Genomic DNA, 58700 nt, shown 5'->3' on the forward strand with positions numbered 1-58700 from the left:
ATGATGCCAGGCATATGCAACCAACAGTCAATTTCTCTTGTCATATATCACTAACCAAAAGCTCTAAGAAACGATGAAAACGGTCCCATTTGGCATGCATCTATTTTCTCAAAAGGAAACAAAGCAAATATAAAATCTGAGATAAATTCATAGCTAAGAACACTGTCATTTTTATTCCAGTTTCTGTAATTGAAATTGCTGGACTTCAGAGCAACTTTTCCTTGTTAAATAGACTGAGTGAGGTGGGAATCAATATGTATTTAATGAATATCTAGAGACAGTGCTGAGGCAGGAAAAAAACCATAGTTTAGAATATTAATTTCTATTTATTTATTTGTTTATTAAAGATTTTATTCATTTATTTGAGAGAGAGAGAGAATGAGAGAGAGAGCATGAGAAGGGGAAGGGTCAGGAGGAGAAGCAGACTCCCTGCCAAGCAGGGAGCCTGATGTGGGGCTGGATCCCAGGCAATCGCTTAACCAATTGAGCCATCCAGGCTGCCCTAGAATATTAATTTCTTATTCAGCTGCAGATTTTGAGCCATTTCCTGAAAAACTGCTTCTGTCTTTATCATACTGGGCCATTTGAAGAAAGAAAAAAAAACCCCAACTTGAAAACCTTCAAATTTCCTGCTCGCGGTTGAGACATCGGGTTGTTCCCTCACTGACATGTGTCTCTTCACACTTCTATAATTTTACTCTCTCAACTGAATGCGAATGATATTAGATGGAGATAATGGACAATGTTATTTATTCTACGTTTCCGTTGTCTACTGAACCTCAAACCCAGAATGACTGCAGACCACAGCAAAAAGGTGAGTTAATCAAGTTAGTGTGCAAAACAATGCACAGTGCCCATAGACTAAGGGATGAATGGAAGGTAGAATAAGTTTGGAGTAGAGGATGCAGAAAAATGGATGGTAATTTGAAGGAATACATCTGGTTCAGTTTGAAGTCCAGACTGGGGGTGTGAAAATCTGGTATACAGTCATGGATCTGCTCTTAGTTCTTAGGTAAAGTCTTTTCTAACTGTTCACTTCTAAGGTCTCATCTATGAAACCCAAGCTAAGGCTGTTTAAATTCTAAGTATCTCTGTTTTTCTGATTTTGAAATCGGGAGAAAGACACCAGTAACTTTGCTAATGGATAATAGTAAGAGTTTGTCAGAAAAGAAACTGATTCACGTTCTCTAGGTTCCCCTCCCACAGTACTGTACGAGAGTGTGACGGGAGTAGGAAGAAGGCATTAAGAATATTACAAATAAGTATTCCCAGTGACTCTTTGGGGGTTTGAGGATGAAAAAGATATTTTTACATGGAGCCCTGAAAAAACGCTTTCTGGGATAGACACATTATAGTATAAGAGCCAAAATTAATATTTGTTTTTTTATCTTAGGCAATACACTCCCATAAAGTATGTTCTTTAGGGAGACTTCGTCAGCTTTCTCTCTTCTGCTACATAAACTTATTATTATAATTTTTAGTGTTGTTCTTTGAAAGCAATACTATAATTTGCTACATCATTCTAGTACACTTGGACATTTATTTATTTCCATTACTCTAATTTATATGGCATTGGATATTTTCATTTATATGTAGATTTCTTTTGGTTTAAATCTGTACCAATTTCTAAGGAATAGGAACGTTAAGTTAAAGGAATCGACATTCTAAAGTTTAAGAGCAAGGTCACACAGGTGGTGGTAAGTTGGAACTTGAATATGATTATTTTGATTTCTAGGCAAGTAGTTTTTTATTTATATACAGTCCACATTGCCCATTCTTGTTTGCTGCCAGTATGCTCATTTCCACCCCAGCTTTCCAGGGTACTATATTTGGGAAGAGGAAAATAGACTAGGAGCTTTAAAATTACATTAAAAATCTCTTTACACGGGACGCCTGGGTGGCTCAGTTGGTTGAGGGGCTGCCTTCGGCTCAGGTCATGATCCCAGTGTCCTGGGATTGAGTCCCATATCAGCCTCCTTGCTCCGCAGGGAGCCTGCTTCTCCCTCTGCCACTCTGTCTGCCTGTGCGCGCTCTCTCTCTCTCTCTGACAAATAAATAAATAAAATCTTTAAAAAAAAAATAAAAATAAAAATCTCTTTACAGGGGCGCCTGGGTGGCTCAGTGGGTTAAGGCCTCTGCCTTCGGCTCGGGTCATGGTCCCGGGGTCCTGGGATCGAGCCCCATGTGGGGCTCTCCGCTCGGCGGGGAGCCTGCTTCCCTTCCTCTCTCTCTGCCTGCCTCTCTCCTTACTTGTGGTCTCTATCTGTCAAAAAAAAAAAAAAAAATCTTTTAATTAAAAAAAAAATCTCTTTACAAAATTATTACATGTTTTTAATGGAAAATAGGGAACATATGAAAGCAGATAAAAGAAAATAAAAATCACTAATAATTTTACAACAACGTGGTGATTATTACTGTTACTATTTTGATCTATTTTTGCCTGTCTATGCAATGTACTGTATGTACTCTACTAAAAGCCTTTTAATATGTATATTTCTAAAGTAAATTTTAAAAAAATTTAAATTTCACGAACTGTGGTTACACAAATGCAATTAAGTTTTGGTACCTCTTTTCATTTCGCGTTAACATCTGAAACAATTTATTTCATTAAATATTTTACTATAGTGAAAATGTATTTTCTTTTCTTTTTCTTTTTTTAAGATTTTATTTATTTATTAAAAAAAAGATTTTATTTATTTATTTGTCAGAGAGAGAGCTCACAAGCAGGGGGAGTGGCAGGCAGAGGGAGAAACAGGCTCCCTGCTGAGCAAGGAGCCCTATGTAGGACTTGTAAGCCAAAGGCAGAGGCTTACCTAACTGAGCCATCAAGGCGTCCTGAAAATGTATTTTCTTTTTTTTTTTTAAATTTTTTAAAGATTTTATTTATTTGTTTGACAGACAGAGATCACAAGTAGAGAGGCAGGCAGAGAGAGAGGAGGAAGCAGGCTCCCCGCTGAGCAGAGCCTGATGCGGGGCTTGATCCCAGGACCCTGAGATCATGACCTGAGCCGAAGGCAGAGGCTTTAACCCACTGAGCCACACAGGCGCCCCAAAAATGTATTTTCTTATGTCACTAGAAATCTAGTGTTTTTGGATGTATCAGTCCAAATATTTATCATGCAGACCTCTTTCATTTTAAAGATACCTCTCACTATAAATTTTTCCTTTTTTTTTTTTTAAAGATTTTATTTATTTATTTTAGAGTGAGAGAAAGAGATGCCAAGAAGGGAGAAGAGTAGAAGGAGAGGGACAAGCAGACTCCATGCTGAGTGCAGAGCCCAACAGGGGACTCGATCCCGTAGTCCTGGGATCATGACTTGAGCCGAAATAAAGAGTTGGACACTTAACCAAGTTGACCAGGCACTCCTCACTATGAATTCCTTTGTTTTAAGAAGTTCAGAATGCCAAAATAAATTTAAAAAAAGTGCCTGGGAGTGGGGCCCTGGGTGGCTCAGCTGATTAGGTATTTGACTCTTGATTTTGGCTCAGGTCTTGGTCTCAGGGTTGTGGGATTGAACTCCCTGTGAGGCCCCATGGTGGGCATGGAACCTGCTTAAGATTCTCTGTTTCTCCCTCACTTAACAACAACAGCAACAACAAAGAAGTTCAGAATGCTTCATGGATATAAACATATGTCTACAGGGTAATTTATCTAAAATTTAAGTGGTAAAGTGAGGCCCCAAATAGAATCAGTTTCCAAATTTCCAAATTAAAGATTACCAGATAAATGGGTCAAACTGGCACTTAAATTCTTACTTTATATATTTTTGTTCTTTACCCATAACTCCTACATTGTCAGACTGTGAGACCACTATGATTTTGAAATAAAAATTTGGGTTAAGAAAAATTTCCATTTTCTAAATGAAGGTAAATAGCATTCTTATATGTAACATAGTTAATATGAAGTAGTGTTCCATCCTTAAACATATCAAACTGAATTCATTGTTTTTTCAGTAATGACAGTTTACAAAGCATTTCTGAGATGCAGGTTATTTTATTTTTATTTAAGTTGTAGTTATTTAAATTTTGAATAGGTAATATGCCCATATGGTTCAAAATTCAGAAGAAAACAAGGTAAAAAGTGTCCCTCTTATTTTTGTCTTAAGTGACCTATTTCCCCTCCCCAGAGGCAAACAACACTATCAGATTCTTATGTCTACTTTAAAAGATACTTGCGTACATTGTTCTGCAGAATGTTTCTTCCCCTGAACCATATATCATATACCATATATGGAGTGAAAATCACTCCATATCTGTAAAAAAGAAAAAGCACGTCTTTATTCCTTTGTTAGAAGTTATATATTCACTTTATGGCTATATCAAATTATATTTGACTGGTCTATAACATTTTCTCCTAAAAATACTGTTGCCATGAATTGGCATATAAATATGACATTTTGCGCATGGATGAGTGTCTGTAGGAAAAAAATCCTCAAAAGAGAAATTGCTGGATCAAAGGATAAATGCCTTTGCAATTTTTGTAGACATTGCAAATTGTCCTTCAAAGAGGTTGTACCAATTAATATTTTCACCACTAAAGCATGAAACTGTAAGTCACAATTTCAAAAGAAAAAAGTGGGGGTTTTTTTGTTTGTTTGTTTGTTTAAGATTAATTTATTTGGGCACCTGGGTGGCTCAGTCGGCTGGGGCCTGCTTTCAGTGCAGGTCATGGTCCCAGGGTTCTGGGATTGAGTCCCGCATCCGCTCCTTGCTCGGTGAGGAGCCTGCTTCTCCTTCTTACCCTCCCCCTGCTTGTGCGTTCTCTCTCACTCTCTCTTTTTCTCTCAAATAAAATCTTTAGAGAAAAATAAAGATGAATTTGTATATTTTGAGGGGGAGGGACAGAAGGAGAGAGAGAATCCTAAGGCAGACTCCCTGCTGAGAGGGGAACCTCACATGGGGCTTGATCCCAAGACCCTGAAAATCACGACCTGAGCTGAAATTGAGTTGGCTGCTTAACAGCTGAGCTATTCAGTGCCCGAAGAAAAAAGTATTCTTTTTTTTTTTTTTTAATATTTTATTTATTTCTGAGAGAGAGAGAGAGAGAGAGTGAGCACAAGCAGGGGGAGCAGCAGACAGAGGGAGAAGCAGGCCCCTCACTGAGCAAGGAGCCTGATGCAGGACCGATCCCAGTACTCTGGGATCACAACCAACCAGAAGGTAGATGCTTAACCAACTGAGCCATCCAGGCATCCCAAGAAAAAAGTATTCTTAACTCGATAAATATAGGATGTTTCCTGATAAAGATGTGGGTTGTCACTCTAGGCTTTAGAGCAAATCCCTGATATCTAGCAAAGAAACTTTAGGGCCTAGGTCTCAGTTCTCACTAGGCCAAATTTGTTCAAGACTCCAGATATCGGGGCACCTGGGTGGCTCAGTGGGTTAAAGCCTCTGCCTCCGGCTCAGGTCATGATCCCAGAGTTCTGGGATCGAGCCCCACATCAGGCTCTCTGCTCAGCGGGGAGCCTGCTTCCTCCTCTCTCTCTGCCTGCCTCTCTGCCTACCTGCGATCTCTATCTGTCAAATAAATAAATAAAATCTTTGAAAAAAAAAAAAGACTCCAGATATCCTTCCTTTGCCTTTTCTTGTCCTTCAACTTTTATTCTAATTCAGGATTTTGTTTTGGATTCTCTTCTTGCAGTTACTTCTTCCAGGTTCCCTCTCTTACACCAGGTGGCAATAGGTTTGGGACTTCTGAACATCATTTTTGTGTGTCTCCTGCTTGTCCAATGGATTCACTGCCAGGGTAAGTACTAACTTAAGTCAAAATCTTTTGTTTTACCTCTTTTTAAAAAAAAGTTTACTTATTTAAGTAAACTCTACACTCAGTGTGGGGCTCGAACTCATGACCTGAGATCAAGAGTTGCATGCTTTTCTGACAGAACCAGCCACGTATCCCTAATTTACCTATATTGTGTTATAAAAACAATATAATATAACAGAAAATTTGAAATATGAAAATGCCAACGAAATAAATCATCACTTGTACACAACATTTCCTGTCACCTCCTAGTCTTTGACTACATGCATTTGTAGAAGTATTTGTTCTTTTAACAAAGAATATCAAGTCCTCTAAAATCTTCCCCACCTTTTTTTTTTTTTTTAAAGTAAGACTAGGTATAGTTCTAATCATTGGATGCTTATAATTCATATATTGCTTTTTAATTATATTATGTCATAAACACTTTCCTAATACCATATTTATTATGATAATAAAGTTAAAATTGTACTATTTACATATTGTATTTAACTTTTCACATAATAGATATATCAAATTTTAATTAAATATATTCTTATTTTTTTTCAACTAGAGTGCTTTCACAATGTTTGAAGTGAAATTTTCTAGATTTAATTCTTCTAGGTCATTAACTATGATGATCCAGAAAGCCCTTGGTTTATTGTTTCACAATCCAGAATCCTGACTTAAGTTTATGTTATCTGAAGATGATTGTTAGTGACAGATGATTGTTTTACAGACTTTATTCATTAGGACTCTTATTCTAATCTAAAGGTTCAGCCCTAGGACCTCTACCTCAGACCCAAATCCTTTGACAGAAAGAGACTTCAAGAAAGTTGGGAATTTCTCATTCAGGCTGGGTGATGTCATGGTTGTATGGAAAAGCATAAATTTATAAAGTGCCAACTTTGTAGCTTAATCTCCAGAACCCTATATTGGTCCCATGTGAAACCACAGAAAAGTTGCCTAATTTTTGACATTTTTTTAAAAAAGACTGCCTTTGCTTTTTAACCCCCAAATCTAGATTAGGTATATAACCTATTATGCGGTCATATATCCGCACGTGCTCATTTGCTATAATGGCTCCTGTGTGCCTGTTGTGAAATTGTGCCTGTGAGGAGTTTATACAAATATGTTTTATGAAAGTAGAAAATCAATAGAATTATGGAATCTTGGCTGAAATGACCTTGAGAGCTTATTTGGTTTCCTTTCATTTTTACAGAACTATAATCCACCCATTTTTTAAAAAGATGTTATTTATTTGTTTGAGAGAGAGAGTGAGCACAAGGCAGGGGGAGGGAAAGAGGGAGAGGGAGAGGCAGACTCCCTGTTGAGCAGGGACCTCAACATGGAGCTTATTCCCAGGACCCCAAGATTATGACCTGAGCTGAAGACAGATGTTTAAGACAGACATTTAACTGACTGAGCCATGGAGGCACCCCCCCTCCACTTTCAAAAGATATAATCTGGCCATTTTAACCTTTTTTTAAAAAAAAATATTTATTTATTTATTTATTTGACAGAGATCACGAGTAGACAGAGAGTCAGGCAGAGAGAGAGGGAAGCAGACTCCCCGCTGAGCAAAGAGCCAGATGTAGGGTTTAATCCTAGGACCCTGAGATCATGACCAGAGCCGAAGGCAGAGGCTTAACCCACTGAGCAACCCAGGTGCCCCTAATCTGGCCATTTTAAAGGAGTGAGAATGTTCTGTATTTAAAAGAGCCTTGTGAAGAAATTACGTCACTTCTGACTTCAGCATCTGACACCTTCTCTGTCAGAAACTTTCGTTCGATAAATTATTTTTGCTGAAGTGTAAGTCTTTTATCTAATATCTAATGATGACAATCACATTTGTGATAAAAGATAAAACACTCTAGTTAAGTTTGCTGTTTCTGTCCTTTTCTTTTGCATTATCATGTGGTATCAGGTTAAGGTTGGACATTTTGGAAGATTTGGCCTGATTTCAGCGATGTATATTACGCAGTTACACAGTGTGTGCACTAAGCCTACATAGACAATGGACAGGTACATATAAGGCAGATGCTTAGTTATTTTATCTGGTATGAATACAGCGGATGTGCATAACGCTCTCTAGCAAAAGTGATGTACTCTGTCCAAGGTCCTCCGCCAGGCTGTATCCATTTCCTTACCTGCTTTAGTCCTAGTCACATGCTTAAGTGGTGGAACGCACAGGAGTACTGAGAGAGCTGGACATCACAAAGATTTTAATTCGAGGCCAGGCATTGTTGTGCCTTTCTCTAAACCTCAGTCTGAAAGGTGGTGGGACAGGGAAGACGGGGCGACCGCCATGCTCTATTTATCTCCCATTTCATTTCCAAGACTGAGCGGTCCATAAAGATGTGAACCAGGTCCTCTTCCTTTCCAGGTTCCAGTCGTACCACTTGGGCCGGTTGTTGCAGTTGTCCAGACCTCTTCATGAAGAATGGTAACCACTGTTATTTCTTCTCAGCGGAGAAAAAAGACTGGCATTCTAGCCTGGAATTCTGCCTGGCTAAAAATTCACATCTCGCTGAGTTCACAGACGAACAGGAAATGGTAAACATAAACATTTAGCAAATGGTTGTTTTGTTGGTGAATGCTGTTCCGATGTATTGTGTATTCTCTTTTGAGGAACAAAAGGAACACCCTTCTCCTTCCCTATCCTGCTCTCTCCTCTTTCCTTTCCTTCCTCCCCGTCTCCCCCTGCTCCTTCCCTCCTTCCTACTCCTTACTCTTTCTCTGCTTGACCCAGCAGCCCTCAGGTATGGAAACCTAGATGTTTGCGTAAACCTGTATGTGTGTCTATGTGTGTGCTGGAGGTGGAAGCGTGGTGACTATTACACATAGGAATTAGGCCTGAAATACAGGTCTAATGAAAAGAAAGCATTAGAGCCAGAAACATACGGGTCCAACAACAAGGAGACAGCAGATTCCTGTGCAACAGCTGGTGGAATTGGGGAGGGAGCAGAAGAGAGAGATATCATGGGAACAAAGAGACTGTGGCAAGGGCTTCAGTGCCTTTTTCAGTGATTTCCCTTCATTTATTGGAATCCAGTAAGTTCTAGGCTAGGAAACATTTGGGTTGAGGAGTAGGGCATGAGGAGGAAGCAGTTCCAGAGAGCTGGAAAAGAAGAAAGGAAAGTTTTGTGTATGTGTGTGTGTGTGAGAGAGAGAGAGAGAGAGAGAGATCGTACTCTCCTTGCAGGGCTGATCTGGTGGGCTCCACTTCCTATATGCCTCTCACATCCTTCCTGTCCATCCAGCAGTCTCCTGGAGGAGAGCTCTTTATTAATCCGAGAGCATCTCAAGGTAGTATAAGGAATTGATATCCTGAGATAACCTGGTACAAAAATCAAATTCTAACTTGTCAGTGTAAATAATGTGTACAAAGAAAATAAATCCTAGTTAGGTTTTTAGTGCTAATTTCATGTTGATTTGTTGTGTGTTGATATTGTTTTATGTGTTCTCTTTTGGGTAGAATTAAGTCATAGAGAACAGTTTATTAAGAATTAAACTATAACTTGTTATTTGCAATGACGTGGCTGGAACTAAAGGGTATTATACGAAGCAAAATAAGTCAACAGAGAAAGACAATTATCCTATGGTCTCACTGATACGTGGAATTTGAGAAACAAGGCAGAGGATCATAGCGGGAGAGAGGAAAAAATATAACAAGATGAAACTAGAAAGGGAGACAAATCATAAGAGACTCTTAATCCCAGGAAACGAACTGAGGGTTGCTGGAGGGGAGGCAGGCAGGGGGCTGGGGTGGCTGAGCGATGGACATTGGGGAGGGTATGTGCTATGGTGAGCTCTGTGAATTGTGTAAGACTGATGAATCACAGGCCTGTACCCCTGAAACAAATAAGACATTATATGTTAATAATAAAAAAGAGAAGGATAGGGAAGAAAAAAAAAGAAACTATAACGATTATAACAACATTGTATGGTGACATGTGTTAACTACTTTTGTAGCATTGTGTACCCAGAGTTGTCCAATCACCACATTCTACATCTGAAACTAATGTAACATTGTGTGTCAACTATACTTCAATTTAAAAAAAAAAAGGAACTCAATTATATTAACATTCTTTGGGGAAATTCAGAGAAGTAACTACTCTAAAGCTGATGAGGAGAACATATAGTCCCTAAATTGTGTAACTTTCTATTTTAAGAAAAGATTAAAGCATCTAGATTTCTTGTTTTCTGTTGAAAGAGGAATAGTCATTCCTTTGAAATTATTTTTTTCCCCCTAAAGATTTATTTATTAATTTGACAGAGACACAGCAAGAGGGAACACAAGTAGGGGGAATGGGAGAGAGAGAAGCAGGCTTCCCGCTGAGCAGGGAGCCCAATGCAGGGCTCCATTCCAGAACCCTGGAATCATGACTTGAGCCGAAGGCAGACACTTGACTAAGCCACCTAGGTGCCCCCATTCCTTTGAAATTCTGCATAGAATCTAATTCCAAATCAGTCTGTCCCTGTTACTTCCTTTTCTTTTATGCCTTCCCTAAACTAGATGGTAGGATACATTGGGGTCTATTCGTTAGATATGTGAGATCTTGGTTTTGTGGCATTTGAACATAATAGCCTTGCTTTCTGGACCTTTTGCAGCAACTTCTGTTCTTACTTTGATATATCCGCATCTGAAGACTTGAGCTGACCAATGTCAATAGCAGAAGCGAGCAAAGAGCTTGAAACATTGCAGGAACCATGCTGATAAACAGAGTAGTGAGTCCTAATGCGAGACAATGCCAGAGGCAGTGTGGTGTAGCAACTATTATTACAAATGAGGCTGTGTGATAATAAGAAGGGAGGAGGACAGGGGCTAACGCTCAGAATATCTGGAGCTTGGGATATTTCTGATTCTCAGCGCTTCCCCAAAGGAATGGAGTGGTATTAGAGGGATTTTTGTCTGTCTTTTTTTTACTTTCCCTGAGTCTTGCCTCTGCTGTCAGTAAGTTGAACAGAGTTAGTTTGGCTGCATTTCCAAAACCTGTTTATTTTCTCATAAGGCCCCTTGGTTCAAGGTGATGCCAGAGGGTAGAATGCCCCTGAGAGATTTAATAGCAGTCAGATGGGTTTCGCTTCTGACCTTTCTAGGGAACTTTGCTCGATTCTCGGGTCTAATTCTTTTTCTTGCCCCCAGCTTTTGTCAGATTCTATAGCACTGGGTTGACTTCTGTCTGATCTGCTGAGCCTCCTGTACTAGCGACATTATTCTTTTGTTCTCAAGGCAAGATTTATATTCTATTTTAAGGTATGCCTGATATTCCTAGTGTCATACTTCGGACTAAACAGCTGCCAGAAGAGCATATGGGTCTATTAAGGTGGAAAGTTTTCAAACTGGGATTCCACTGGTGGAGAACACTTCTAGAGAATTAGTTTGCTACATGCAATTACAGTCACTCACAGAAATATTGTACTTGATGGCTTCCAGATACATCTTGCACATGCTGAAAACTGAGATGACTTTTCCCATTAATTGTCTGCTGTGCTTTTTTTATTCATGTTTAAAAATTATTTGAAGTTGAAATCTGGAATGTACCTTATAGGATTTAAATCTATTTGAAGTAGTGAGATGCTCACTTATTATCTTTTTTTCTATCTTGGACTTAAATATTTATTTTATTTTTGAGAAAATAATAAACAAAATGGAAATAGAATCACTCCGTTATTTCTTCAGTTTTCTGTTTACGTAGTGGCATTGACTCTGTTGTTTTTCTTGCTCTTTTGAATTTATCTTTAGATCTTTAGGTATATTCAAGTTCTTGATTTTTGTTGCCATGTTTTTCCGTTAGGCTCAGTTCATTTAGGATGTTAGCATTTGCTTTTAGGGTTATTTTTTTGTTGTTTTGGGTTTTTTTTTTAGCCGCACCCTCCGTCAGCTCACAAGAACCAGCCCCTTGCGGCTCTGCCCTTCTCTTAACCTTTGTTATAGTTGTTGGTAAGTTATCTTAAAATAAACCCTTGTTGATCAGAAAGTTCCCCGTGGAAATACTTTGGTTTCTTTAAAGCTATTCCAATGCTCCTCGCCCTGTGACATCTTTCTTCCTTATCATAATCATTATATCACCAGGCTCTTGTTTTAACCTCTCATTCAGCCTTAACCCTCTTCCCTGTCAAGAGTTTATGACTTTGGGATTGTCCCTATCTTCCTCCTGAACTTTTGATACTGGCTTTTCTTTGTTTTTAGGATTTACATCTAAACATAATCAGGGCTTCCTTCTTTGGATACTACAATACAAACACTATGGTAAGGTGGTCACTTTCCCCCATATTTTAAGTAACAGAAAGGGCTTTTTTTGGTGTCTTTGAGACAGTCACAAGTTGGTTTTTACTACCTTGCTTTACTAGCTACGTGAACTCGAGAAATTTTCTTACCCTCTGTGACTTTCAGTTTCCTCAGGTATGAAGTAGAGAAAGTTCTTTCCAGAATTATTATGATATTAAATGAGAAAATTGTGTGGGATTTCCTTTAACATATAGGAATCACTTAATTTTAGTTTTTCTTCTTTTCACCTTTAATTCTCCTTGTCACTCAAAATGAATCCTAGAGTCAAAATAACTTGCTTTTCTCTTATGTCTCCCAAGATGTGAAATTTAATAAATATGTATCACAAAATAAATTATGACTTGTCGAACTAAGCATTTTTGTTATGAGGATATCTGAAATATGTTAGAAGATTCAAAGAAATGCCTGGAAACACAGGGTGATGGTAGGAGAACTGTTGAACTCTGGAGGCGTTATAGGCTGATAATGTCTATGTTTTTGTCACCCTTCCCTCATAAACAGAACGAGCAGCAGCTGTGACCTTCACACAAAAATTGTAGGTGTGGTAGATAGGTTAAGATATCTCTCAATATCTTTTTTTTGGTTAACGTTTTACAGAATTGTGGTAAAATATATGCAAAACTTAAAACGTATCGTTTTAACCATTTTCAAGTGTACAATTAAGTGGCATTAAGTATAGTCACATTGTTTTTCAGCTGTCACCACTGTTCCTCTCCAGAACTTTTTCTTCATCTCAAACCAAAACTCTGTACCCATTAAACACTTAACTCCCCATTCCCCCTTCCCCCAACCCCTGGTAACCACTCTTCTACTTTTTGTGTCTCTGAATTTGCCTATTATGTCCTTTTGTATCTGGCTTATCTCACTGACCATGTTTTCAAGGTCCATTCATGCTGTAACACGTATCAGAATTTCATTCCTTTCTATGGCTGACTAACAGTCAATTACATGGATATATCACATTGTGTTTATTCATTCATTCATCTGTCAATGGACAGTCTCATTGTCTTTTAAAGAGAGTGCTCTGGTTTACACAGCAAGTCTTAATTTATTTTTAGTATTGTGCACATTCACAAAATTATAGGGGACATTCATATCAATATTAAACTCTAGTAATTTGTAGCCTGTCAAATTTTCCTTTGATATATTTTAATGTATCTGCATGTTTTTATACAATACTAATTGCTGTCTGTAAACTATAAGGTATCTGAAAGTCTGGAAACATAGGATAAACTTATTTTTAAATAGTATATTAGTTACATTTTCAAGTAATATGCTCAATATGTTGTTACTCAATCTCTAGATATATTTTTAGGCAAAACTCCTCTAAATTTAAAACAATAGATCCCAGGGGAGGAGTCAAGATGGCGGAGAAGTAGCAGGCTGAGACGACATCGGGTAGCAGGAGATCAGCTAGATAGCTTATCTAACCATTGTGAACACCTATAAATCCAACGGGAAATCGAAGAGAAGAAGAGCAACAATCCCAGAAACAGAAAATCGATCACTTTCTGAAAGGTAGGACCTGCGGAGAAGTGAATCCAAAGCGACGGGAAGATAGACCCCGGGGGGAGGGGCCGGCACCCGGCAAGCGACGGAGCGACGGAGCACAAAATCGGGACTTTTAAAAGTCGGCTCCACTGGGAGACATCGCTCCAGAGGCTAAACTGGGGGGAAACCCAGGCGGGGTCAGCATAACCCCAGGACCCGCGGGGTCACAGAAGGACTGGGGGTGTCTGAGTGCCGCAGAGCTCGCAGGTATTAGAGCGGGGAAGCCGGCTATAGCGACAAAGCCGAGGAGTGAGCTCTAAGCCCGGGGTTACCTTGTGCCGGTCGCAGGCTGGGTGGGCTCGGAGTGCGGCCGGAGGCCACGGAGACAAAAGCGACCCGGCGCTTTTCTCCAGCTCCAACAATTGACTGCTTTCCTCGAGGCGCGACCGCAAGCCAGGGAGGCGGGGCTATTGGGCGCTTTGCTCTGAGAGCGCACTGAGGAGCGGAACCCCAAGCTCTCGGCTCCTCTGGGCCGAGAGATTGGGAGGCCGCCATCTTCATTCCCGTCCTCCGGAACTCTACGGAAAGCGCTCAGGGAACAAAAGCTCCCGAAAGCGAACCCGAGCGGATTACTTAGCCCGGCCCCTGGCAAGGGCGGTGCAATTCCGCCTGCGGCAAAGACACTTGAGAATCACTACAACAGGCCCCTCCCCCAGAAGATCAACAAGAAACCATCCAAAACCAACTTCAGTCACCAAGAACAGCGGAATTCCACAGCAGGAGAAAGCAAATCCTACCTGGACAAAATGACAAGGCGGAAAAACTCACCTCAAAAAAAAGAACAAGAGGCCGTACCGAAGGCTGGAGACCTAATCAATACAGACATAGGTAGCATGACAGATCTAGAGTTCAGAATGACAATTCTCAAGGTTCTAGCCGGGCTCGAAAAAGGCATAGAAGATATTAGAGAAACCCTCTCCGGAGAGATAAAAGCCCTTTCTGGAGAAATAAAAGAACTAAAATCTAACCAAGTTGAAATCAAAAAAGCTATTCATGAGGTGCAATCAAAAATGGAAGCTCTCACTGCCAGGATAAATGAGGCAGAAGAAAGAATTAGTGACATAGAAGACCAAATGACAGAGAATAAAGAAGCTGAGCAAAAGAGAGACAAACAACTACTGGAACACGAGGAGAGGATTCGAGAGATAAGTGACACCATAAGACGACACAACATTAGAATAATTGGGATTCCAGAAGAAGAAGAAAGAGAGAGGGGAGCAGAAGGTATATTGGAGACAATTATTGGAGAGAATTTCCCTAATATGGCAAAGGGAACAAACATCAAAATCCAGGAGATGCTAAGAACGCCCCTCAAAATCAATAAAAATAGGTCCACACCTCGTCACCTGATAGTAAAATTTACAAGTCTTAGCGACAAAGAGAAAATCCTGAAAGCAGCCCGGGAAAAGAAGTCTGTAACATACAAGGGTAAAAACATTAGATTGGCAGCGGACCTATCCACAGAGACCTGGCAGGCCAGAAAGAACTGGCATGATATATTCAGAGCACTAAACGAGAAAAACATGCAGCCAAGAATACTATATCCGGCTAGGCTATCATTGAAAATAGAAGGAGAGATAAAGAGCTTCCAGGACAAACAAAAGCTGAAAGAATTTGCAAACACCAAACCAGCTCTACAGGAAATATTGAAAGGGGTCCTCTAAGCAAAGAGAGACCCTAAAAGTAGTAGATCAGAAAGAAACAGAAACAATATACAGTAACAATCATCTTACAGGCAATACAATGGCACTAAATTCATATCTCTCAATAGTTACCCTGAATGTTAATGGGCTAAATGCCCCAATCAAAAGACACAGGGTATCAGAATGGATAAAAAAACAAAACCCATCCATATGCTGCCTCCAAGAAACTCATTTTAGACCCGAAGACACCTCCAGATTTAAAGTGAGGGGGTGGAAAACAATGTACCATGCTAATGGACATCAGAAGAAAGCTGGGGTGGCAATCCTTATATCAGATCAATTAGATTTTAAGCCAAAGACTATAATAAGAGATGAGGAAGGACACTATATCATACTCAAAGGGTCTGTCCAACAAGAAGATCTAACAATCTTAAATATCTATGCCCCTAACATGGGAGCAGCCAACTATATAAACCAATTAATAACAAAATCAAAGAAATACATCGACAGTAATACAATAATAGCAGGGGACTTTAACACTCCCCTCACTGAAATGGACAGATCATCTAAGCAAAAGATCAACAAGGAAATAAAGGCCTTAAATGACACACTGGACCAGATGGACATCACAGATATATTCAGAACATTCCATCCCAAAGCAACAGAATATACATTCTTCTCTAGTGCACATGGAACATTCTCCAGAATAGACCACATCCTGGGTCATAAATCAGGTCTCAATCGGTACCAAAAGATCGAGATCATTCCCTGCATATTTTCAGACCACAATGCTCTGAAGCTCGAACTCAATCACAAGAGGAAATTTGGAAAGAACGCAAATACATGGAGACTAAACAGCATCCTTCTAAAAAATGAATGGGTCAACCAGGAAATTAAAGAAGAATTGAAAAAATTCATGGAAACAAATGATAATGAAAACACAACAGTTCAAAATCTGTGGGACACAACAAAGGCAGTCCTGAGAGGAAAATATATAGCAGTGCAAGCCTTTCTCAAGAAACAAGAAAGGTCTCAAATACACAACCTAACCCTACACCTAAAGGAGCTGGAGAGAGAACAACAAAGAAAGCCTAAACCCAGCAGGAGAAGAGAAATCATAAAGATCAGAGCAGAAATCAATGAAATAGAAACTAAAAAAACAATAGAACAAATCAACAAAACTAGGAGCTGGTTCTTTGAAAGAATTAATAAGATTGATAAGCCCCTGGCCAGACTTATCAAAAAGAAAAGAGAAAGGACGCAAATAAATAAAATCATGAATGAAAGAGGAGAGATCACAACCAACACCAAAGAAATACAAACAATTATAAGAACATACTACGAGCAACTCTATGGCAACAAATTTGACAACCTGGAAGAAATGGATACATTTCTAGAGATGTATAAACTACCACAACTGAACCAGGAAGAAATAGATAACCTGAACAGACCCATAACCAGTAAGGAGATTGAAACAGTCATCAAAAATCTCCAAACAAACAAAAGTCCAGGAACAGACGGCTTCCCAGGGGAATTCTACCAAACATTTAAAGAAGAATTAATTCCTATTCTCCTGAAACTGTTCCAAAAAATAGAAATGGAAGGAAAACTTCCAAACTCATTCTATGAGGCCAGCATCACCTTGATCCCAAAACCAGACAAGGATCCCACCAAAAAAGAGAATTACAGACCAATATCCTTGATGAACACAGATGCGAAAATTCTCACCAAAATACTGGCCAATAGGATCCAACAGTACATTAAAAGGATTATTCACCACGACCAAGTGGGATTTATTCCAGGGCTGCAAGGTTGGTTCAACATCCGCAAATCCATCAATGTGATACAATACATTAATAAAAGAAAGAGTAAGAACCATATGATACTCTCAATAGATGCTGAAAAAGCGTTTGACAAAGTGCAGCATCCCTTCCTGATTAAAACTCTTCAAAGTGTAGGGATAGAAGGCACATACCTCAACATTATCAAAGCCATCTATGAAAAACCCACCGCAAATATCATTCTCAATGGAGAAAAACTGAAAGCTTTTCTGCTAAGGTCAGGAACACGGCAGGGATGTCCGTTATCACCACTGCTGTTCAATATAGTACTAGAAGTCCTAGCCTCAGCAATCAGACAACAAAAAGAAATTAAAGGCATCCAAATCGGCAAAGAAGAAGTCAAACTATCACTCTTTGCAGATGATATGATACTATATGTGGAAAACCCAAAAGGCTCCACTCCAAAACTGCTAGAACTTATACAGGAATTCAGTAAAGTGTCAGGATATAAAGTCAATGCACAGAAATCAGTCGCATTTCTTTACACTAACAACAAGACAGAAGAAAGAGAAATTGAGGAGTCAGTCCCATTTACAATCGTACCCAAAACCATAAGATACCTAGGAATAAATCTAACCAAAGAGGCAAAGAATCTATACTCAGAAAACTATAAAGTACTCATGAAAGAAATTGAGGAAGACACAAAGAAATGGAAAAATATTCCATGCTCATGGATTGGAAGAACAAATATTGTGAAAATGTCTATTTTACCTAAAGCAATCTACACATTTAATGCAATCCCTATCAAAATCCCATCCATTTTTTTTAAAGAAATAGAACAAATAATCCTAAAATTTATATGGAACCAGAAAAGACCTCGAATAGCCAAAGGAATATTGAAAAAGAAAGCCAAAGTCGGTGGTATCACAATTCCAGACTTCAAGCTCTATTACAAAGCTGTCATCATCAAGACAGTATGGTACTGGCACAAAAACAGACATATAGACCAATGGAACAGAATAGAGAGCCCAGAAATAGACCCTCAACTCTATGGTCAACTAATCTTCGACAAAGCAGGAAAGAATATCCAATGGAAAAAAGACAGCCTCTTCAACAAATGGTGCTGGGAAAATTGGACAGCCACATGCAGAAAAATGAAATTGGACTATTTCCTTACACCACACACGAAAATAGACTCAAAGTGGATGAAGGACCTCAATGTGCGAAAGGAATCTATCAAAATCCTTGAGGACAATGCAGGCAGCAACCTCTTTGACCTCCACCGCAGCAACTTCTTCCTAGGAACATCGCCAAAGGCAACAGAAGCAAGGGCAAAAATGAACTATTGGGATTTCATCAAGATCAAAAGCTTTTGCACAGCAAAGGAAACAGTTAACAAAACCAAAAGACAACTGACAGAATGGGAGAAGATATTTGCAAACGACATATCAGATAAAGGGCTCGTATCCAAAATCTATAAAGAGCTTATCAAACTCAATACCCAAAGAACAAATAATCCAGTCAAGAAATGGGCAGAGGACATGAACAGACATTTCTGCAAGGAAGACATCCAGATGGCCAACAGACACATGAAAAAATGCTCCACATCACTCGGCATCAGGGAAATACAAATCAAAACCACAATGAGATACCACCTCACACCAGTCAGAATGGCTAAAATTAACAAGTCAAGAAATGACAGATGCTGGCGAGGATGCGGAGAGAGGGGAACCCTCCTACACTGTTGGTGGGAATGCAAGCTGGTGCAACCACTCTGGAAAACAGTGTGGAGGTTCCTCAAAAAACTGAAAATAGAGCTACCCTACGACCCAGCAATTGCACTCCTGGGTATATATCCTAAAGATACAAACGTGGTGCTCCGAAGGGGCACGTGCACCCGAATGTTTATAGCAGCAATGTCCACAATAGCCAAACTGTGGAAAGCGCCTAGATGTCCATCAACAGATGAATGGATAAAGAAGATGTGGTATATATACACAATGGAATACTATGCAGCCATCAAAAGACATGAAATCTTGCCATTTGCGACGACGTGGATGGAACTAGAGGGTATCATGCTTAGCGAAATAAGTCAATCGGAGAAAGACAACTATCATATGATCTCTTTGATATGAGGAAGTGGAGATGCAAGGTGGGGGGGTTTGGGGGGAGGTAGGAAAAGAAAAAATGAAAAGATGGGATTGGGAGGGAGACAAACCATAAAAGACTCAATCTCAAGAAACAGACTGAGGGTTGCGGGGGGGAAGGGGGATGGGAGAGGGTGGTGGGGAAATGGACATTGGGGAGGGTATGTGCTATGATGAGTGCTGTGAAATGTGTAAACCAGACGATTCACAGACCTGTACCCCTGGGGATAAAAATACATTATATGTTTATTAAAATAAAAAAAAAAAAAAAAAAAAAAAAAAAAAAAGGATAAGAACAAGAAGTCAAAAAAAAAAAAAAATAAAACAATAGATCCCAGTTGATTTTAGATATTATGGGTACATTTTTTTCAAATTAATAACTACATCCATTGCTTTAAATACCTTACATGAAAAGGTGTCCAGAGATTGAAGAAAAATAAATTAATGATATTATTTAGAAATATAACAGATACATTTATAACATATATATATATATTTAAAAATATATTTATCCTATGTTTCCAGGTTTTTTGGACACCTCATATTTATGTTCTGCTTTCATCATATAACATTGTTTCCTTACTGTTTTTTCCAAACATTTAAAAATTATTGTAGGTATTTATTTTTTATGATTCTGTATTATTCTATTATTGCTTATCTATTTTTCTTATCTTAGACAACATTTTTCTTATTTCTAATTTTTATTCATTTAAAGCATATTTATATTATTTATTTCTCTTGAAGTCATTTTTTAAGGATATAGTTCCTAAGATTAGATGAGCCAATTGAAGATATGACCAAGTAACTTTGACATATTATTAGTTTATTTCCATAAGGATTGAAATAACTTAGATATATCCTGTAAACCATGTTAGTTTGGTAGTTTAAGGAGTATATTCTATGCCTTAATAATATTTAAGTTATAATTTAAAAATATTACTTGCAAAGGTATGTGGGTATATAAGCATAAATACTGATCTAAAAAAAAAAGAAAGAAAAAGAAAGAAAAATATATCTGATTCTATCTGTTTGAGCTCTGTCTTCATTTTGCTTTTAGGTTTTGCATTTTTTCTCTCTAAAATAAGACCAAACATCACAAACTCTAAAGTAAATAAAACAAGCCTGAGTCCTTTCGTTTATACCCTCTCTGGAGGATGAGGATTCTGAGTCAACACCCTTGTTTATGCTTCTGTGCTGCTTCTACACACACATACATACACAGACACACACACACACACACACATGCACATGCACACAGTCCATGAGTACACAGAGCATTGATAATCATAGTCTGGTTTTGAGGTTTATTCTGAGTGGGATAATAACATTTTCACTCTCCAGCCTCACCAGTGAGAAGTGGTAAACTGGTCTGATAATGTGACTTAAAATTGTGTGGGTTGAGAGAGTAGTAAATTAGTGCAGGGTTGGCATTTGTATGCGGGCACTATCTAATCCCAGCTCCCTCAGACTCTACCTGAGGTTTTTTTTTTTTTTTTTTTAAAGATTTTTATTTATTTATCGACAGAGATCACAATTAGGCAGAGAGGCAGCAGAGAGAGAGAGAGGAGGAAGCAGGCTCCTCGCTGAGCAGAGAGCCCGATGAGGGGCTCCATCCCAGGACCCTGGGATCATGACCTGAGCTGAAGGCAGAGGCTTAACCCACTGAGCCACCCAGGTGCCCCTCTACCTGAGGTTTTTGAGCAAGTCTTTGTTCATTTCTGTGCTTTATCAGCCATCCCTCTACCCTTGAAATAAAGGGAAGAAAGAAATAGACTGTTTTTCTTGCCATGTCCAGAGGAATGAGGACAAACTCATTTTTCCCATTTTAAATAATCCTTTAAAGCAACTTGGTTAAAAACTGCATGAAAAGTTTCAAGCTATTCTGGAAATTAAGACATCATTTCATCCCTCTTACCCTTCCCTGACTCTTCAGTTTACCTCCCTACCCCCAACATATATAAGTAAGTACTCCATGGGGGTAAAGTAAAAAGGGCAGAGCATTTGTGTTCAAAAGGTTTTAATTTCTCGTGGCACAAGACTTGTCTTTATATTCCTTAATTCTGTAAATATTATTAAATAATATTAGATAATTAAATAATTTCATATATTTTCATAGGTAGTGGGGATACATAGTAATCAAAAATTCTTGCTATTATGGTGCTTACATTTTAATTAGAGGAAAGACATACAACAAACAAGTAAATAAATGTGGTGATATATGTTTTGAAGAAAATGAAACAGTGTGATAGTGAATGTAGGTACTACTTTAGATTGACCAGCAAGGAAGGCCTCTCTAAGGAGGCAACAGTTGAGAGGAGACCTAGGCCTGAATGACAGCCGTGTAAAAATCTAGGGAAAGGGTATTCCAGGCAGAGGGAAAGCTATGTAAAGATCCTAAAGTAAAAATGACCTTGTTATGTTAAAAGAACAGAAAGAAGGCTCATGTGACTGGAAGCTAATAAGTGAATAAATGGTTGGCAGGCTCTAGATCATGTAAAATCTTATAATACATAGTAATGATTTTATTCTATGTGAAAGAGGAAACCATCAGGCAGCATTAATCAGGGGCACAGTTTGATCATATTTATTACTAGAAGGGGAGAGCCTGATATAACGCAAAAGTTTAGTCCTGGGAGAGAAAACTTGGATGCTTATTCAATATGGAGCCTTGGGTAAGCCCTTTCACCCACGTGAACTTGTTACTCTTCTGTGAAGAAGAGGATGATAACACCTGTGTATATTTCAGCTTTTTTTTTTTTTAATTTCAAGTTTTTATTTAAGTTCTAGTTAGTTAGCACATATGGTAAAATTGGTTTCAGGTGTAAATTTAGTGACTCATCACTTACGTAAAACACCCAGTGCTCGTCAGTAACAAGTGCCTTGTTTAATACCCCTGATCCATTTAGCTCATCCTCCCCCCATCTCCCTCCATCAACCCTCAGTTTGTTCTCTATAGATTGAATCTCTTACGGTTTGCTTTCCTCTCTATTTTGCTTCCCCTATGTCCGTCTATTTTGTTTCTTAAATTCCACATATTAGTGAAATCATATGGTATTTGTCTTTCCCTGACTGACTTATTTTGCTGAGCATAGTACCCTCTAGTTCCATCCACATCGTTGCAAATGGCAAGATTTCATTCCTTTTTTTGATGGCTGAGTAATATTCCATTGTATGTGTACACCACATCTTCTTTATCCATTCATCAGTCAATGGACGTTTGGGCTCTTTCCATAATTTAGCTATTTTTGATAATGCTGCTATGAACTTCAGGGTGCCTGTGCCCTTTTAAATCAGTACTTTTGTATCCTTTGGGTAGATACCCAGTAGTACAATTGTTGGAGAATAGGGTAGTACTATTTTTAACTTTCTGAGGAACCTCCATACTGTTTCCCAGGGTGCCTGCACCAGTTTGCATTCCCACCAACAGTGTAGGAGGGTTCCCTATTCTCCACATCCTCACCACCATCTGTTGTTTCCCATGTTGTTAATTTTGGCTGCTCTGACTGGTGTGAGGTGGTATCTTATCATGGCTTTGATTTGTATTTTCCTGATGATGAGTGATGTTGAACATTTTTTCATATGTCTATTAGCCTTCTGCATGCTCTCTTTGGAAAAGTGTTAATGTCTTCTGCCCATTTCTTAACTAGATTGTTTTTAGAGTGTTGAGTTTGATAAGTTCTTTATAGGTTTTGGATACTAACCCTTTATCAGATATGTCATTTGCAAATATCTTCTCCCATTATGTAGATTGTCACTTAGTATTATTGATTGTCTCCTTCTCTGTGCAGAAGCCTTTTTATCCTGACGAAGTCCCAATAGTTTTTTTTCCCCTTGTTTCCCTTGCTTCCAGAGATGTGTCTAGTAAGAAGTTGCTATGGCTGAGGTCAAAGAGGTTGCTGCCTCTGTTCTCCTCTGGGATTTTGATGGTTTTCTGTCTCACATTTAGGTCTTTCATCCATTTTGAATTTATTTTTGTGTATGGAATAAGAAAGTGGTTCAGTTTCAATTCTTCTCCATGTTGCTGTCCAGTTTTCCCAACACTGTTTGTTGAAGAGACTTTTTTCTATTGGTTATTCTTTTCTGCTTTGTTGAAGATTAGTTGACCATAGAGTTGAGGGTCCATTTCTGGGTTCTCTATTCTGTTCCATTGATCTATGTGTCTGTTTTTGTGCCAGTACCATGCTATCTTGATGATCACAGCTTTGTAATATAGCTTGAAGTCTAGAATTGTGATGCTTCCAGCTTTGCTTTTCTTTTTCAAGATTGCTGTGGCTATTCAGGGTCTTTTGTGGTTCCATACAAATTTTAGGATTGTTTGCTCAGTGAAAAATGCTGGTGGTATTTTGATAGGGATTGCATTGAATGTGTAGGTTGCTCTGGGTAGCATAGACATTTTAACAAAATTTGTTCTTCCAATCCATGAGCATGGAATATTTTTCCATTTCTTTGTGTCTTCAACTACTTTCATAAGTGTTTTATAGTTTTCAGAGTACAATCTTTTACCTCTTTGGTTAGGTTTATTTCTAGGTATCTTACAGTTTTTAGTGCAATTGTAAACGGGATCGATTCCTTGATTTCTCTTTCAGCTGCTTCGTTATTGTATATAGAAATGCAACAGATTTCTGTACATTGATTTTATAGCCTGTGACTGCTAAATTTGTGTATCAGTTCTAGTAATTTTGGGTGGAGTCTTTTGGGTTTTCTACATAGAGTTTCATGTCATCTATAAATAGTGAAAGTTTAACTTCTTCTTTGCCAATTTGGATGCCCTTTAATTTCTTTTTGTTGTCTGATTGCAGAGACTAAGACTTGTAATACTATGTTAAATAATGATGGTGAGAGTAGACATCTCTGTCTTGTTCCTGACTGTAGAGGAAAAGCTCTCAGTTTTCCCCATTCAGGATGGTATTTGCTGTGGGCCTTTTATATATGGCCTTTATGATGTTAAGATGTGTTCCCTCTATCCCTATTTTGTTGAGGGTTTCTGTCAAGAATGGATGCTGTATTTTGTCAAATGCTTTTCCTGCATCTATTGAGAGGATAATATGGTTCTTATCCTTTCTTTTATTAATGTGGTATGTCATGTTGATTGATTTGCAAGTATTGAACCACCCCTGCAACCCAGGAATAAATCCCACTTGATCATGGTGAATAATTCTTTTAAGGTACTGTTCAATTCCATTTGCTAGTATCTTGTTGAGGATTTTTGCATCCGTGTTCATCAGGCTTATTGGCTTGTAATTCTCCTTTGTATTGGGGTCTTTGGTTTTGGAATCAAGGTGATGCTGGCCTCCTAGAAAGAGTTCAGAGGTTTTCCTTCCATTTCTATTTTTTGGAACAGTTTGAGAAGAATAGGTATTAACTCTTCTCTAAATGTCTGGTAGAATTCCCCTGGGAAGCCATCTGGCCCTGGACTTTTATCTGTTGGGAGATTTTTTTTTTTAAAGATTTTATTTATTTATTTGTCAGAGAGAGAGAGAGGGAGAGAGAGAAAGCGTGAGCACAGGCAGAGGCAGAGGGAGAAGCAGGCTCGCCGCCAAGCAAGGAGCCCGATGTGGGACTCGATACCAGGACGCTGGGATCATGACCTGAGCTGAAGGCAGCTGCTTAACCAACTGAGCCACCCAGGCGTCCCACTGTTGGGAGATTTTTGATTACAGATTCAATTTCTTTGATGGTTATGGTCTATTCAAATTTGCTATTTCTTACTCTTTCAGTTTTGGTATTGGTAGTTTGTATGTTTCTAGGAATTTATCCATTTCTTCCAGATTGCCCCTTTTGTTGCCATATAATTTTTCATAATATCTTCTTATAATTGTTTATAGTTCTGTGGTGTTGGTTGTGATCTCTCTTCTTTCACTGGTGGTTTTATTTATTTGGGTCCTTTCTCTCTTGCTCTCTTTTCTTAAATAAAAATCTGTTTTTTTTTTTTAAGATTTTTAAAAAATTTATCAGAGAGAGAGAGAGTACAAGCAGGAGGAGCAGCAGGAAGAGCAGGCAGAAGGAGAAGCAGGCTCCCCGCTGAGCAGGGAGCCCGATGAGGGACTCGATCCCAGGACCCTGAGATGGTGACCTGAGCCAAAGACAGGTGCTTAACCAGCTGAGCCACCCAGGCACCCTCTCTTTCTTTTTCATATGTCTGATTAGGGGTTTATCAATTTGATTAATTCTTTCAAAGAACCAGCTCTTTTTGTTGATCTGTTCTACTGTTTTTGTTTTTGTTGTTTGTTTCTATATTGTTTATTTCTGCTCTAACCTTTATTAAAATTTTCCTTCTTCTGCTGGTGTTAGGCTTTATTTGCTGTTCCTTTTCTATCTCCTTTTGGTATAGGGTTAGGTTGTGTATTTGAGACTTTTCTTGCTTCTTGAGGTAGGCCTGTATTGCTACATATTTTCCTTTTATGACCACCTTTGTTGCATCCCAGGTTTTGGACTGTTGTGTTTTCATTTTCATTTGTTTCCATGCATTTTTAAATTTCTTCTTTAATTTCCTGGTTAACCCATTCTTTCTTTAGTAAGATGTTCTTTAATCTCTATGTATTTGTGGTCTTTACAAATTTTTTCTTGTGGTTGACTTCAGGTTTTAGAGTGTTGTGGCCTGAAAATACACATAGTATGATCTCAGTGTTTTTGTACTTGTTGAGGTCTGATTTGGGACCTAGTATGTGATCTTTTCTGGAGGATGTTCCATATGCATTAGGAAAAAAAAGCGTATTCTGCTGCTTTAGGATAAAATGTCCTGAATATGTCTGTTAAGTCTGTCAGATCCATTGTGTCATTCAAAGCCATTGTTTCCTTGTTAATTTCCTGCTTAGATGATCTGTCTATTGCCGTAAGTGGGGTGTTAAAGTCCCCTTCTATTATTGTGTTATTATCAATGAGTTTCTTTTTTTAAAAAAATATTTTATTTATTTATTTGAGAGAGAGTGCACATGAGTGGGGGGAAGGGCAGAGGGAGAGGGAGAGAGAGAATCAGACTCCCTGTTGAGCAGGGAGCCTGATGTGGGCCTTTCCCAGGACCCTGGGATCATGACCTACACTGAAGGCAGACACTTAACTGACTGAGCCACATAGGCACCCCATCAATGAGTTTCTTTATGTTTATTATTAATTGGTTTATATATTTGGGTTCTCCCAAGTTGGGGGCATGTATATTTATAATTGTGAGATCTTCTTGTTGGATAGACCCCTTAATTCTGATATAGTGCCTTCTTCCTCTCTTGTTACAGTCTTTGGTTTAAAATCTAGTTTGTCTGATGTAAGTATGGCTACTCTGGCTTTCTTTTGATTTCCATTAGAATGATAGAAGTTTCTCTATGCCCTCACTGTCAATCTGGAGGTGTCTTTAGGTCTAAAATGAGTCTTTTGTAAGCAAAATATAGATGGGTCTTGTTTTTTTAATCCATTCCTTTTTTTTTTTTTTAAGATTTTATTTATTTATCAGAGAGAGAGAGAGAGAGAGATCACAAGTAGGTGGAGAGGCAGGCAGAGAGAGAGGAGGAAGCAAGCTCCCTGCTGAGCAGAGAGCCCGATGCAGGCCTTGATCCCAGGACCCTGAGATCATGACCTGAGCCAAAGGCAGAGGCTCAACCCACTGAGCCACCCAGGTGCCCTTTTTAATCCATTCTGATACCTTTATCTTTTTTTTTTTTAAAGATTTTATTTATTTATTTGACAGACAGAGATCACAAGTAGGCAGAGAGGCAGGCAGAGAGAGAGGAAGGGAAGCAAGCTCCCTGCCGAGCAGAGAGCCCCATGCGGGGCTCGATCCCAGGACCCTGGGATCATGAACTGAGCCGAAGACAGTGGCTTAACCCACTGAGCCACCCAGGCGCCCCTGATACCTTTATCTTTTGATTGGAGCATTTAGTCCATTTACATTCAGAGTAATTATTGATAGATAAGAATTTAGTGCCATTGTATTACCTATAAAGTTGCTGTTTCTGGAGATTTTTTTTCTGTTCCTTTCTGGTCTTTGTTGCTTTTGGTCTTTCTTTCCCACTTAAGGGGTCTCCTTTAATATTTCTTTCAGGACTGGTTTAGTGGTCATGAAACTCTTTTAGCTTTTGTTTATCTAGGAAGCTCTTTATCTCTGCTTCTATTCAGAATGTTGGCCTTGCGGGATGAAGTATTCTTTTTTTTTTTTTTTTTTTAGTATATGTGCTGCTGAAGCGAACACAAGGGATGAAGTATTCTTAACCCACTGAGCCACCCAGGCGCCCCAAGGGATGAAGTATTCTTGACTGCATATTTTTCCCATTCAGCACATTGAATATATCATGCCACTTTCTTGTGGCCTGCCAGGTTTCTGTGGAGAGAGCTACTGCTAATTTGATTTATCTTCCCTTGTAGGTTAGGTATTTCTTTCCTCTTGCTGCTTTCAGGATTCTTTCCTTATCTCTATATTTTGCAAATTGTACTATGATATGTCTTGGTATTGGCCAGCTTTTGTTGAATTTGATGGGAGTTCTCTGTGCTTCCTGGATTTGGATGACAGTTTCCTTTCCTAGATTAGGGAAGCTCTCAGCTCTAATTTGCTCAAATAAACTTTCTGCCACCTTTCCCTCTCTTCTTCTGGGACTCCTGTGATACAAATTTTATTATGCTTTATGGAGTCGCTGAATTCCTTAAGTCTACATTCATGATCCATGAATCATAGATCTTTCTTTTCTTTCCCTCTTCTCTTCAGCTTCATTATTTCCCATAATTATATCTTCCATATCACTGATTAGTTCCTCTGCTTTGTCCATCCTTGTGATTGCATCCAGTCAGTTTTGCATCTAGGTGATAGCATTTTTAATTTTTAAAAAATAATTTGCTTGTTTGTTTGTTTGATACACAGAGAGAACATGCACAAATAAGGGAAGTGGCGGGCAGAGGGAAAGGGATGAGCCCTATGAGGGGCTTGATCCCAGGACCCTGGGATCATGACCTAAGCTGCAGGCAGATGCTTAACCAACTGAGCCATCCAGGCACTGCTCAGTTATAGCATTTTTTATTTTGGCCTGACAAGTTTTTAGTTCTTTTATCTCTACAGAAGGGTATTCTCTAGTGTCTACTATGCTTTTCTTAAGTCCAGCTAGTATACTTAGGATTGTTGTTTTAAGTTCTGGTTCAAACATATTATTTATTATTAGTTCCCTGGTCATCACTTCTTCCTGTTCTTTCTTTTGGGGTGAATTCCTCTGTCTTGTCATTTTGGGTAGGTCATTGTTTTTCTGTGTTAGAAAGCCTCTTATGTTTCCTGCTCCTGAGAATAATGGCTATATTAAGAGGTTCTTAATATACTGTTATACTGTTCTAGGCCTGGTGTTTTAGGATGTGTTTCACAGTATGCACTATGTTTTTGTGTTTTGGCTGCTTTATCCTTCTGGTCAGTCCTCTGCAGTCTCCTCCCTTGTGTTCCTGGCTTCCATCAGACCCTGCCCTCATGCTGTCTGTGACTGAGCCATCTGCCCACCACATGACATAGTACTCCTGTATTTTCTGTCTTGCTCATGGCTGGGTTTCAAAACTCCAAATTTTAGGGACCCGGAGCAGTGCAGAGTGGTGATGATCCTCTGGGGGAGGGTCTTGCCATGCTGCAGCTGGGGTCCATTAGTCCTAGAAAAGCAGTGACATGATTGTGCAGTGCCTTGGAGTTTATGGTAAAGTGTAGCAAAAGCGGGCACCAGGGTATGCTGCTCTCAGTGGTGTCTCTGTTCCTATGCTAATGAACGGGGCAGCACACTAGTGTCCATGAGCTCTTTTGACCTCTGAGAGGCCATGCTGCCTCTCCCAAATGCACTCCAAGAAGGGGAACTCTCTCTTCCAGTGCAACCTAGGGGATCCTCAAACCATGCTGTCTGGTCCCAGGTCTCTGCCTTCCTTCCCCATGGAAGCACTGCTGTGACCACCAGGCTCCACTGGGCTGTGGCTAATGGACTTCTGAAGCTTCAGACTTTGGGCTCCCTGGCTTATAAAAACAGGTGATAATCAGCTGCTCTTTTTCTCAGTCAGTGGTTTTGGGGAAGTGTTTGTCTTGTGCAGTTCCCTGCACTGCTTTCTTTTTCTTCTCTTTCTCTCTTTTCAAGATCAAAACTCCCTCCCCTCTGAAGCACCTACATTTCTTTTCTCTCCAGAATTATGTCCCCACACTTCCTATCTTCCCTGATGTGGCTTCTTTTCACCCTCTAGTTCTGCAGTTTGTACTTTACCGTGTGAGGTCTTCCTCACCCAGCCCAGGTTTTAGGATATCTGAACTTGGTTGTAATGAGAAACAAACGTGATGTATTCGCTTTAGTAGACCTCCTTATTCATACATCAGCCTGTTCTGTGGCAATATTGGGACCTAGTAAATAATACTGAAATCTAATGTTATAATATAAGCTTAAGTTGTCTTCTTGGTGTCTTTCATCAAAGAGAATTTGGTCTCTTAGCCAAATGTGCATGTTTCTTGACACATCCTAGGAGTCTCATGATCTTTTTCAGGGCTAGTAAAGCACTATTTTATTTTATTTTTTAAGTAATATGTACACCCAACATGGGACTCAAACTTATAACCCTGAGATCAAGAGTCTCATGCTATACCAGGTGAGACAGTCAGGTACTCTGAGAAAGCACAGTTTAGGAGAGAGATAGGTTGCAGAGAGATGGACTATCTTAGTAGAGGACATGCCAAGGTGTTGGGTACTAGGGCAAGACCTTGGGTTCTAGTCCAAGTCCTATCACCAAATTGCTGTGGAATAATTGCTCTTTTTGAGTTTCTATTCCTCCAAACAGAAGAAGTCTATAGAGTGAGGAGAGAGATCAAAGCAAGTTCACCGAATTTGAGAATATGATGCTTTTGTGATGGCCACTGCCAGATGAAGTCACTGGTTATCTCAGAGCATTAATGTAGGAAGCTTGAGACAAATAGTCAGGAAGTGCATGATCACAGGAACAAGTTATGGCCTTTTTGTTTAACATCTATCAGGTCGAACTCCAACGCAGAGAAAACCAAACCAACCAAGCAACCAAACAAAACCATTAACACACAAGATTCCTGGTAGCAAAATTGAAGGAATGGAGATATAATTTGGATGCTTTCTTAGTAGTTTTTATTTTTTTTTCACAAGGGATTTGCCATGACTTTGAGGATTAAGAATAAGAAGTAGAGTGTTGAGAAGATGCAGGAAATTATCTCATTAAGTATACACACAGTATTTGCTGGACACACAGGGACATCAGTTATCAAATGTCCACAAATGCTCCTGCACACGTTTGCTCCTGTAACCCAGGATCTTTAGTATCTGTTAAGATACATATGAATACCTTTAGGGGTGCCTGGGTGGCTCAGTGGCTTAAGCCTTTGCCTTCAGCTCAGGTCATGATCTCAGGCTCCTGAGATTGAGCCCCACATCAGGCTCTCTGCTCAGCAGAGAGCCTGCTCCCCACCCTTCCCTCTGCCTGCCTCTCTGCCTACTTGTGACTTCTCAATCTGTCAAATAAATAAATAAATAATCTAAAAAAAGATAAATATGAATACCTTTAAATTTTCACTTATGCTCTGAAACACATACAAACTGAGCTCCTTATTTTTTTTTAATTTTTAATTTTTTTATTAACATATAATGTATTATTAGCCCCAGGGGTACAGGTCTGTAAATCACCAGGTTTACACACTTCATAGCACTCACCATAGCACATACCTTCCCCCATGTCCATAAACCCACCACCCTCTCCCTACCCACCTCCCCCCAGCAACCCTCGGTTTGTTTTGTGAGATTGAGTCTCTTATGGTTTGTCTCCCTCCGATCCCATCTTGTTTCATTTATTCTTTTCCTTCCCCCCAAACCCCCCATGTTGCCTCTCAACTTCCTCATATCAGGGAGATCATATGATAATTGTCTTTCTCTGATTGACTTGTTTCGCTCAGCATAATACCCTCTAGTTCCATCCCCGTCATTGCAAATGGCAAGATTTCATTTCTTTTGATGGTTGCATAGTATTCCATTGTATATATATACTGCTTCTTTATCCATTCATCTGTTGATGGACATCTAGGTTCTTTCCATAGTTTGGCTATTGTGGACATTGCTGCTATAAACATTCAGGTGCACGTGCCCCTTCGGATCACTACATTTGTATCTTTAGGGTAAATACCCAGCAGTGCAATTGCTGGGTCGTAGGGTAGCTCTATTTTCAACTTTTGAGGAACCTCCATGCTGTTTTCCGGAGTGGTTGCACCAGCTTGCATTCCCACCAACAATGTAGGAGGGTTCCCCTTTCTCTGCATCCTCACCAGCATCTGCATTTCCTGACTTGTTAATTTTAGTCATTCTGACTGGTGTGAGGTGGTATCTCATTGTGGTTTTGATTTGTGTTTCCCTGATGTCGAGTGATATTGAGCACTTTTTCATGTGTCTGTTGGCCATCTGGATGTCTTCTTTGCAGAAATGTCTGTTCATGTCCTCTGCCCACTTCTTGATTGGATTATTTGTTCTTTGGGTGTTGAATTTGATAAGTTCTTTATAGATTTTGGATACTAGCCCTTTATCTGATATGTTGTTTGCAAATATCTTGTCCCATTCTGTCAGTTGTCTTTTGGTTTTGTTAACTGTTTCCTTTGCTGTGCAAAAGCTTTTGATCATGATGAAGTCCCAATAGTTCATTTTTGCTCTTGCTTCCCTTGCCTTTGGTGATGTTTCTAGGAAGAAGTTGCTGTGGCTGAGGTCAAAGAGGTTGCTTCCTGTGTTCTCCTCAAGGATTTTGATGGATTCCTGTCTCACATTGAGGTCCTTCATCCATTTTGAGTCTATTTTCATGTGTGGTGTAAGGCAATGGTCCAGTTTCATTTTTCTGCATGTGGCTGTCCAATTTCCCCAATACCATTTGTTGAAGAGACTGTCTTTTTTTCATTGGACATTCATTCCTGCTTTGTCGAAGATTAGTTGACCATAGACTTGAGGGTCTATTTCCAGGATCTCCATTCTGTTCCATTGACCTATGTGTCTGTTTTTTTGCCAGTACCATACTGTCTTGATGATGACAGCTTTGTAATAGAGCTTGAAGTGGAATTGTGATGCCACCAACTTTGGCTTTCTTTTTCAATATTCCTCTCCTTATATGAGGTCTTTTCTGCTTCCATATAAATTTTAGGATTATTTGTTCTTCTTTAAAAAAAAATGGATGGGATTTTGATAGGGATTGCATGAAACGTGTAGATTGCTTTAGGTAGCATAGACATTTTTACAATATTTGTTCTTCCAATCCATGAGCATGGAACATTTTTCCATTTCTTTGTGTCTTCCTCAATTTCTTTTGTGAGTACTTTATAGTTTTCTGAGTATAGATTCTTTGCCTCTTTGGTTAGGTTTATTCCTAAGTATCTTATGGTTTTGGGTGCAATTGTAAATGGGATTGACTCCTTAATTTCTCTTTTTTCTGTCTTGTTGTTGGTGTAAAGAAATGCAACTGATTTCTGTGCATTGATTTTATATCCTGACACTTTACTGAATTCCTGTACAAGTTCTAGCAGATTTGGAGTGGAGTCTTTTGGATTTTCCATATAAAGTATCATATCATCTGTGAAGAGTGATAATTTGACTTCTTCTTTGCCGATTTGGATGTGAGTTTCTTATGTTATGTGTAACTGTTTCCCATCAATAGATTGGTCTTCAGACTTAAAATTTTATCCTTCTTGCTCACGAAGAAACACGTTACTTGTTAACATTAACATCACACTGAAAATTCAGCATCACAAGAAAAGTCTCTGTAACAAAAGAAATTTTCAAAGCTAAGAATGTTTATTGCAAAGTCTATTCATTACACTAACACCAAATCCTACAATATAATTAATCTTCTGGGATTTATCCTTTATTTTATTCCACTTACTGAGGCAATTACCTCAGAGTATAACTCCTTCCTTTGAATGTCAGACTCTACAGAGCAAAGAATCTGTTATCTCTGTTCTAGTGGTAGCATGGGACCAACTTAATTTTGTCTTATGCTTGTTTCCTTAAGAACTGTTTTTATTTTACTTGTGATATGCAAGATTGATGAGAACTTGAAAAATGGGAGTGTAGTGGGAAAAAAGCAAGTATATTACTACAAACTTAATAATAAATTTTGTATTAAATGATAATGAGAAAGATGACTGCTTCCATAGTGGTATTAAGCTCTTCTTCTGTAAAAGTTATTTGAATACCTATTAAGTACTTCATCTAACCGAGGAAGTTACAGTGGAAGGCAGAGTATAATATTTATCTTGTCTTTCATGCTATAGAATGCAATTATACATATAAAGTTGAATTATAGGAAATGTTGCTCTCTGCAGTGTAACTCTAGAATTAGAGTTTAAAAGAGGGATTAGTTATTTGGACTATTTGGTGGTTTAATCAGCTTGAAATGCTAACCAGAGTTTCACTAGGTGGCTTAAACCACAGACATTGCTGTCTCACAGTTTTGGAGGCTGGGAAGTCCAAGATCAAAATGTTGATGGGTTCCGTCTCTGGTGAGGATCTTGTTTGTGGCTTGCAGACAGCTGTCCTCTAATTGTGTCCTTTCCTGATAGAGGGAGAGTGCACTGGGATCTCTTCTTCTTACAAGGACACTAATCTCATCATTAGTGAGGGCCTCATGACCTTGTCTAAAACTAATAACTTTCCAAAGGCCATATGCCCAGGTACCATCATGTTAGAAGTTAGAGCTTCAATATATGAATTTTGGGGAGAAATATTCAGTCCCTAATAATGGTAATGAGAGGGGGTGTAAAGAATAATTATTGATCATGACACTGAATCTCTTCTTTGGTTTTCTACATTTTCTTACCTTTTTCCATCATCTTTAATCTCTCCCTAGGGCCTGGTTAAACAGTTCCTCGAAAATGATTTTTACTGGATTGGTCTGAGGAACAAATCTGGCTGGAGGTGGGAAGATGGGTCACCCCTAAGCTCAAGGTAAGGGGGTTCAAAACAATGGGGAAAAAAGAGAAAAGGAGAAGAGAAAGTATGTGGTGGGGAAATAGGTCAAGGTTAACAGATGGTGAGGAGACGAAAGGGTAAGGAAAGGAACTAGAGAACAGGAGAGGAAATGAATGGTGGATAAGAGCCAAAAAAAACCCCCAAAACAAAAAAAAAACCCAAAAACCAAAACCAACAACAAAAAACCCCAACAACAACGAAAAAAAGAGAGGCTAATGTTCTGGGACCTGGGAGAAGTGGGGCCTGAATAGGGAGAAAGAACTGCCCAGTTTTTATCTCCTCCATGCCTTGCAGCTCCTTTGCTCTCATGTTACCTTAAGTGATTGAATTTCCTGATTTCTTACAGCATTGTTTCAAACAGCTTGACCCAGAATTGTGGAGTCATCAACAGAAACGGTCTTCGAGCCTCTAGCTGTGGAGTTTCTTTCCCGTGGATCTGTAAAAAGGTCAGACTTTGAGGGGGTCAGATCTGTGGTAAGTCTCCCTCACAAGAGGGAGCAGGCCTCTGGGTGCTCAGATGACCACGAGCATGTATTTGGTGAATGCTGAACCTTCTAGGACATAGCATTCGATGTAAGATTAGTGCAGCTTCCCTGGGAACTGAAGGTTTGTTGCTGGACTCTCCTTGGGAACATTTAGATATTATCCTAACAATTTAAAGATCAGATCTAGGATCATTTGGGAAATATAAATTTTTTGTAGTACTTCTCACTGTAGTGACTGATGCTGCCTCCTTCACCCCCATTCCCATCATTTCTGTCAAAAGTGTACCTTTCCTCTATGTTATGGTCCGAACTGACGAAATCTGCGCAGGTATATACTATTGCTCATGTGTTATAGGTGTTTTTGATGGGTGCTAGGAAGTTGGCATGTTACTTATTCCTCATAATATATTTTTATCCTAATGGTGGCCCTTCACGGAGAAAGCTATATTCTAAAGGATAATGCTAATAGTGAGAACGTAAGTTGTAGAAAGAGGATGAGAACAGGGTGGTGCTTTCTGCTTCTCAGCTCTTCACCACTTAAAGATCTGGCCTTGGTTGAATTTAATTTTTCTAGGGGTGCATAGACGTGGTTGAATAAACTGATATATGACTGTATCTTTTCCATGTTGTGGATGTGTGATTTGCAGGTTAATTTCACAGTAGTGGTCAATCTGAGGAAAGTTTACAGAAGCCGTTTACATGCTTGATTCCCAAATTATTTTAGGCATGAATGCCTCAAAAATGAGAAAAAAATTGGTTATTTCTCTTAAGTAGGGTTTGGAGAGGGATGCCTGGGTGGCTCAGTCAGTTAAGTGTCTGCCTTCGGCTCAGGTCATGATCCTGGGGTCCTGGGATTGAGTCCCGAATCGGGCTCCCTGCTCGGCAGGGAGCCTGCTTCTCCCTCTGCCTGCTGCTCCCTTGCTTGTGCTCACTCATTCTCACTCTCTATCTGATAAATAAATAAAATATATTTTTTATAAATAAATAAAATATTAAAAAAAAAGTAGGGTTTGGAGATAGATAGGGAGGGAAGGTGCTGTTTAAAAGATGTAGGAGGGAATACTGAAGGAGACCATCATTCTGTACTGTACTGTTGATGACACTGGATTACAATCTCTTACCTTTCTCTCAGTTTTTAAAAAATTTAACATATAGTATATTATATGTTTCAGGGACACAGGTCCGTGATTCATCAGTCTTACACAGTTCACAGCACTCACCGTAGTACATACCCTCCCCAATGTTGATAACTCAGCCACCCCATCCCTCCCACTCGCCTCCGCTCCAGCAACCCTCAGTTTGTTTCCTGAGACCAAGAGTCTCTTAAGGTTTGTTTCCCTCTCTGGTTTCGTCTTGTTTCATTTTTCTATGCCTTCCTCTCTGATCCTCTGTCTTGTTTCTCAACTTCCTCAAATCAGTGAGATCATATGATAATTGTCCCTCTCTGATTGACTTATTTTGCTTAGCATAATACCCTCTAGTTCAATCCACGTTGTTGCAGATGGCAAGATTTCATTTTTTGATGGCTGCATAGTATTTCATTGTATATACACACCACTTCTTTATCCATTCATCTGTTGATGGACATCTTTCCATAGTTTGGCTATTGTGGACATTGCTGCTATAAATATTCGGGTGCACGTGCCTCTTCAGATCACTACATTTGTATCTTTAGGATAAATACCCCATAGAGCGATTGCTGGGTCGTAGGGTAGCTCTATTTTCAACTTTTTGAGGAAACTCCGTACTGTTTTCCAGAGTGGCTGCACCAGCTTGCATTCCCACCAACCATGTAGGAGAGTTCCCCTTTCTCCGCATCCTCGCCAGCATCTGCATTTCCTGACTTGTTAAATTTTAGCCGTTCTGACTGGCATGAGGTGGTATCTCACTCTGGTTTTTTTTTTTTTTTTTTTTTAAGATCCCATACATTCATTTGACAGACAGAGATCACAAGTAGGCAGAGAGGCAGGCGGTGGTGGGGGCGGGGAAGCAGGCTCCCCGCTGAGTAGAGAGCCCGATGCGGGGCTCGATCCCAGGACCCTGGGATCATGACCTGAGCTGAAGGCAGAGGCTTAACCCACTGAGCCACCCAGGTGCCCCTCTCACTCTGGTTTTGATTTGTATTTCCCTGATGTTGAGTGATGTTGAGCACTTTTTCATGTGTCTGTTGGCCATTTTTCCTAGTTCTTTTTTTTTTTTTTTTTGAGGAACATGAACTCTATCTTATCTATTGTTATATCCTCCCCCCCCACCTAAAATAATGCTTGTGTCAGTGAATATTATTTTTTTTAAAGATTTTATTTATTTATTTGTCAGAGAGAGAGAGAGAGAGCGAGAGAGAATTAGCACTGGCAGACAGAGGCAGAGGGAGAAGCAGGCTCCCTGCCGAGCAAGGAGCCCAATGTGGGACTCGATCCCAGGACGCTGGGATCATGACCTGAGCCGAAGGCAGCTGCTTAACCAACTGAGCCACCCAGGCGTCCCTGTATCAGTGAATATTAAATAAAAGAATGGATGAATAAAAAATAAAAATTTCTTATTCTAGTTTTTTCTGTTAGCCCATGAATGGATTACAGGAATTAAGGGCAAGAAATACAGTATTTTCTAATCCTTCCTGACCCCACCAATGTGTGCGTTCAGTAGCTGCCTCTAAAAAGGCAAAGAGGCAGTTTGGTCTGGGTGTAATGTTTAGAGAAGGAAGTGGTAGAAACAAACTCCTGTCTGCTTATGATCTCTTACTGTTGGCTCTGGGGCGGGAGGATCTGTTGATTACAAATGTGATGGTAGCGATTCCGGCTTGGTTAAGGATGTAATGATCCTGATTCCACTTGGGCCCTGGCTTTGCTGCTACAGAGCGCACAATCTCAGTTACTTATTTAAAGAGAAGCAGAGGAGGATGGTGCCCTCCCAAGCTCTCCCCTGAGCTGGCAGCTTGTGGGCAATTCTTCTCTGTGATGAAGTTTCAGTCTTTTTGCAAGGATTTCTCACCACCTCTCATCAGAATTGGATCTAGTTCTTCCCTGCTCTTCCTCCCTTCAGGATGTTACATTAGAAATCACTGATCTCCTAGCTATTTATTTGTTCCCTGGACTTACTCATTAGGAGCCAGGGTCAGTTACTAACTCAAATTCTTCTCCCTTGCCTAGTGAAATAAAGTTTGAGTTTATCTTTGTGTCTGGTGCAAGAAAGTGGTCCATTTTCATTCTTTTGCATACTTTTGACTAGTTTTCCCAACACCATTTAAAAAAGTTTTTTTCAGATGTTTTTTAGTCAAGGGTTTTCAAAAGAAGGAAAACAGAATAGGCTAACAATCTGATCAAACATACAGTTCAAAAATGTCTTTTGGCATTTAGCAACAAATCCTAGGAAAGAAGACCACAGTTTTCTTGAACCAAACAACTTACCCCTGGCAAGTTTGTGGCACTAGTAAAACAAAAATAAAAAGTTAACTCTCTTGATCATACAGTTATCTCCATGAAAATCTTTTTTTCCCAATCTGTACAGACGGTCTTTCTTCATAAATTAACTTTTTTTTTAAAAAAGATTTTATTTATTTATTTGACAGAGATCACAAGTAGGCAGAGAGGCAGGCGGAGAGAGAAGTGAGGAAGCAGGCTCCCCGCTGAGCAGAGAGCCAGATGTGGGGCTCGATCCCAGGACCCTGGGATCATGACCCAAGCTGAAGGCAGAGGCTTTAACCCACTGAGCCACCCAGGTGCCCCCATAAATTAACTTTTTAAATAATTTAATGGCTGCCTACTCTGTGATGTTTGACTAATTTTTTTTTTTAAATGTACAGAGGTTATGTTTCCCAGCTCTTACCCAGACGAGTATGGCTCAGTTCAGACCCATCTAGCAGCAGATTTCCCCTCCCCTCTAACCGAGCTACCAAGCTACCAAGTTTCTCTCTTAACTAATGCAAACATATCAAGTAGTAAGAGACCCAGGCTTACAAATGTACTAAATACAAGGAGGGCGCTGCATCCAGTTGGACTTTCACAAAGCAGTAGTATTCTAGGGAGTGTAAACCAATAATAGCACAACTTTTTTTTATTTTTTATTTTTTTTATTTTTTATTTTTTTAAAGATTTTATTTATTTATTTGACAGACAGAGATCACAAGTAGGCAGAGAGGCAGGCAGAGAGAGAGGAGGAAGCAGGCTCCCCGCTGAGCAGAGAGCCTGATGGGTGGCTTGATCCCAGGACCCTGAGATCATGACCTGAGCTGAAGGCAGAGGCTTTAACCCACTGAGCCACCCAGGCGCCCCCGAAACACATTTCTTTTATGGCAATGTAATTTTCACTAGACTCTACACTTCTCAGAGCATCAAGGACTTTTGAAACCATGAAATGTCACTGACATCTATAATCAAATACAAGCATAAAATTTAAGAACTAGAAAGTCCTGGAAAGAAATAAGTGCTTAGCCCTAGCTCAACTACCATTGGTTGAGGGGACTTTTTCCCTCTTGCATATTCCTGCCTCCTTTGTTAAAGATTCGTTGACCATATAACTGTGGGCTTATTTCTGGGTGTTCTCGTCCATTCGATTGATTCATATGTCTGTTTTGTGCTAGTACTGTACTGTGGATTACTACAGCTTTGTAGGGATTTTTGAAATCTCGAATTGTGATACCTCCAGTTTTGTTTTTCTTTTTCAAGACTGCTTTGGCTAGTTGGTGTCTTTTGTGGTTCCATACAAATTTCAGGATTATTTGTTCTAGTTCTTTGAAAAATCTGTTGGTGTTTTGATAGGGATTGCATTAAATTTATATACTGCTTTGGGTAGTGTAGACATTTTTAATAATATTCTTTTTTTTTAAAGATTTTTAATTATTTTTAAGTAATCTCTATACCCAGTGTGGGGCTCGAACTTACCATCCCTGAGATCAAGAGTCATATGCTCTACTGACTGTGCCAGCCAGAAGCTCCGAATATTTATTTTTCCAATCCATGAGCATGGGATATCTTTCCATTGGTTTGTGTTGTTTGCAATTTTTTTCATCCATGTTTTAAAGTTTAGAGTATAGTGATTAGAGTTAATCAAATTCCTAAGGTCATGGGTCACCATCTTCATCAGTCATATATGCCTCTCTTGCAGTCCACTTACCTTTCCCCTTGCCCCCATATCCCCACTTTCACAAACATACTTTGATGTTTGATATAGTCCTTGAGCTTCTTTGTATCTTTATAAAATATGTACTGTTCTTATTTGTTTCATGTTTAATTAAATTATTCTATATATTTTATTATTTTACTTTTTCCATGAACGTGTTTTTGAGTTCTATTCATGTTGCACTATGTACATGTAATTCATCCTTCAGGCTGTTGCATAATCTCCATTTCATGTATTCATTCTCTTAATGATGGACACCTAGTTACCTTTGTTTCCCCACTAGCACAAACAGTGATGGGATAGATATTCTCTTCTATATCCCTACTCCAAAGTCTTCCCCATCTTAGGAAATGACCTTAAGTTGTTCAGATTCCAAACTGAAGAGCTTCCTGATTTCATTTTTCTACATCAACAAATTTTATCATTGCCACCAGCAAAGTATATTCTAAATCTCCTCTCTTCTTTCCATTTCTACTTTTGAAAAAAAGATTTTATTTATTTATTTGACAAAGAGAGAGAGAGAGAGAGAGAGAGATCACAAGTAGGCAGAGAGGCAGGCAGAGAGAGAGAAGGGGAAAGAGGCTCCCCGCTGAGCAGAGAGCCCAATGTGGGCCTTGATCCCAGGACCCTGAGATCGTGACCTGAGCTGAAGGCAGAGGCTTAACCCACTGAGCCACCCAGGTGCCCCTCCATTTCTACCTTTTTAAAAAAGGTTTATTTATTTATTAGAGAGCAAGAAAGCATGCACACTAGTTTGAGTTGGAGAAGGGGCAGAGGGAGAGACTTTCAAGCAGACTCCCGCTGAGCAACCTGGGCTCCATCTCATGACCCATGAGATCATGACCTGAACCAAAATTGTCAGTTGAGACATCTAACAGCCACCAAGGTGCTCCTCCATTTCCACTTTTAATTCCATTCCAAACCTCTGTTGTTGTTCACCTAGATTACTGTGACAGTGTCTTTTGTTATGACCTCCTTTAAAAATAGTTTCAGTGAGGGGTGCATGGGTGGCTCAGATGGTTGTGTCCAGCTCTTGGTTGTGGCTCAGATCATGATCTCAGGTCATGGGATGGAGTGCCAAGGCAGCTCTGTGCTCAGCAGGGAGTCTGCTTAGGATTCTCTCTCTCCTTCTGCCTCTTCCCCTGTTCATGTGTGTACAATCTCCAAATAAATAGAATCTTAAAAAAAAAAAAGTTTTATTGAGATATAGTTGACACACAATGATCTGAATATATTTAAAGAGTAAAATTTGCTAAGTTTTGACGTATATCTCTATCTCTATCTATATTTATCTATCTCCATGAAAATGTCACCATAATCGAGATGGTGAAAACAGCAACTATCCTGAAGAAAAGCTTCCTCATGAGTTTTGTCATTCCTCCTTCTCTCTTGTCCCTGTCACCCAACACTCTCCTATCCTCAGGAAACCCTGATCTACTTTATGTCACTATAGATTAGATTATGTCTTCTAGAGTTTTACAGTACATAGAGTTTTACAGAGTCATTAAATATGTACTCTTCTTTTTCAGTCTTCTTTCACTCAGAATAATTATTTTGAGATTCATTCCTGGTGTTGTGTGTATCAATGGTTTACCCTTTTTTATTGCTAATATTCCATTATATGGATGTGTCATAATTTGTTTCTTCATTCACTTGTTGATTGACATTTTGGTAGTTTCAGTTTTGGGCTATTAAAACTAAAGCTGTTCTGAACATTTGGGTACAAATGGACGTAGGCTTTCTTTTCTCTTGATAAAATATGTAGGAGGTGGAATGGCTGGATCATATGGTAGGTATACGTTTAACTTTTTAAGAAACTGTAAACCTCTTTTTCAAAGTCTTTGTACCATTTTATATTCCAGCCAGCAGTGTATGGGAACTCTAGTTCCTTCACATCCTCGGTGATCCTGGGTATCAGCAGTCTTTTCATTTTTAGCCATTCTAGTAGGTACTCTGCGGTATTTTGTTGTGGTTTTAATTACCATTTCCTTGAAGATCAGTGGTGTTGAGCAACTTTTCATATGGGTAATTGCCATCTATATATTTTTCTTTAGTGAAATAATTGTTTAAATAGTTTACTTCTTTATTTGTTTTCTTGTTGCTGAGTTTTCAGAGTTCTTAATATTCTGGATACAAGTTCTTACTAGATACACACTTTGTAAATATTTTCTCCCAGTCTTTGGTTTGTCTTTTTATCCTCTTTTTTTTTTTTTAAGATTTTATTTATTTATTCGACAGAGAGAGATCACAAGTAGGCAGAGAGGCAGGCAGAGAGAGAGCGCGGGAAGCAGGCTCCCTGCTGCGCAGAGAGCCCCATGCGGGGCTTGATCCCAGGATCCTGGGATCATGACCTGAGCCGAAGGCAGAGGCTTAATCCACTGAGCCACCCAGGCGCCCCTCTTTTTATCCTCTTAATAGTGAGTTTCAAAGAATAGAATTTTTTAATTTTTATGTAGTCTATGTTATCAATCTTTGTTTTATAGTTTGTGTTGTTTGTATTTGTCTAAGAAATCTTTGCCTAGTCCATGTTCACAAAGATTGCCTTTATGTTTCTTCCAGAAATTTTACAGTTTTAGCTTTGGCATTGAGGCCTGTGATCTGTTTTGATCCAACTATTACATATGGTGTGAGGTATGGGTGGAGGTCTCTTTTTTCTTCTTTTTATCTAAGCCTAATTGTTCCAGCACTTTTTATTGAAATAACTACCCTTTTGTCATTAAGCTCCTTTGATACCTTTGTTGAAAATCAATGATCATATTGGCCTATTTCTGCATTTTGTCTTTTGTGCCATTTATTAATGTGTCTATCATTTCATTTCTACACCACTGTAATTTTATCATTAAGTCTTGAAATCAAGTAGTGTGATCCTCCAACTTTGTTTTTCTTTTTCAAAATTGTTTTAGTTGTTCTAGGTCCTATGATATTTTACTGTAGATCTTAGATAAATATTCTATTCCTATGTTATTTTGTAAATGTATGAATATATCAGGATGACTTACTGGGTCAATGGATACTTTGTTCAAATGAGGCTACTAATTTATACTCTCCAGCAATGTATGAGGTTAAGTGCCTGTTGCTCTCTACCCTCCTCTCCTCTGGTAAGGCTGAAGTGAGCCACAGGCTCCTTATGATCATGAATTTTCACGCCTGGCTCTATCCTCTATGAGTTTTTTTTTTTTGAAGGTTCTTCACATTGGAAGACATCTATAAGGCAAAGCTAGTAATGATCTTTGCTAATAATCCTCTCTCAAAGCAAAATCTTGATGATAATAAAGTCTTTGTTTCCATATTAGTAATGAGATAAGGAAGGAAATAAAGGGTAGGGGAGAAAACTCTTAGCACAAAGCAGAAAATACGAAAGGAATGTGATAAAAGCTAAGGAAAGCTTTCAAGGTGGAGGGAACATTCATCAATATAACATGCTAAAGAGATGTAAAGTAGCATAATGACAGAAGAATATTCAATGAAATTGACAATATGGAGGTCGTTGTTCATCATGCTTTATTAGTTTGCTGGTGAAAGATGTGAAATTTCAGTGACCTGACGGGGGTAAGGGAATGGAAAAAAATGAGTTTAGATATATCTTTTAAGAAGTTTTTGAGAAGTTTTCTTACAGCAGGAAGGAAAATGATAACATCTAAATAAAGGGCTGTATGTTGCACCAATACATTTCTACATATAGATAAGAAAGAGTAGCTCATGTTTATAGCTTTCAACTTAGTTGAAAGAGAGAGATTAAAAATTTATGCAAGACCAGGATCCTTGAGGCAATGGATGACTGGGTGACCCAATGCACAAATGGAAGAAATAATTTTGCATGGAAAGAGCAACCCTTTTCCTGTGGAAGGGGGAACGATGGGGGAAGATTCTGATATGTTTGTCTAAGTGATAGGAAAGAAAATGCACTGTTCTTGCCTGGTGAACTCTATTTTCTCAGTGAAATAAAGGACAAGTTTATATGCTAAGAATGAAGGAGAAAGTGATAGGTTTGGGATCTACGGAAGGCAGAATTGTGGAATTTCTGCACAGGGAAAAGAGACCTCTGCCTAGAGACACAACACTGCTGGCCAGCACTGAGAGCTCAGGTGAGGCAGGAGGCCACACATGTTTGGTGATTTCAGCCTGCACTACTGCCTGATTATTGGCTGCAGCCCCTGTCAGACTAGTTGTAATAACAGAGAAGTCAAGTGGTGGGAATGATGGAGGGTGGGGATTTTGCAGGGAGTTTTCAGGAAATAGAAGTAGCCAGAAGGAGATAAGAAACCCAAAGAGTAGGGAACCCTGGAGTGAGGAATGTGCTGGATGGGAAAAGATTTGGGAGTAACAGGGAGGTACTTTAGGAATGTAGGTGAGGTCCAGAGGGGACGACCAAGAAAGAATTCTTGAGCCATCTTTGGTGCAAAAAGGTGATTTTATTAAAGCACGGGGACAGGACTCGTGGGCAGAAAGAGCTGCTGCCCTGGGGCTCTGAGGCGTGACTGGTTATATACTTGGGAGTTGGGGGATTTAGGAAAAGGGAGGTTTTCAAAATAACTTCTATTTGCTAAGGAGGACCTACAAGATACTGGGGCAAGATACTGCACAGTTAAGGTAGTTTTTCCCTCTAGGTAAGCATTAACATTACGACAGTTTCCTTCCAGGGGCGTCTGGATGGCTCAGTGGGTTAAGCCTCTGCCTTCAGCTCAGGTCATGATCTCAGGTTCCTGGGATGGAGCCACCCATCAGGCTCTCTGCTCAGCAGGGAGCCTGCCCCCTCCCCCCACCTGCCTCTCTGCCTGCTTGTGATGTCTCTCTCTTTCTGTCAAATAAATACATAAAATCTTAAAAAAAAAAAAAAGACAGTTTCCTTCTGGAAGTTATGTTATTGATAAGAATGCTTTTTTTTCTTGTAAACCACTAAGACATTTGTAAATTGAGGGAGACTCCTGTCTTGCTGGACTGTGATCTCTGTTAGTTAACCATCCCCCCCCCCTCCGGCATCCCCCTCCTTCCCTTAGGTTTAGAGCAGCCAGGAGTGCCTGAGGAATGTTCCAGATCCCACCTGGGAGTGGGAGTGGGAATGGGGGGTTTGCGGGGTGTCAGCTTGTGTTTTGTTCTCAACTTGCCTTCTGCTCCCTCATCAATAGTACAGGAGATGACAGAAATACTGCAGTGAATGTTGTTGTACATATATCCTATTTCTCTATAACAGATTCCTAAAAGTGAGAGTCCTGGGCCAAAATGTATGCCAAATTAAAAATTTAAATAATACTAAAAGATTGTAAGACTGAAACCATTTTACTTCCACTAGCAGTGGATAAGAACACTGGTCCTCCCTTCTTCTCAGCTCCAGATGTTTTCAAAGTTTTAAATTTGGCTTATTATCATCAGTCTTATTCTTTTTCTTGTGTTGTGTATGGGGGGAGGAGGAGGAATGTTACATCGCCGTTATAGTTTGTGTTTTTCTAGCTGCTAATATCTTTGAGCATCTTCTCAAGTTAATTTGTAAATTGTATTTCCTTTGAATTACCTTTTCATATATATCCCTTGGCTATTTATTGTCTCAGCGTTTTTGCTTTTTTGTTTTTGTTTTTTTCCTTTCTTATCGATCTATAGGCACTATGTATACTTGGAATAAATTTTTGTTAGCTATATGTGTTACAGATGTTTTCTTTCTATTATTTGTGTGTTTTTTTAATGTCATGGAGATTTTTTTTCCATTCATGTATTTTAAGTTTTAATAAGGTCAAATCTCTCATTCTCCACTACCACCCCTCCCCCCCAAGTTGCGGATTCTGGTTTTCTACTTTGAATCCCCTACCTGGGATTATGCATACATTTTCCAAATTTTTTCCTAATGGGACACCTGGGTGGCTCAGTCTTTAAGCATCTGCCTTCAGCTCAGGTCATGATCCCAGGGTCCTGGGATCGAGTCCTACATTGAGCTCCTTGTTCAGCAGGGAGTCTGCTTGTCCCTCTCCCTCTGCTCGTGCTCACTCTCTCTTTCTCTCTCTCACTCTGTGTATCTCAAATAAATAAATAAATAAAATCTTTAAAAACAAAACGAGAAAACTGTTGTGGGCGGTTAAGATAAAGAAATGTGGGAACGTTCTGCACACGGGTGAATACTATAACGTAACGTGTTTTCAGCGTGACTGGAGTTCAGTGAGCGCACCCGAGGGGTAGGGGATTTGCCTGCAGGGGCAGCAAGAGGGTGGCTGATCAGGGAGGCCCAGATCAGGACTGGGACAAGAGTGGGCACAGGTACCCAGGATAGGCGTGAGCATTTCCTGCCGACTCAGACAGGACACTGATGGTGCCTCACACCAGATCACTCTTCCTGCTTCCAGCCCGGTCAGTAAGCTGGTAATGCCCGCAGTGGATTCGAAAGGGGTGTTTGTATGCCTGCGCCAAGATTTATGGACAAAGTACGTTATTACATTTCTCCAATGGGAAAAATTACAGACGACTCAAATATCTATTGGTATTGAAATGATTAAATGTATCACCTTACCTTTGCTTTCTTTCTGTAGAATAGACCTTATAAAATGAGAATGTTTTTATCTTTTGCCCAAACAACAAAAATAATGGACAAAAAGCAACCAGTCTTTACCCTCCAACAAAATCGTCAAGCTAGAATGTCCGTGAGGGGTGAGGAGGTACTCGGGCTCCATGGTGCTCTTGTTCACCCGGACTCCGGGCTTCTGCACAGCTCTTTCCAGCTGGAGGATTAGTTTGATTTGGCTCCGGTGAGAATGCAAGTTTAGACGGTGGTCCCATTGCTTTGTGGCGCTTGCTTAATATACCTTTTCCTCTCCCTCTACCCCCACCACTCCCTCTTTTAAGAATCCACTATCAAATGTTGCATTTTCTTCTTCTCCCCGCCCACCCCCTCAGAAGAGATCCTCCCTCATTTTAAAATAGCGACGCACTTGGTCACATGACTACAGAGTCAGGGACTTCCCTGCAGATTCCTAATGGATGCCAAGAGGAAGGTGGTGGCCTTTCTGGGCTAAAAGGTCTGTTGTGGCCTGTTCTGCTCTTACCAGCGTGGCCCCAAACCAGCTGTTACGTATGTGCTGTCTCTTCACAGGCTGGTAGAATGTGCTCTGTAGATTCCCTGGTCAGAACCAGGAGAAGGTTTTTGTTTTCCCCTTGGTTCTTTTTTTTTTTTTTTTTTTTAAGTATTTGTTTATTTAAGAAAGAGAGAGAGAAAGAGCAGGAGTTGGTGGAGGGCCAGCGGGAGAAGCAGACTCCCTGCTGAGCAGAGAGCCCAGTGCAGGACTCCATTCTGGGACCCCAGGATCATGACCTGAGCTGAAGACAGGCGCTTACCCAACTAAGCCACCCAGGCGCCCAGTTTTATCTGTTTTTTTTCCTTAGGTATTCCTTACTGTGAGCCCCTGTGTGACTAGTAACATCTAATTGCTGCTTACTGTGATGGGTATACAATGCTCAAACACTTTCCTGAAACCTATTAGTTACACTGGCTCTTTGTATGGCCATATGGTATATGTATATTTTTAGACAATACCTTGTCCCTACCTGGGAGCTGTAGGAACATATTGGGAAGAACACCAGTGCTGGAGTAAATAAGACAAACCTGTGTTCAAATCCTTTTTAAAATAATTACTGTGTGACTTGAGGCAAAATGCTTAACTTCTCCCAGACTAGGTTTACCCATCCTATAAGATCATTCCATCTAAAATAGCCAATCTCTTGGTCTCTATGACATCCACTTGTGTAGTTCCTTCAAAACTCTTGTCAAGTCTGTGATTCTCTTTATGTGTTACTTCTTTGAAATTATTACTTACTATGTTTTGCCAGTGTGTATGTTCACAGTTTAAAATGCAAAAGCGACAAAGGGATGTGTCTGTGAAAACAGTCTGTTCCCACCTCTGATTGCTGACTCACTCAGTTTTATTCCTTTTCATGTTCCTTTCCAGATATAATCTTTTCATACACAGCATTTACTTACATGAGTATGTGCACACACACACACACACACACCCCTGAACTATAGCATAGTACACGTGCTGTTCTGAACTTTACTCCCCCCATTAACAATCTATCTCATATCTTTTTTAAAAAGACTTTATTTATTTATTTATTTGACAGATTGAGAGAGATCACAAGTAGGACAGAGAGGCAGGCAGAGAGAGAGGGGGAAGCAGGCTCCCCGCGGAGCAGAGAGCCCGATGCGGGGCTCAATCCCAGGACCCCGAGACCATGAGCCGAGCCGAAGGCAGAGGTTTTAACCCACTGAGCCACCCAGGCGCCCCTATGTTGTATCTTTTTATGATTATACTCGTAAGAGCTGCTTCTTTCTTTTTAATAGTTGGATAGGATTCTATTTTATGGATATAACTATTTAGCTAGTCTTCTATTTTTTAAAAGTGTTTTATTTATTTGAGGGAGAGAGCAAGAGAGCACAAGCAGGAGGAGTGGGAGAGGGAGAGGGAGAAGCAGGATCCCTGCTTAGCAGGGAGCCCGCCCCCAGGACCCTGGGATCATGACTTAGGCACCCCTAAGCTAGTCTTCTAGGCGCCTCTAACCTAGTCTTCTATTAATGGAAGTTATAGATCATTTCCTCTTTTTTGTCTTTACAAACAATGCTGCAATGACTATATTTCATACAGGCATAACTACATGCTTTTTGAGTGTTTGTAGACCTGCCAAATTGCTCTGTGTAAATCTGCAGATTTGTCTTTCCACCAGCAATGTATAAGAATTTCTTCACCAATGCATTTTTTCATCAAACGTTTTGATCTTTGCTAATTAGATAGGTAAAAAATATTTTCCCATTATGGCTTTAATTTGTATTTCTCTTATTAAGAACTATAGAGAGCATCTTTTCACATGCTTAAGGGCCATTTCCTTTTCTGTGAACTGACACAACCTTTATCCTTTAAAAAGAAAATGGATGAGGGGGATGCCTGGGTGGCTCAGTTGGTTAAGTGTCTCCTTTAGGCTCAGGTCATTATCTTGGGGTCCTGGGATCGAGTCATACATTGAGTCCCACATCGGGCTCCCTGCTCAGTGGGGAGTCTGCTTCTCCCTTTGCCTATACCTCCCCCTCTCCCTCCCTCTCATGTGTTCTAAAATTTAAAAATAAAGTCTTTAAAAAAACTTTGGATGAGTGAGCTTTTCCTCAATAATTGGTAAGAAAAAATGTTCTTTATATACTAAATAAATTAGCCTTTTGAGTGTGATAAAAATTGAAAATGCTTTGTCTTAGTTGGTCATTTTTTTCCTCATGTATGATGGGATGTTTTTCCTGGTTAGAAATTTGGGATTTTTATATCTCAAATTTATAGTTTTTTATTTTTTATTTATTTATTTTTTAAAAGATTTATTTATTTATTTGACAGACAGAGATCACAAGTAGGCAGAGAGGCAGGCAGAGAGCGAGAGGAGGGAAGCAGGCTCCCTGCTGAGCAGAGAACCCGATTTGGGGCTCCATCCCAGGACCCTGAGATCATGACCTGAGCCGAAGGCAGAAGCTTTAACCCACTGAGTCACCCAGGTGTCCCACAAATTTATAGCTTTTTAATCAGTTCTGGGTTTCATAGCATTTGAAATCTTTCATTCTCCATTCTAAGATCAAATTAGTTAGACAACTTAATTAGTTAGACAATTGACTTCTAATGAAATGCAGAATTACGGAAGGATCAGAACTAACTGGACTCGGCATGGTTGTGACAAGAAGTGTGGAAAATTGGTGCATCTGCCTGTGAGACATGGATGAGTCAATGATTATGCGTTTGAAGATTCATCCAGGAGGCTTTAAGAACCACTGTACGGTGGGACAGATAGTCACTGACTCATGAACTCATCAAATATCCCTAGACTCAGAAACAGCCACAAGTGGAAAACATTGTTGAAAGTCTGGAACAGCCTGGGATGCTCTATAAAGATACAAAATTCTACATAGAAGCTTACCTATGAATAATAGCTTTTCCTGAGAGTGCAAAAGCTTAGTGATGAGAGCCGTAGAATATTAGAGAAAGACCTCATCCTGTGATCTTGAAATTTTGGCTGGAAGCTAACACTTGGAGTAGTAGGTGACAAGAAGTCCTATATGCTAAAGGGAGTCCTTAGACCGACCCCATACTGGGTTTAGGGACAATTACTAAGAGCTCATTAGGGGAAATTAAAGACTGATTACAGGCAAGCCCTTTGCAGGAATTTGTAGATGGAGAGATGGCTGGGGTATCTGGGCTCCCACAACCAAGCCAAGTGAGAGGAAAAACTAGAGGGCAGCTGGGACAGAGAGGGGGCTTCTTCCTGGAGGTGGAAACAGAGTCGAACTCCCTGTTTCTGTGTTGCTCAGCCCTGGAAACTTGTAGATTTGAGGCTACCAGGAGAACAAGAGAGGGCTTAGAAGAACTTGACCCAAGTTCCCTACTTTGGAGGGCGTAGAAACTTCTCTCTGAATGCTGCTTTCGAGAGGTCTGATGGTTGTAGAAAAATTTGTAGAGATTGCCCCTAAAGATGAGGTAAGGAGGAAGAGCTGGCGGGGACACAAACTGCAGTTTCACTGTTTGTTGAGGGCCTATATGAGCTCCCCGAGCCCAGAGGAAGTGGAAGAAGGTAATGGGATTTGAGTTACCTACAAAGGGCTTTATCCAACCGACGTTCTGCCAGCCAAAGGGACTCCAGAAGGAAGAAGTCTTGTGGAATGTTTCACCATAAGTTGAGAGCTAAGGTAAAGCCATAATAAGAGGCTCTAAGAGGCCTTCTAGAGAGCACATCACCCGTATCACGGAATGATGCAGGGCAGAAATTCCTCAAGAGTGTATCTCTCTGCATGTAGGAACTGCTAAAACCTACAGAAGGGCCCGTGAAAGATAACTAGTATTGGTATTATATCCAATCCGACAAGAGAAACAAAACCAGTAGGTTTACATGAAGAGATTATTGCAAGGAATTGGTTTGTGCAACCGTGCAGCTGACTTGGCAAGTCCAAAATCCATAGGGCAGGCTGCGGGGAAAGGCAGGCTAGATCTCCTCCACAGGGCTGAAGCTGGGGTCCACTGGGGCGGTTTCTTCATCTGAGAAGCGTCCAGTCTGCTCTTCAGGCCTTTGAACTGATTAAATCAAGCCCACCAGGATTATCTATCATCTCTCTTACTTAAAGTCAGTTGGTTATAGACTTTAATTATCTCTCTAAAATACCCTATAGCAACATCTAAGATTAATGTTTTAATTAAATAACTGGGGACTGTTGCCTAGTCAGGCTCACACATCAGATAACCATGACAGATATCTTCCACACAGAATCACCACCCGATAACCTCAGTACCAACGATAAGGACTTAGCTTTTTCTTCCAGTCCCCTGTATCCCGAGACTGGAGGGCTGCCTCCCTTCCGCACCGCTGGTCTGTGGAAACAAGGATCAGAACCGAGAGAAATGCAGGGGAAATTTTTGAATTGGTTATAAGACTGACATTTTGATTTAGATTGGATTTAACTTATCAGGCATCAGTTTGTGGACACAGAAACAGAGGACTGACAAAGCGGTCTTACTTACCTCTGCACATGTGTAATATTATGCTTTTGCTTTTAAATTCTTAAATTCTTTTTTTTTTTAAGATTTTATTTATTTATCAGACAGAGATCACAGGTAGGCAGACAGGCAGGCAGAGAGAGAGAGGGAGAAGCAGGCTCCCTGTTGAGCAGAGAGCCTGATGTGGGGCTCGATCCTAGGACCCTGATATCATGACCTGAGCCGAAGGCAGAGGCTTAACCCACTGAGCCACCCAGGCACCCCATGCTTTTAAATATTAGAACAATTTTTCCTATTCTACTACCTTTTCCTCTGTTTCTTTACTTTAAAAAACTGATGTGTAATCATCTCATTACACAATGGGCAATTAAACCCTCTTGCTGTCAAAGCCAAGGATGGCAGTGATAATCATAGTTGCTAAAGCACTCAGCCCAAGGTCATCTTAGAAGATAATTAAAGATACCCTTTCAGGTATCTTGTTTGTCTGTTTTTGGTGGCCAATCAAGGGTAGAATATTTTCAATCACTTGTGCAAAAAATATATTCTTATTACCTTGATTCTAGACAGATCTCAGATACGAATAGTTTATTTGTGGCCAGGCATTCCCATTGTCCCTGTACATTTTCAAGATCAAGATCTAGGATCATTTGATTAGCAAGACTGCATGTACATTGTATTCAGGTTATTGCTAGTTCTGAACACTAGCCCAAAAATGATAGCAAGTTAGTAAGAAAGAAAAAAATGCTAACATTCAGTAGTAAGGAGACTTGGAAATTTCAGGAGTAGAAGTTTCTATAATGAAAAAAGAACATAGGAGGCTAAAACAGAGACACATCATATGTTTAATAAAAGGTGACATTGGATTATAGGAAATTAAACTTTCAGTAAGGTAGGAGAAAAAGAAGTGTGGTAGAATAAAGAGCTAAATCTTTATTCTACCTTCTAAATCTTTTAGAAGGGCTCATAATCCTATATTGAAATTATGTAATTTCAGTATATAGCACAAAACCCTCACAGTCACAGATAGTGCTAACTTCCCAGGCCTTTTCCGTTCTTGCAGCGCTTAGACGGAGTTTTATAGCACTGAATGTGTGTGTTAGAAAAAAAGAAACATCTAAAATCGATAATGCATGCTTCCACCTTAGGAAACTTGAAAAAAGAAAAGGAAATTAAATCCAAAGTAAGTAGAAGGAAGGAAATGATAAAAATTAGAGCAGAAATAAATGAAATTAAAAGCAAGAAATCAATAGAAAAAATCAAAAGATCAATAAAATTGATAAAATTTGAACCAGGTTAATCACGGGGGAAAAAAAAGTAGACACAAATTGCAAATATCAGAAATGAAAGAGGCAACATTACAGCCGATTCTATGGGAACTAGGAAGGTAATTAAATGAATACTATGAACAACTTCATGCCCATAAATTTAATAACTTACCTGAAATGGACCAATTCTTTGAAAGATACAATCTACCAAAACTCATATGAAGAAATTGATCATCTGAATAGGTCTATATCTATTAAAGAATTTGAAGCAGCAATTAATAACCTTCCAAAACAGAAAGCACAAGAACCAAATGGTTTCATTGGTGAATCCTACCCAACTTTTGTACAATACTCTGTCTTCCAGGAGGTGGAAACAGGAGGAACACTTCCTAACCCATTCTATGAGGCCGGCATTACCCTAACACCAAAACCAGAGAAAGACATTACAAATCTTTGTCAAAGAGTCGGAACCCTACGAAGGACAAGGAGGCCACAGAGTAGGGAAGGGTCATGTAGGCTATCAAGAGGTGCCCGCAGCACGGAGGACCCAACATCTCCATCCTGCATTCGTTCCCCAGGATATCTGTGATGAATTTCCTGTAGTCCAATGGCGCTAAGGCTTAAAGTCACATTTCACTGATAGAGAACAAAAACTGTAATCTTTCTTGTCGAATACACGGATTCCAAGAACGGCTCCCTGCCCACCAGCCAGCGCTGTCCTGCATTGTGAATGTAATTCTGCCCACAGATAAGGACGATGTGTTCTAGCTACCTCAGTTTGGTATCTTCTTGTTTTAAGTTTCCATAATTATTTATTCCTCTTTTTCTCCTTTCCTTATGCCTAACTTTTTTTTTTTAAAAAAACATTTTTAAAATAATGCAGAAACAGTACTCACTCTTTAAGCTTTGCTGCCACCGTGTGGCTGATTGTCGTTACTGTACGTGAAAAGGCGGCATCGCACGGCTACTGCTAAGCCGTCAGAGGAGAGGCAAGTGTACAGGAGACACGTTAAAGAGAAAAAAAAAATGCAGAACATCCAAGACGATCTTTCACCAGAATGCTCAGGATCTTAGCCATGAATCTCGTAGATGCTATCTGCGTCTTCTCATAGTATTTGTCCTTTACAATCTTGTTAGCTTGAGTCTAACCTTATTTTCATAGTTTCCCATTCCTCATCCTCTAACCCAGAAGTATAATTACTCTGGAAACACATTAATTGTTGATCTTGATTTGCCATGTAGTATCAATTATGCCTTTTAATGAGTCCAGGAATAAAAAAAGCATAGGAAGCTGAACCTATTTACGATAGGCCCGATTCTTAAATTTTTTTGGTAGACATTTATTTTGGTCTAGAACTTATCATATTGATACACAGCATTCTGGCTTTCCCTAAATTGTAGAAAATTAAGGAATACAGTTTTAAGAAGTAGAGTATACTCACAGCATATTTTCCAGGCACATTTTTCACGAGAAATAAGTACTCTTGTAATAATCTCCTTGCCACCTTCCCTTTCTGTCACTTGTTACCATCCTAAACCAAAATCCATCGTGCACTGACCTGTTTTTAAAAGATTCCATTCGCTCCCTATTGTAGGATAAAATACAGACTTCTTTGAAGATGCTTGAGAAATCAGTCTCACCTGATCTCTGTAGCTTCAGTTTTTATTTTTTTTTTAAACGATTCTTTTTATATGAGAGAGAGAACAAGGGCACAAGGGGGCCGGGGGAAAGACAGAGGGAGAGGGAGAAGCAAGCTTTCCACTGAGCAGGGAGCCCAACGTGGGGCTTGGCTCAAACTCAGGACCCTGGGATTATGACCTGAGCCAAAGGCAGACGCTTAACAGACTGAGGCACCCGGGCTACCCTGTGGCTTTAGCTTTTATCACTCCCATAAACACTGTCGTGCCTTTTTAACATTCAACCTGGTCTGATTCTCCTAACACAGACTAAAACTGAAAGCTGCTTCCACTTTCTATCCTCGGTCTTATATTTCTTTTATTGCAATTAGACAAAAATATCAGGGCACCAAGAGTCTGAGGCTTGTCAGCAGGATTTCCCTGTTTCTTCGTCACTAAGTACAATGCGAACAGTATTTGGTTACTGGTTTGCAATGCTCCTAATTCACTGCATGAAGTTGGGATTCTTCACTGTGACCATTTCTGGGAGGAGCTCCACGAATCTGGGCTCTAAGCTCCTGTAGCCTCTCTTGGGATTGGGGCATCTAACAGAGTGAGAGCATTTGCCTTGTATGAGAGAGAGCCTGTGGGCATGGCCAGATTGAGGCTGAGGGTAGAGGTTCTCTGACCCTTTCATTGTGATCATGTAGAGAAGAATCTTGGCTCTTATGATACTATCCAATCATAAGTCTGCTAGCTCTTTTGGAATACTGAAGGGCTCTTTTCTTTCTGTACTCTAGGAAGGAAATAAGGCAACATCATCTTCAAAGAAGCTTTAAGCAAGAAATTTTATAGATGTTACCTTTCCTCCTTCTCCAGTGTGGTTTGAATTTTGGGAAAGGCCTGTTGCCGTGTCAGCAGCACTGGCCAGAGTCCTTCAATCCCCTATGCTTCCCGCAAGAAAGGGACAATTACTACCTGGTGATGCCCACAGGTCTCAGAGGTGAATTTGCCTGTGGGTCTCCCCAAAACCTCTAACTTCGGCCTTTCCTTCTTTCTCTGTCCCATTTTTCTTACCTGTTCTCTGCTCTCACATATATTGTTCTTCCTTTAAACACATCTCTCTTTCTGCATCCAGCCTCTTACCATTATCTAAAGTCTCCAAAGGAGACACGACCTTTCTTTCCCATCGCTGAGTAATAGAGGAAAGTGGTTAGGTAGAGCTTGATGCTAGAATGCTGGGCTTCAAATTTTGCCTCCTCATCAGCTGGACCTTGGGAAGCTGCTGAACTTCTCCACACCTCTGCCTCCTCATTTTAAAAAATGGTATTAACCATACTAGGTACATCAGAGAGTGATTGTGAAGTTGGAATTACATATCAAACACGATGCTGAGAACAGTGCCTAGCAGGTAGTAGACAGTCCTGGCTTTAAAAAAACATTAAGTTAACCCTGTATCTATTTCTTTTGCTTCTGCACTTTCTTATCTCCTCAGAACTTTGCTACCATACTTATTCCTTCTTTTTTTTTTTCCCAAGATTATTCATTTATTTTTTGACACACACAGAGAGACCGCAAGAGAGAGAACACAAGCAAGGGGAGTGGGAGAGGGAGAAGCAGGCTGAGCTGGGAGCCTGAGCCGGAGCTTGAAAAGCAATGTGACAACATGACTCCTGATAACGTGTTTAATACTTTCTGTTGCTAGCACACCTGATGATTTCCAAGGCATTTTGATCCTCACAAGAGTCCTGTATAGCAGTGAGGGTCATTTTATAGACACTGATCTAGACTCAAAGAGGTGATTAGTTCACATCTCACGTGGGGCCCAAGTTTACGGCTCCAGTCTTAACGTTTCATCTAATCATGAGTGTCCAAAATTTAAGTATTTGTGTTTTAGACCATCGCATTTAAATGGCTTCAACACAAAGGAATGGCTCTTTAACATTATTGGAACTTTATGTCTCAGTGACTTTTGGGGGGGATCCCACGTTGGCCGCCGGCGTCTGTGTGGGGAGGGGTGGCCAGGATGTCACATGCTTGTGGACCTCTGCGTGGATATGCTTGCTGCTTTGATGTGCTGGTTTGAGAACTGCACACAGTGCATTGTGGCCAAGAGGATCCCTGGGAAAGTGAGGAGAAGGGATGGGAGGTGTCGTGGGGATTGATGGGGAAACAGATAACATGTCCCATGGCTTCCAGCTCGTAACGCAAAGGAAAACAAAAACACAGCAACAACTCCCCCAGCTAGCGGGGAGCCCCCAAGTCAGGAAATGCTCATGACAGAGAATACAGGCTTGTTGAGCTTACTGAGTAGCTGCCAGCTTCCCACAAAAGACCCAGGAAAGTTTCCAGGTGTGGTTTGTGCTGGTCCAGGATACAGGAGCCACAGTGTTGCTCTGACCCAGCAGGAGGCAGAGAAAATGAGCCACATCACGCGCGCCCAGTCCCGCATGGTCCCTTTGTGGGGCCCAGACTCTCTGTATAGATTGGATTACTCTAGCCTGCAGGGATCTCACTGGGCACGTGAGACCCTGGACATCTAGAGAGGAGGCACAACAAATCCTTAGGGAGTTGGAGATGGGCCATCTGTACCCCTGGTGTTGAAGAAAAGATGGGAGTCCTGGTCTGGCACTTCTCTCTCTCGGCCCGTCTCCTCCTGCCTGACAGTGCTGTCTCCCTGGCCGGCGTATGTGGCACGTACAACCAGGTCAACTTCTTAAAACTGCCAGTCTGCTTCTCCTCAAGGGTAGGTGGACACATTCTGTTTTCCACTGGTACGATCGTGTGTCCCCTCCATTGACCTGGAGAGCATTACGGCACAGAGAGAAACCTTTCCTAAATTCATGCAGCAAGCCTCAAATGATAGCAACAAAGCCTGCCCTTACTGAGTACCGCAGTGGCTCTAAAGAGAAAAGCTGTCCTCCAAACAGGCTGGCCTTAGACATCATTATGTCTCACAAGGAGGTACTTGTGCTGTTTTCCAAACAGAATGTTGTGTGTTCACACCCAGTGAGTCAGTCTGCTAATATATCATCCTTATTAAGTCACATAAGGATACAAGTAAACACCTGGAAAGATCTGATCCCCAGCCTAGAGGTTTGAAGAAATCAGTGCTTTGGATCATAGCGCTTTGGCTGGAAAACATTGTCACTGATTTTGGGAATATTTGTCTCAGTCTGTGTTTTCCATTTCCTCGTACCTGCATTCTTCCGGTGGCATCTGCAGGCAGCTCAGCCAGAGAGCCAGAAAACGAGCCACCTCCATCCTCATGAACCCCCTTACTGACTTCTCAGAGCACGCTGGGGAAGAAATTATAAGAGCCAGTGGAATGTTGGAGGGCGTTGTTAAGAGGATGTGACTGCGAGTTGACTCATGGGCTTGACCTTGGCACTCGGAGGCTCCTTACCCATTCTTGCTTTGGAACATATTCTTCTTGCCTTTCCTACTCCCAGAAGCTGTCCTGGGGACACCTGCATGGTATACGTGACTGCACCCAGGTTAAGATTTGGCGCGTGGCTGTAGAGAGCTACTCATTTTGCAGCCGCTGAACACAGCCCCTGTATAAGTTCTCTTTGCTTATTTGGTCTCTCTCCGCCCTCCATGTCCAGGGGCTGGTTTCAGATTTCACCTGGGAAGCTCCTGAGGAGGGTATGAACCAACAGCGACAGACTCATAGGAAGGGAATTCTCCTCAATCAAATCGCATATAAGTTTAGTCACGTTAATTATTTTAGCAAAAAAGAGAATATAGAATTATATAATATTAAAGTAGGAGGCGGCATTCAAGAATGCAGTTGGAGATTTTGTGGGGAAAACAGCAATGGAAAGAGGTAAGAGAAGAGAGCCTGGAAGGGAAGGGGACAATATAAAATAGGGCCATGGGTGGTACTCATGGTCTTCCATGCATTGAGGGCAAGAAGAATTAGAACTAGACGTGACAGAGCGTATCTTCTTGTCTGCATGGTGCAAGAGATCAGAAACATGGTGTCTCCCTCCTTGCATTCTGCCTGGTCTCAGAAACTCCCCCAATTACAGGAATTTATTTCTGAGAGTGCTCTGTGCAAACAGAACGCCCCACCCCAAGGCTTCCAAGCAGGGTGTGTGGCATTTGGCAAGAACTCCCTGAAAGGGGTCATGGCTCTCAGCCGTGGCCAGAAGTGGGTCAGAGCAGATGCTGGTAGTAAAAGGGTCCAGGGAGTGGAAATCCTATAGTCAGAACCCACATCTTAGATGTTCCTCATCTTAGAATAGTCTCTCAACCTCAGCACTGTGGACATTTAGGGTCAGATGAGGGTTTATTCAGGGGGGCTGTGCTGTGATTATAGTGTGTTTTGCTGCCTCCCTGCCTTTACCCATTAGATGTCAGTAGCATTTGCCCAGTTGTGACAACCAAAGACGTCTCCGGTCTCCTCCGTCGAGAACGACTAGCTTATAGAGTCCTGATAAGAGATTTTCAGCTCCCCAGTTTGTGGACACTGGGAAGATTCAGACCCTAATACCAATGACATGTCATTGCCTGCAGTTTCTTCAGTAGAATAGTGTTCCCCGGGGCGCCTGGGTGGCTCAGTGGGTTAAAGCCTCTGCCTTGGTTGGGCGCAGGTCATGATCCCAGGGTCCTGCTCTGCTCTCTGCTC

The 58700-nt window shown here is 40.2% G+C and overlaps 1 protein-coding gene across 1 annotated transcript; it reads left to right on the top strand.

The window, feature by feature from the left end:
- The first annotated feature begins 641 nt into the window (after nt 1-641).
- Nucleotides 642-35318, top strand: KLRG1 (killer cell lectin like receptor G1). The gene is made up of 5 exons (XM_080812508.1): nt 642-814; nt 5642-5746; nt 8124-8293; nt 33975-34072; nt 34443-35318. The coding sequence occupies exons 1-5, from the start codon at nt 727-729 to the stop codon at nt 34552-34554; spliced, it is 573 nt and encodes a 190-aa protein (XP_080668634.1). The 5' UTR covers nt 642-726; the 3' UTR covers nt 34555-35318.
- Nucleotides 35319-58700: the final 23382 nt, after the last annotated feature.

This window comes from Martes martes (genome assembly GCF_963455335.1).
Source record: "Martes martes genome assembly, chromosome: 8".
Classification (NCBI taxonomy): domain Eukaryota; kingdom Metazoa; phylum Chordata; class Mammalia; order Carnivora; family Mustelidae; genus Martes; species Martes martes.

Excerpts from the sequence above, each read along its gene's own strand:
- KLRG1 (XM_080812508.1), top strand. The coding sequence starts at position 727 with ATGGAGATAATGGACAATGTTATTTATTCTACGTTTCCGTTGTCTACT. Across the intron at positions 5,747-8,123 it reads CCAATGGATTCACTGCCAGG|GTTCCAGTCGTACCACTTGG; the intron begins GTAAGTACTAAC and ends CTTCCTTTCCAG. Across the intron at positions 34,073-34,442 it reads GGGTCACCCCTAAGCTCAAG|CATTGTTTCAAACAGCTTGA; the intron begins GTAAGGGGGTTC and ends GATTTCTTACAG.